Source organism: Pristiophorus japonicus, chromosome 23 (assembly GCF_044704955.1).
Source record: "Pristiophorus japonicus isolate sPriJap1 chromosome 23, sPriJap1.hap1, whole genome shotgun sequence".
NCBI lineage: Eukaryota > Metazoa > Chordata > Chondrichthyes > Pristiophoridae > Pristiophorus > Pristiophorus japonicus.
The window spans coordinates 56048496-56120584 of record NC_091999.1 but is presented as its reverse complement, the minus strand read 5'-3'; the positions used below and the strand labels follow the sequence as shown (position 1 = coordinate 56120584).

The following is a 72089-nucleotide window of genomic DNA, read 5'->3' as shown; positions in this document are numbered from 1 at the left end:
TTGATTGTTGCCTGGCAGGTGCACCAGGCGGTGAAGAAGGCAAATGGCATGTTCGCCGTCAGAGCAAGAGGATTTCTATATAGGTGCAGGGAGGTCTTACTGCAATTACACAGGGTCTTGGTGAGGCCACACCTGGAATATTGTGTTCAGTTTTGTTCTCCAAATCTGAGGAAGGACGTCCTTGCTATTGAGGGAGTACAGCGAAGGTTCACCAGACTGATTCCGGGGATGGGAGGACTGACATATGAGGAGAGACTGGATCAACTGTGCTGGTATCCACTGGAGTTCAGAAGAATGAGAGGTGCTCTCATAGAAATATATAAAATTCTGACGAGATTGGACAGCTGAGAGGCAGGTAGAATGTTCCCATTGCTGGGGAGTTAGAGAACCAAGGGTCACAGTCAAAGAATAAGGGGTGAGGCATTTAGGACCGAGATGAGGAGACACTTCTTCACTCAGAGAGTGGTTAACTGTGGCATTCTCTACCGCAGAAAATTGTTGAGACCAGTTTGTTAGATATATTCAAAAGGGAGTTAGATATGGCCCTTACGGCTAAAGGGATCAAGGGGTATGGAGAGAGAGCAGGAAAGGGTTACTGAGGTTGAATGATAATCCATGATCTTATTGAATGGTGGTGCAAGCTCGAAGGGCCGAATGGCCTGATCCTGCAATTAATTTCTATATTGCTATGTTGATGCGTGTATATTTTTGGTTATTGTGTGTGTGTGTGTCTGTGTATGTCTATCTGTATGTATGTCTCTGTGTATGTGCAACTGTCGATGGAAATCATCACCATGAATTTCGAATGTCCTGGAAATATTAAAAAACTTGGAGAAAATAATACGGTTGTGATCTTTGGTATCAGCTTTGTTTCAGTGGCTCCATTCTCGACTGATCAGGATGTTGTGTGTGTCAGCCTCACTTCTGAGACTTGAGCACATTATCTTGGCTGACACTCAAATGCAGTACTTGGGAAATTTTACATTGTTGAAACTGTTGACTTTCGGATGAAATGTTAAATTGATGCTCCGTCTGCACCCTCGGGTGGATGTGAAAGTTCCCAGAGCTTTACTCGAAAAAGAATAGGAGAGTTGCGCCCGTGTCAATATGATGAAAAATGTTCGAAAATGCTCCCTGAAACCCGGTATGTTTGTGTGTTTCTGTGGGGGTGAAGTTGAAGCCCAGATTCTCATAGAGGCAGAGTCCAAGTGTTGACAGGACCAGGATGGCCGAGTGGTTAAGGCGTTGGGCTTAAGATCCAATGGGTTTATACCCGCGTGGGTTCGAACCCCACTCCTGGTAATTCCTTAATTGAACAGAGATTTTTTCAATCCTGTTCAGTGAACCCCGATTTTCATCTGTTGCATTTGCATTTTTCTGTAACTCGGTAACACTCTGAACAGATAATGAAATAAAATTGTGAAATATATCTGTGTCGCTCAGTCTCTGCCTCACTCTCTCTTTGGAGAGCTGTGTATGTGTTTGAGTCTCACTCTGTCTGTCACTATTTCTCTGTTTGTCTTTGTCTCTCAATCTGTTTCTTTCACACGGTGTCCAGTTGTGTTCCAATGGGATTCTCTCAGACTCTCTGTCTGACTAGCTCTCGCTTTCCCATCATCTCTGTCTGTCCATGCCTTTGCCTGTCTCTGTTAGTCCCTGTCTCTCACCTGATGAGTATTTTCATCATTTTATGTTTTTGTCTCTATGTATCTCTCTCTCTATTTGTCTTTCTCTCTATCTGTCTCCCTCTTTGTCTGTCTTTTGTCCCTGTCTTTCTCTCACTCTTTCCCTCTCTCTCTCTTTATAGATCACACACACACAACTCTGTATATGTATGTGTTTGAGTCTTTGTCTCACTCAGTCTGACCCTCCCTCTCAGTCTAAAACTTTCTGTCTCTCTCTGTCTCTATCTCGCTGTCTTTCTCTCCCTGTTTCCCTGTTTTTCTCTATTGCTCCATGTGTCTGTCTCTTTCTCACCGTGTCTAGTTGTATTCCAATGGGATTCTCTCAATCTCTCTGTCTGACTGTCTCACTATTTCCCATCATCTCGGTCTATCTATGTCTCTGCTTGTCTATCTCTCTTTGCCTGATGCTGGTAGTTCCTGTCTCTAACCTGCTGAGAATGTCCAACATTTTCTGTTTATATCTTTGTCTTTCTCTCTATCTGTCGCTCTCTCTCTATCTGTCTCTCTCCTTGTCACTGTCTTTATCATTGTCTTTCTCTCACTCTTTCCGTCTCTCTCTTTATAAATCACACACACAAATCTCTGTATATGTATGTGTTTGAGAATATTTTTCTCACTCAGTCTGCCTCTCCTTTTCAGTCTCACACTTGCTGTCCCTCGTTGTCTCTATCTCGCTGTCTGTCTCTCCCTGTTTGTTGGTTTGTCTCTGTCTCTCAATGTGTCTGTCGACTTCTCATGGTGTCCAGTTCTGTTCACAGCTCGAATATTGCTTTGACAGAACTGCTCTTCATCAGTTCCTCGTTAATATAGTGGTGAGTATCCCCGCCTGTCACGTGGGCGACTGGGATTCAATTCCCTGATGGAGGGCAGTTTTTTCAAAATGTAGAATTTTACTAATGTTTCTTGGAAAAGATTCATATTAAAAAGTTCCAGAGCAATATAGAACAGGAGTAATACAGGTAGAGGTGATTGCCTCTTGCAGATATTTAGCAAATGGAGAATTTTTCAGGATTCTTTGACCGTCTGCTGCACAGATATGGATGACTGAGTTTTTTTTCTCCGTCACGTCTTCGGATGCACAGATGCAGCAGTCGTGGCCGAGTGGTTAAGGCGATGGACTAGAAATCCATTGGGTTTTCCTACGAAGGGGTTCGAATCCTGCCGATTATGATTTTTTAGCATTTTTCATTCCATTTCACATTTTAACCATGTCTCGACAAAAGTGATCCTGAGACAGATGGAAGAACGTCCCACACCTTTCAACACTGACATTTTTTTCCACATTTTTATTAATCTGCAATATTCACGATACATCCGGATATTAAACGCAAAAATCAGCCAAAGTGGCGACAGTGATTCAGCCTGCCTCTTCCTCTATATGTCTAAGACATCTGTGCATGTCCGATGGTGCGTGTAAATTTTTGGTTATGTATGTGTGTGTGTCTGTGTCTGTCTATCTGTATATACGTCTCTGTGTATGTGCAGCTGTCTGTGGAAATCATCACCATAAATATGGTATGTCCTGGAACTTATAAAAAATTAATGGGGAAAATAATACGGCTGTGAACTTTGGTATCGGCTTTGGTTCAGTGGCAGCACTCTCGACTGAATCAGAAGTTTGTGTGTTCAAGTCCCACTCCTCAGACTTGAGCATATGACATTGGCTAACACTCAAGTGCAGCACTTGGGGAATTTTGCTTTGTTGAAGCTGTTGACTTTCGATGAAATGTGAAATTGAAGCTCCGTCTGCACCCTCGGGTGGATGTGAAAGGTCCCAGTACATTACTCGAAAAAGAATAGGAGAGTTGCCCCCGTGTCAATATTACTAAAAATGTTCGTAAATGCTCACTGAAAGCCTCTGTGTATGTGTGTGTCTGAGGGGGTGGAGATGAAGTCCAGGTTCTCAGAGAGACAGAATCCAGATCCTGACACGACGAGGATGGCCGAGTTTTTAAGGCGTTGGCCTTAAAATTCAATGAATTTTTCCCGTGTGGATTCATACCGCAGTCCTGGTATCAATTCAATTTAACACGCATTTCCTCCCATTATGATCAGTAATAGCGGATTTTCAACTGTTGAATCTGCAATTTTCTGTAACAATTTGACACTCTGAGCCGAGAAGGCAATGAAATTGTGAAATGTATCTGTTTCGCTCGGTCTCTGGCTCTCTCTCTCTTTAGAGAGCTGTGTATGTGTTTGTATGTTTGAGCCTTTGTCTCTCTCTGACTCACTATGTCTGTCACTCTTTCTCTGTTTGTCTCTGTCTCTCAATCTGTCTCATTCTCATGGTGTGCAGTTCTTTTCCAAAGGGATTCTCTCAGACTCTCTGTCTGACTGTCTCTCTCTTTCCCATCATCTCTTTCTTTCCATGTCTTTGCCTGTCTCTGTTATTCCCTGTCTTTAACCTGATGAGTATTTCCATCATTTTCTGTTTTTGTCTCTTTGCCTCTCTCTCGATCTTTCTCCCTCTTTGTCTCTCTCTTTGTCCATGGCTTTTTCTTGTCATTCCATTACTATTTGCTTCCCTCTCTTTATGGAGCATGCAAACACATCTCTGTGTATGTATGTATTTGTGTCTTTGTCTCACTCAGTCTGACCCTCCCTATCAGTCTCAAACTTTCTGTCTCTCTTTGTCTCTATCTCGCTGTCTGTCACTTCCTGTTTCCCTGTTTGTCTCTGTCTCTCAATGTGTCTGTCTCTTTCTCACGGTGTCCAGTTCTGATCCAATGGGATTCTCTCAGTCTCTCTGTCTGACTGTCTCACTCTTTCCCATCATCTCTGTCTGTCTATGTCTCTCCCTGTCGGTCTCTCTTTGCTTATCGCTGGTAGATCCTGTCTTTAACCTGCTGAGTATTCCCATCATTTTCTGTTTATATCTTTGTCTCTCTCTCTCTACCTGTCACTCTCTCTCTATCTGTCTCTTTCCTTGTTACTGTCTTTATCACTGTCTTTCTCTCACTCTTTCCCTCTCTCTCTTTACAGATCACACACACACATCTCTGTATATGTCTGTGTTTGAGTCTTTTTCTCACTCAGTCTGCCTCTCCTTCTCAGTCTCACACTTTCTGTCCCCTGTTGTCTCTATCTCGCTGTCTGTCTCTCCCTGTTTGTCGGTTTGTCTCCGTCTCTCAATTTGTCTGTCTCCTTCGCAAGGTGTCCAGTTCTGTTCACAGATCGATTCCTGCTTTGACAGATCCTATGCACGTTGGTTCCTCGTTAGTATAGGTGTGCGTATCCCTACCTGCCACGCGGGAGACCGGGGTTCAATTCCTCGAAGGTAGGTCGTTTTTTCAAAATGTAGAATTTTACTTCTGTTTCTTGGTGGAGATTCAAATTAAAAATTTACAGAGAAATAGAGAACAGTAAAAATACAGGACGAGGAGATTGCCTCTTCCAAATTTTTAGCGAACGGAAACTTTTTCAGGATTCTGTGCCGTCTGCTGCACAGAGATGGATGACTGCATTTTTTCTGAGTAACGTTAAATGAGGCAGTGACGCAGTCGTCGTGGTCGCGTGGTTAAGGCAATGGACGAAAAATCTATTGAGTTATGCTTGCGTAGGTTTGAATCCTGTCGACTCCGATTCTCAGCTTTTTTTCATTCCATTTCACAATTTAACCAGGTCTCTGCAAAACTGATCCTGAGATAGATGGAATAACGTCCCACACCTTTCAACACTGACAATTCTTTCTCATTTTTATTAATCTGCAATATTCACGATACATACGGATAGAAAAACGCAAAAATCAGCCAGAGCAGCGACAGTGATTCAGCCTCTCTATCCCGCGAGATGTCTGAGGCATCTGTGCATGTCCGTTGGTGCATGTATATTTTTTGTTATGTGTGTGTGTGTGTGTGTGTCTGTGTGTCTGTCTATCTATATATATATCTCTGTGTATGTGCAACTGTCTATGGAAATCATCACCTTGAATTTGGTATGTCCTGGAACTTTTTAAAAAGACTTGCGGAAAATAATACGGTTGTGAACTTTGGTATCGGCTTTGGTTCAGTGGCAGCATTCTTGACTCTATCAGGAGTTTGTGTGTTCAAGTCCCATTCCTGAGACTTGAGCAATGTTGGCTAACACGCAAGTGCAGCACTTGGGAATTTTGCATTGTTGAAGCTGTTGACTTTCGGATGAAATGTTAAATTGATGCTCCGTCTGCACCCTCGGGTGAATGTGAAAGTTCCCAGAGCATTACTCGAAAAAGAATAGAAGAGTTGCCCCTGTGTAATATTACAAAAAATGTTCTTAAATGCTCACTGAAAACCTATGTGTTTGTGTGTGTATGTGGGGGTGGGGTTGTAGCCCAGATTCTCACAGAGCCAGGATCCAGATTCTGTCAGGATGAGGATGGACGAGTGGTTGAGGCGTGGGCCTTAAAATTCAATGAGTTTTTTCCGCGTGGGTTCGTACCCCACTCCTGGTATCTCTTTAATTTAACACGGATTTCCTCTCATTTTGATCAGTGATACCGGATTTTCACCTGTTGCATCTGCAATTTTCTGTAACTATGTGACATTCTGAAACGATAATGAAATGAAATTGTGAAATGTATCTGTGTCGCTCGGTCTCTGCCGCTCTCTCTCTTTAGATAGCTGTGTATGTGTTTGTGTGTTTGAGTATTTGTCTCTCTCAGTCTGACTCACTCTGTCTGTCCCTGTTTCTCTGTTTGTCTCTGTCTCTCAATCTGTCTCTTTCTCACGTTGTCCAGTTCAGTACCAATGGGATTCTCTCAGACTCTCTGCTTGACTGGCTCACACTTTCCCATCATCTGTCTGTCTGCCTCTCTTTGCCTGTCGCTGAGTCCAAGCGTTGACAGGACAAGGATAGCCGAGTGCTGAAGGCTTTTGGCTTAAGATCCAATGGGTTTATACCCGCATGGGTTAGAACCCCACTCCTGGTAATTTCTCAATTCAGCAGAGATTTTTCCCATCCTGCTCAGTGATACCCGATTTTCATTTGTTGCATTTGCATTTTTCTGTGACTCTGTGGCACTCTGAGCAGATAATGAAATGAAATTGTGAAATGTATCCGTGTCGCTCAGTCTCTGCCTCTCTCTCTCTTTAGAGAGCTGTGTATGTGTTTGTGTGTTTGAGTTTTGTCTCTCAGTCTGCCTCTCTCTGATTCACTCTGTCTGTCCCTGTTTCTCAGTTTGTCTCTGTCTCTTTCTCACGGTGTCCAGTTCTGTTCCAAAGGGATTCTCTGAGACTCTCTGTCTGACTGTCTTTCATTTTCACATCATCACTGTCCATGTCTTTGCCTGTCTCTGTTAGTCCCTTAAGGATGTCATAGCAGTGCATTTGGAAAGAGGTGACATGATAGGTCCAAGTCAGCATGGATTTGTGAAAGGGAAATCATGCTTGACAAATCTTCTAGAATGTTTTGAGGATGTTTCCAGTAGAGTGGATAAGGGAGAACCAGTTGATGTGGTATATTTGGACTTTCAGAAGGCGATCGACAAGGTCCCACACAAGAGATTGATGTGCAAAGTTAGAGCACATGGGATTGGGGGTAGTGTACTGACATGGATTGAGAACTGGTTATCAGACAGGAAGCAAAGAGTAGGAGTAAATGGGTACTTTTCAGAATGGCAGGCAGTGATTAGTGGGGTACCGCAAGGTTCTGTGCTGGGGCCCCAGCTGAATACACTGTACATTAATGATTTAGATGAAGGGATTAAATGTAGTATCTCCAAATTTGCGGATGACACTAAGTTGGGTGGCAGTGTGAGCTGCGAGGAGGATGCTGTGAGGCTGCAGAGCGACTTGGATAGGTTAGGTGAATGGGCAAATGCATGGCAGATGAAGTATAATGTGGATAAATGTGAGGTTATCCACTTTGGTGGTAAAAACAGAGAGACATACTATTATCTGAATGGTGACAGATTAGGAAAAGGGGAGGAGCAAAGAGACCTGGGTGTCATGGTACATCAGTCATTGAAGGTTGGCATGCAGGTACAGCAGGCGGTTAAGAAAGCAAATGGCATGTTGGCCTTCATAGCAAGGGGATTTGAGTACAGGGGCAGGGACGTGTTGCTACAGTTGTACAGGGCATTGGTGAGGCCACACCTGGAGTATTGTGTACAGTTTTGGTCTCCTAACCTGAGGAAGGACATTCTTGCTATTGAGGGAGTGCAGCGAAGGTTCACCAGACTGATTCCCGGGATGGCGGGACTGACCTATCAAGAAAGACTGGATCAACTGGGCTTGTATTCACTGGAGTTCAGAAGAATGAGAGGGGACCTCATAGAAACGTTTAAAATTCTGACGGGGTTAGACAGGTTAGATGCAGGAAGAATGTTCCCAATGTTGGGGAAGTCCAGAACCAGAGGTCACAGTCTAAGGATAAGGGGTAAGCCATTTAGGACCGAGATGCGGAGGAACTTCTTCACCCAGAGAGTGGTGAACCTGTGGAATTCTCTACCACAGAAAGTTGTTGAGGCAAATTCACTAAATATATTCAAAAAGGAGTTAGATGAGGTCCTTACTGCTAGGGGGATCAAGGGGTATGGCGAGAAAGCAGGAATGGGGTACTGAAGTTCAATTTTCAGCCATGAACCCATTGAATGGCGGTGCAGGCTAGAAGGGCCGAATGGCCTACTCCTGCACCTATTTTCTATGTTTCTATGACTGTACCCTGATGAGTATTTCCATCATTTTTTGTTATTGTTTCTATGTCTCGCTCTCTCTATCTGTCTTTGCCTCTATCTGTCTCTCTCTTTGTACCTGTATTTTTCTTGACATTCCATCACTATTTGCCTCCCTCTGTTTATGGACAATGCAAACACGTCTCTGTGTATCTATGAGTTTGAGTTTTTTTTCTCATTCAGTCTGATCCGTAGCCTGTACAGAACTCCCATTAACGTTTTCTGCCCTTTGGTGTTTCGCAGCTGTACCCCTATAGATTCTACATCATCCAAGCTAATATCCTTCCTTACTCTTGCGTGATTCTCCGCTTTAACCAGTAATGCTACCCCACCTCCTTTTCCTTTCTCTCTGTCCGTCCTGAATATTGAATACCCCTGGATGTTGAGTTACCAGCCTTGGTCTCCCTGGAGCCATGTCTCCGTAATCCAAATTACATCATATCCGTTAACAGCTATCTGCGCAGTTAATTCATCCACCTTATGACGAATGCTACTCGCATTGATACTCAGAGCCTTCAGCCTTTTTTTTTTAAACATTCTTTGTCCTTTTTTGAATTATGTTGTAATGTGGCCCTTTTTGAATTTGCACTTGATTTCTCTGACCTCCACACTTGCTTTTTTCCTTCCTACCTTTTGCTCCTGCCCCCTTTTTACTTCCCTCTGCCTCCCTGCACAGATTCCCACCCACTTCCTTTTTTGTTTAAATCCTCCTCAACAGCACTAGCAAACACTCTGCCGAGGACATCGGTTCCGTTTCTGCCCCGGTGCAGACCGTCCGTTAAGTACTTTCCCCTCTCCCCCTGCACCGGTTCCAATGTCCCAGGAATTTGAATCCCTCCCCCTTGCACCATTCCTCAAACCACGTATTCATCTGAGCTATCCTGCGATTCGTGCTCTGACGAGCATGTGGCACTGGTAGCAATCCTTAGATTACTGCCTCTGTCGATCTCTCTGCCTATCTGTTAGTCCCTGTCTCTAACCTGCTGAATATTTCCCTCATTTTTTGTCTCTCTCTTTGTATCTCTATTTCTCTTTGTCTTCATATGTCTTTTCATCACTCTTTGCCTCTCTCTTTATGGAGCACACACATATCTCTGTATATGTATGTGTTTGAGTCTTTGTCTCACTCAGACTGACCCTCCCTCGCAGTCTCACACTGTCTCTCTCTCTTTGTTACTATCTCGCTGTCTGTCTCTCTCTGTTTGTTTGATTGTCTCTGTCTCTCAATATGTCTGTCTTTTTCTCACAGTGTCCAGTTCTGCAGGCAGCTCGATTGCTGCTGTGATAGAGTATGTGCCCGTCAGTTCCTCATTAGTATAGTGGTGAATAATTACGCCTGTCCCGCGGGGGACCGGTGTACAATTCCCCGACGGTGAAGGCAGCATTTTCAACAATGTAGAATTTTACATCTGTTCCTTTGTATAGATTTATGTTAAAAAGTTCTGGAGCAATCTCAAATAGTAAAAATACAGCAAGAGGAGATTATCTCTTTCAGAGGTTTAGCAAACGGAGACTTTTTCAGGACTCTGTGTCCTTCTGCTGCAGAGAGACGGATGCTTGCGTTTTAATCTGAGTAACATTTAACGCGGCAGAAGCCCAGTAGTCGTGGCCGAGTGGTTACGATGATGGACCCCAAATACATTGGGGTTTCCCAGTGCAAGTTCCAATCCTGCCGACGACGGATCTCAGCATTTTCCATTCCACAATTTAACCAGGTTTCTGTAAAAGTGATCCTGAGATAGGTGGAATAACGTCCCACACCTGGATATGTGTGTGTTTGAGTCTTTTTCTCACTCAGTCTGCCTCTCCTTCTCAGACTCACACTTTCTGTCTCTCATTGTCTCTATCTCGCTGTCTGTCTCTCCCTGATTGTCGGTTTGTCTCTGTCTCTCAACGTGTCTGTCGGCTTCTCATGGTGCCCAGTTCTGTTCACAGCTGGATTCCAGCTCTGATAGAGCTCATATTTATCGGTTCCTCGTTAGTATAGTGGTGAGTATCCCCGTCCGTCACGCTGGAGACGGGTGTTCAATTCCCCGACGGGGAGGCAGTTTTTTCAAAATGCAGAATTTTACTTTTGTTTCTTGGCATAGATTCATGATAAAAAGTTCCAGAGTAATATGGAACAGTAAAAATACAGCAAGAGCAGATTGCCTCTTCCAGTTTTTGAGCAAACGGAGACTGTTTCAGGATTCTTTGGCTGTCTGCTGCATAGAGATGGATGACTGAGTTTTATCTGAGTAACATTTAAAGAGCTAGCAAACCTGTAGTCGTGGCCGAGTGGTTAAGGTGATGGACGAGAATTCTATTGGGGTTTCATCGCGCAGGTTCAAATCCTGTCAACTACAGATCTCAGTATTTTATATTCCATTTCACAATTTAATCAGATACCTGCAAAACTGTTCCTGAGTTAGGTGGAATTACGACCCACACATTTCAACACGGACATTTTTTTTCTCATTTTCATTTATCTGCAATATTCACGATACATACGGATAGAAAAATGCAAAAATCAGCCAAATTAGCGACATTGATTCTGCCTGTCTATCCCCCGAAATATCTAAGGCACTCTGTGCATGTCCGTCGGTGCGTGTATATTTTTGGTTGTGTGTGTGTGTGTCTCTGTGTCTGTCTCTCTGTATGTATGTCACTGTGTATGTGCAACTGTCTGTGGATATCATCACTGTGAATTTGGCATGTCCTGGAACTTTAAAAAAAAAAAATAATTGGGTAAAATAATACGGTTGTGAACTTTGGTTCAGTGGCAGCATTCTCGACTGAATGAGGAGTTTGTGTGTTCAAGTCCCACTCCTGAGGCTTGAACAAATAATCTTGGCTGACATTTAAATGTAATACTTGGGGAATTTTGCATTGTTGAAGCTGTTGACCTTCGGATGAAATGTTAAATTGAAGCTCCGTCTGCACACTCGGGTGGATGTGAAAGTTTCCAGAGCATTAGTCGAAACAGAATAGGAGAGTTGCCCCCGTGTCAATATTACTAAAAATGTTCGAAAATGCTCACTGAAAACCTATGTGTATGTGTGTGCCTGTGGGGGTGGAGTTAGAGCCCAGATCCTCATAGACACAGAATCCAGCTACTGACAGCACGAGGAAGGATGAGTGTTGAATGTGTCGGACTTGCGATCTGATGGTTTGATACCCGCGTGGGTTCAAACCCCGGTTCTGGTAACTTCTTAATTTAACACAGATTGCTTCCCATTCTGCTCAGTGATACCCAATTTTAAACTTTTGAATCTGCATTTTTCTGTAACTCTGTGACACTCTGAGCCGATAATGAAATGAAATTGTGAAATGTATCTGTGTCGCTCAGTGTCTGCCTCTCTCTCTCTTTTTAGAGAGCTTTGTATGTGTTTGTGTGTTTGAGTCTTTGTCTCTCTCAGTCTGCCTCTCTCTGACTCACTCTGTTTCTCTGTTTGTCTCTGTCTCTCAATCTGTCTCTTTCTCATGGTGTCCAGTTCTGTTCCAATGGGATTCTCTCAGACTCTCTGTCTGACTGTTTCTGTCTTTCCCATCATCTCTGTCTGTCCATGTCTTTGCCTGTCTCTGTTAGTCCCTGTCTCAAACCTGTAGAGTATTTCCATCATTTTCTGTTTTTGTGTCTATCTCTCTCTCTCTATCTGTCTTTCTCTCTGTCTCCCTCTTTGTCTCTCTCTTTGTCCCTGTATTTTTCTCTGTCATTCCAAAACTATTTACCTCCCTCTCGTTATGGAGCACGCAAACACATCTATGTGTATGTATGTGTTTGAGTTTTTGTCTCACTCAGTCTGACCCTCCCTCTCAGTCTGAACTTTCTGTCTCTCTTTCTCTCTATATCACTGTCTGTCTCTCCCTGTTTCGCTGTTTGTCTCTGTCTCTCAATGTGTCTGTCTCTTTCTCACGGTGTCCAATTCTGTTCCAATGGCATTCTCTCAATCTCTTTGTTTGTCTGTCTCTCTCTTCCCCATCATTTCTGTCTGTCTATGTCTCTGTCTGTCTGTCTCTTTTGACCTGTCTCTGTTAGTTCTTGTCTCTAACCTGCTGAGTATTTCCATCATTTTCTGTTTCTATCTCTGTCTCTCTGTCGATCTGTCTCTCTCCCTCTCTCTATCTGTCTCTCTCCTTGTAATTGTATTTATCACTGTCTTTCTCTCACTCTTTCCCTCTCTCTCTTTACAGAGCACACACACACATCTCTGGATATGTGTGTTTGAGTCTTTTTCTCACTCAGTCTGCCTCTCCTTCTCAGATTCACACTTTCTGTCTCTCGTTGTCTCTATCTCGCTGTCTGTCTCTCCCTGTTTGTCGGTTTGTCTCTGTCTCTCAATGTGTCGATCGGCTTCTAATGGTGTCCAGTTCTATTCACAGCTCGATTCCGGCTCTGACAGAGCTTGTTTCTTCAGTTCCTCGTTAGTATAGTGGTGAGTATTCCTGCCTGTCACGCGAGAGACCGATGTTCAACTCCCCAACAAAGCGGCAGTTTTTTTCAAAATGCATACTTTTATTTTTGTTTCTTGGTATAGATTCATGTTAAAAAGTTCCAGAGTAATATAGAACAGTAAAAATACAGCAAGAGCAGATTGCCTCTTCCAGATTTTTAGCAAACGGAGACTGTTTCAGGATTCTGTGGCCGTCTGCTGCACAGTGATGGATGACTGAGTTTTATCTGAGTAACATTGAAAGAGGCAGCGGACCAGTAGTCATGGCCGAGTAGTTAAGACGATGGACTAAAAATCCATTGTGGTTTCCCCGTGCAGATTTGAATCCTGCCGACTACGTTTCTCAGCATATTTCATTCTGTTTGACAATTTAACCAGGTTCCTGCAAAAGTGACTTTCAGATAGATGGAACAACGTCCCACGCCTTTTAACACAGCCGCTGATTTCTTGCTTTCATTAATCTGCAATATAACGATACAAACGGATAGAAAAAAGCAAAAGCCAGCCAAAGTAGCGATAATGACCCTGCCTGTCTATCCCTCTATTTGTCTAAGGTACTCTGTGTATATATTGATCTGGGTGTCATGGTACATCAGTCATTGAAAGTGGGCATGCAGGTGCAGCAGGCGGTGAAGAAGGCAAATGGCATGTTCGCCTTCATAGCGAGGGGATTTGAGTATAGGAGCAGGCATGTCTTACTGCAGTTGTACAGGGCCTTGGTGAGGCCACACCTGGAATATTGTGGTCAGTTTGTTCTCCAAATCTGAGGAAGGACGTTTTTGCAATTGAGGGAGTACAGCGAAGCTTCAACAGCTTGATTATGGGGATGACAGGACTGACATATTTAGAGAGACTGGATCAACTGGGCTGGCTGGAGTTTAGAAGAATGAGAGGGCAACTCATAGAAACATATAAAATTATGACGAGATTGGACAGCTTAGAGGCGGGAAGAATCTTCCTGTTGTTGGGGAGTTCGAGAATCAAGGATCACAGTCTAAGAATAAGGGGTAAATCATTTAGGACCGAGATGAGGAGAAACTTCTTCATTCAGAGAGTGCTTAACCTGTGGAATTCTTTACCGCAGAAAGTTGTTGAGGCTAGTTTGTTAGATATATTCAAAAGGGAGTTAGATATGGCCCTTACGGCTAAAGGGATTAAGGGGTATGGAAAGAAAGCAGGAAATGGGGAACTGAGGTTGAATGATCAGCCATGATCTTATTGAATGGTGGTGCAGGCTGGATGGGCCGAATGACCGATTATTTCACCTAATTTCTATATTTTTATGTTTCTATGTTGATGAGTGTATATTTTTGGTTATTGTGTGTGTGTGTGTCTGTGTATGTCTATCTGTATGTATGTCTCTGTGTATGTGTAACTGTCTATGGAAATCATCACCATGAATTTGGTATGTCCTTTTGAACTTTTTAAAAGAATTGTGGAAAATAATACGGTTGTGAACTTTGGTTTCGGCTTTGGTTCAGTGACTCCATTCTCGACTGAATCAGGAGGTTGTGTGTGTAAGTCCTACTCCTGAGACTTGAGCACATCATCTTGGCTGACACTCAAATGCAGTACTTGGGGAATTTTGCATTGTTAAAGCTGTTGACTTTCGGATGAAAGCCGAATTTCTGCCCCGCCTGGGATATCCATTTCAGTCTAGTTTGTTTCTCTTTCAGTTCGATTATCGGTTTTCCTTATGGCCCGATGGCCTTCGCATAACCTCCTCAGGTAATGTCCATCATTGTCCCATCGATCTTTCCTCCTTTAGCTCAGGGGTTATAATAAATACGTTTATATCTGTCTCGTCAAGTTGAAGTAAAGCCGAGGTCAATATCCATAATGGTGCATGAGATGTTCCTTTCTTCATTTCAGTTGCCGTGGTGCTCACACATCAATCTCCATAACCTCGTGGAACAGCGGTAATTTAGTAGTAATGTGTTAGCGGGGTGATACTCAAGGTGCATCCGTCCACTTGGTTATATCCACAGTCATCTTTGATCATTCGTAGTGGATCTCGACATAAAGCAACCTGGTTATTTTTATAACAATCTATATTTGCTGAGACTCGTCGTACTGTTGTTCTCCTCAGTTACATTTCTGATTTGTCATGGTACCGTGTGCGAGTTTGATTCCTTATTTCTCCTACATTGTTTGCTGTAGAGGATCTTGCCTTGTCATCTCATATGTCGTATAGATAATACAAAATCTATTTAAATGTCCGGATACACAGCTGGCCTTTGGGACCCAAGCATGACTGTTTCTCTACATCTCGCAGGCATGAGTCATGTTTTTGACTAAGGTCCAGTTGGTAAATATATCGAGTGTTATCCAATCCGGCACCTTTCCATTCTGAAGCTGCTCTATGTTATGTTGTATTCCATTGAGCAACCATGCTCCATATCCTGTACGTACTCGTTCTGTCTGTATGGTTTTACTTAACTTCCGTTTTTCTCTATTCATTTAAATTCTGGCGTGGTCTCGCAATGTGTGGGCCTCTGTAACAATTCCCTTTCTGCGCCATTACCCAGTTGTGCCTGTATCTTTTCATTATCCTGATCCCTTTCCAGCAATCCCTGTAAGGTTCATGATAGGGCGTTAACTCAATCATCTATCGTATGTAGATCTATAGTGTCGCTACACCCGCCGTGTATCCCGCCGGGTATCCTACAGTGTATCCCGCGGCGTACCATTTCTAGTATCCCTCTTTTTCCCCTGTCCCGTTTTTTACCTGTCCCTTTTTCCACATTAATCTTCATGGTTTTTGATTCAGTGCCTTTAAGCGCTCGCAGGGTTAGGTTTATACTTTTTACACTTTTTAACCCGCAGATGTTGGGGGGTAGTTATATTGTTTAAATTTAGGAATACAGTAATAATTAGCTGACGTACCCTGAAGTGTATCTTATCCTTGGTCTGCCTTATTAATTTCTCTTTTGCCCCAGCGTTCAGAGTTGGGCACGTTTGTGGCGCTGGGTGTGTGATGGTCAAGGTACTGGTAGTGCTCAATGTTGCTAAAGTAGTGGGTGGGGCCGTGTTGGTGGGTTTATCTATGGAGATATCCCTCCACCACCATTCATAGATGTTGAGTGAAATCTGCACCCACTTCCCCGGGTGCAGTATGTTTGTCCCTCCTGATTATAAAACACACCGCGGTCTTATTCCCACTAATTATGGTCCCGTATTATTGGCCCATACCCAATGTTATTTCGTTTCCTTGTTACCTTGTTTTATGTCCGTTATTTAAGTCTACTGTTGCTCCATCCGTCACCATTAGTGTTTTTGATTCATTATTAAACTAATGTCGCCCGAGTTCCAGTAATACAGGCCTTGCCACCCCTCAGTCTGTTGTCCTTGATATGAGGCTACCTTACCCCACGTTGTTTCCACGAGCACCAGAGTCCAGCAAAAAGCAATATTTCCCGGTCGTCACCGGTTAGTTAGTGAGCATGCTTTTTTAATTTGTTCCAGTGTTTCCACTTGCCGATACTCCTTATAACTATCATAACTTACCATTATTACCTGATAGAGTCCGGTCCATTTGGGTGCCAGCCTGGACCTCTCTGGAGTAATCACCTGGCTGCCTATTTGGGGTGATTGGACCTTCTGTTTCTTAGTATCGTTCTCTAAATCCTTGATTTGCTAATCTCTAGCCTGTGTCTTTACATCATGTAACTGCTTACAGAGTTCCATTACAAATTTCCATTTCCTGTATTTTATTTACTTCAAAATGTATCAGTCCTGTCGTCCGACTAGGGGTTGCCTTGAGCTTCATTTGTCCGCGGGGTATGCCATCTATCCATCCCTTTCCAGTCTCCTTGATATGGGATATTTTTGCCTAATCCCTAAGCGCAGGCCTGTTTCATTATCTTCCCTGTGAATTGTGTACCTTGATGTGAGTTCAGCTGTAGTGCCATTATTTCTTCTGCTAGGATCCTGGACATGGTTTTTGCTGAACAATTTCAAGTGGCAAAAGCTTTCACTCACTTCGTAAACTGGTCTATTATAACTAAGCAGCATGCCTTCCCCTTGTTGCTGGGTAACTGACTAGTAAAATGTAACTGCAAGTTTTCCCAAGGTCCTTTCGGTCGGGGCTGATGTCCCATTCTGATCTTTACTTTCCCCCTGGGTTGTATTTTATGTTTATCAAGCGCCTTCGACAGTGGCCCCCTATATCTCTACTCAATCCCTTCCACCACCAGCATCTGGAGATCGAGCTTATCATGTTGTTTCTACCTGTATGGAAATACCCGCAGTATGAATTTAATAGGCTCCCCTGAGTGCATACCGGGCCAGCACATTGCCATCCTTCCTCCATATCCTGTCGGTCCCTTGTTGGGCCCATCTCTGCTTCCACTCCTCCGGTTCCTGTAACTTAAGCATGTTTACTTCCTCAGGTCCGATTATACATGCTCCGCCTTGGGCTTCCCCGGCCAGTGTACCTGTCTCTGTCACTCGCTTTGCTGCTTCATCTGTCCATGCATTCCCCTGTTGATACTGATCATTAATTTTTATGTGCTCTTTGATCGTTAATATCGAACACTCCTGGGGTAAGAGGGAGGCTTTCACTAGGTGCTTAACAATCTCATTTTTAATCGGTGCTCCTCCAAAGGTCATGCAACTACACCTGCTCCAGGCTATCATATAATCATGCAATACTCCAAAAGCATATTCACTGCCTGTATAGATGTTTACACTTTTTCCTTTAGCTATCCTCAGAGTGAGAGCCACTAATTCAACCACTTGAGCTGATAGACTCTCTTCTAACCGTCCTTCCCCTTTGACCTGTCCGCTGCTAACTACCATGGCCCATCACGTCCTTGGTGTGCCATTGATATCACACCGAGCTCCATCTACATATAGATCCATGTCTGCCTCCTCAAGCGGTGTTTCACTTGCCTGACTACTTCCCTCGTCTTCTTCTGTTGGGGTACACTGATGTTCCTCTCTCTCTGTAATGATCCACCCTGCAGGGGCGTTACAGGCGTCTTTTATTATTGTTACCGTCCCATTGGGGAAGTAAGAGCATTGATTCCCAACTTGCTCTTTGTGCATCGTTTTTAGCCTTCCAGTGTTAAGTAATTCTACAAAGGTATGCTGGGTATGTAGAATAATGCATCCTGACATTATTATTGGTTCGCTAACTCTGATGGCCCAAGTCGCACAGACTGGGGCAGCAACGCACCTGGACAGTCCTACAGCTACAGGTTGCGATTTATCTGAGTAATATGCCACTGGTATTTGCCTGTCCCCATGTAATTGAATCGCTAACGCGTTATAATGATGGTTAATATGGTAGGTATAGACGTGAAAAGGCCTATTCTGGTCTGGACAGTCCTACAGCTACAGGTTGCGATTTATCTGAGTAATATGCCACTGGTATTTGCCTGTCCCCATGTAATTGAATCGCTAACGCGTTAATTGGCACACGCTACCCCATAAGTCATTAATATAGATTGTAAATAGCTGGGGTCCCACAGTGAGATGTGATCTTATCGAAATATATCAGACAATGAGGAGGCTCGACAAGAAGGATGCAGAGAGGATATTTCCACTCATTGCGGCACAAAACTAAGCGGCATCGTCTCAGAATAAGGGACCGATCATTAAAAACTGAGATGAGGTTGAAAATCTGTGGAATTATCTGACCCAGAGAGCTGTGAGGGCTAGGTTAATGAATGTATTTAAGGTGGAGATAGGCAAATTTTTGAGCGATAAGGGAATACAGGGTTTTGGCGAGCGGGAAATGAGCGGAGCTGAGTCCATGATCAGATCATCCATGATGTTATTAAATGACGGAGCAGGGTCGGGGGCCAAAGGACCTACTCTTGCTCCTATTTCTAATGTTCTTAATTTTTTATAATAATGCTGCTCCTTTGATTTCTCAATTCCATTGATTCAGTGGGAGCGGTGCCCCGAGCACTGATCCGTTCAACCTTTCCCGGTTTGAGTGGAAACGTGTATTGCAATATATATTTGAACTGGAAACACTCATTTTAAATTAAAATATCTCTTTAATATCTATTAAAACAGCTTTGCATCCTATCTGTGAGAAATGTAGCAAGTGTTTTACATTTACACACTTTTAGTAAAGAGCACGTGTAGGAAAATTAGCCGCAATTTTTCACGCAGCAGCTGGTAAATTGTTTTGCTGATGTTGGCTGGTGTGGCAATACTCGTGCGGACACCGAGAGCACCATGTTCTCCTTGAAATAGCCCTATATTTGACTGACCATGAATGTGAAGAGAAGGTCGAGGCAATCTCTGATCAAGCACTAACTTGGAAAGAGGACGACTCCGACAATATAGCGCTCCACCAGTGGTGAACTGGAGTGAAGGAGAGTGCCTCTGACAATGCAGCTCTCCACCAGTAGTGAACTGCAGTCAAGGAGGGTGCCTCAGACAGTACAGCGCTCCACCAGTAGTGACCTGAGTGAAGGAGGGTGCCTCTGACAGTGCAGCACTCCACCAGTAGTGAACTGCAGTGAAGAAGGGCGCCTGAGGCAGTACAGCGCTCCACCAGTAGTGAACTGCAGTGAAGGAGGGCGCCTCAGACAATGCAACGTTCCACCAGTAGTGGACTGGAGTGCAGGAGGGCGCCTCTGATAGTGCAGCACTCTACCAGTAGATAACTGAACTAAAACAAGAAACGCCTCCCATGGAAAACAGTCTGATGGTCCTTTAATCATTGTTATGTTGATGGTGCTCCATCAACATGAACTGCGCTCATATAATGCCACAGAAAAATATACTGGTCTCGGTTAAGGGAACCATCGCCAAGATGATTGGACTGTGTGTATTACATTAGTTCAATTGGTGGAGCGATGCTGCCCTCTAATATTGCAAACATTGCAGTGACTACATTTGAAGATCAAGGTTGGATTCTCTGGGGCAGAGAATGCCACAGATTTTCAAGCCTCTGATAGAAGAAATTCCTTCTCATCTGACTTCCAAATGGGCGATCATTATTCTAAAAGTATGCCCCCTAGTTGTAGATTTCCCCACGAGGTGAAACATCCTCTCTGCATTTACCTAATCGAGGACCCTCAAAATCCTATACGTTTCATTAAGATGACTTTTCATTCCTCTAGACTCCAATTAGTAAATTCCCAACCTTCTCAATCTTTCTTCAGAAGTCAACCCCTTCATCTCAGGAATAAAACGAGTGAACCTTCTCTGAACTGCCTCCAATGCAAAATATGCTTAATTAAATAAGGACAATAAAACTGGACACAGTCCTCCAGGTGTGGCCTCACTGTAACCTGTGCAGTTGTATACTTATCTTTTTTGTTTCATGCACATGGACCCCAGGTCCCGCTCTCCTGCAGAATTTTGTAACTTCTCACCATTTAAATAGTAATTTTTATTTTTTTATTTTTCCTGCCAAAGTGGATCGCCTCACACTTACCCATGTTATACTCCATTCAACAAATGCTTGCCCACGCAGTTAGTCTGTCTATGTCCTTTTGCAGATCTTTTGTATCCTCCTCACAACTTGCTTTTCCAAACACCTTTGTATCATCAGCAAACTTGGCTACATTACACTCGGTCCCTTCATCCACGTCAATAATGTAAATTGTAAATATTTGAGGCCCCGACACTGATCCTTGAGGCACCCCACTAGGTACCGTTTGCCAACCGGATTATACATTGCCCCAGCCCCTTATGCAGTAACCTTATCGAATGTCTTCTGGAAATTCAAATACATGACATCCACTGGTTCCCCATTATCCAGCCTTCTACCCTGCGTGTTGCACCCTCAAAGAGCTCCAGCACATTTGTCAAATGTGATTTCCCTTTCATGAAACCATGCTGACTCTGCATGACCATATTATGCTTTTCCAAATGTCCTGCTCGTGCTTCCTTAATAATGGACTCCAGCATTTTCCCAACGACAGATGTTAGACTGAATGGTCCATAGTTTCCTGCTTTCTGTGTATCTCCTTTTTAAAATAGGGGCGTTATATTTGCAGTTTTCAAATCCATTGGGACCTCTCCGCATTCGAGGGAATGTTCGTAGATTACCACCAATATATCCACTATCTCTGCAGACACTTATTTTAAGACCCTAGGATGCAAGCCATCAGTTCCAGGTGACTTGTCTACCTTTAGTCCCATTATTTTACCAAATACTTTTTCTTTAGTGATAGAGATTGTTTTAAGTTCCTCCCTCCCCGGAGCCCCTTGATTGTCCATCATTGCGATGTTTTTATTGTTTGCTACCGTGAAGACCGATACAAAATATATATTTAAAATCTCCACTATTTCCCTGTTCCCGATTATTAATTCCCCAGTCTCATCCTCTGAGGGACAACGTTTACTTTAGCTACTCTCTTACTTTTTATGTACCTGTAGGAGCTCTTACTATCTGATTTAACATGTCTTGCTAGTTTACTCTCATATTCTATCTTCCCTTTCTTTATTAATTTTTTAATCGTACTTTCTTGGATTTTTAAATACCCAATCCTCTCGCCTCCCACCAATCTTGGCCACTTTGTATACCATTGTTTTCAATTTTATACCGTCCTTTACTGCCTTAATTAGACACGATGCTTCTCCCTTCTCTTAATGTCTTTTCTTTTCACGGGAATAAATTTTTCTTGAGACTTATGAAATATCTCCTTAAATGTCTGCCACTGCTTATCAACCATCTTACATTTTAATCTATTTTTCCAGTCCACTTTTCCAATTCTGCCTTCATACCATTCTAATCGCCTTAATTTAACTTCAGGATATTGGTTTGATATCCAACTTGCTCACCCTCCAACTGAATTTAAAATTCAACCCTTCCATGATCACTCTTTCCTCGAGGACCCCTTACTACGAGATCATTTATTAATCCTAACTCATTACACAGTACCAGATCCAGGATAGCTTGCTACCTGATTGGTTCTGTAACATACTGTTGAATGAAAACACTCTATCAACATTTCTTCAAGGCTACCTTGGGCAATTTCATTTGCGGGAGTAGACTGAGTCCCGGGAGTGGGGAGAAAAGCAGATCTGCAAATTCAAGGAATTTAAGACGGCCAGTGTGATTTCCTGGGCTCATTTACATCACCTGTTCTGGACCGAGAGGAATTTTCCCAGATTTATTCCGCAATTGGCCTGGGTTTTTATCTGTTTTTTTGCCTCTCCCAGGAGATTGCACGGCTCCGGATGGGGAGAACTCTGCTATGTGACATCACAGGTAAGGCAGGTACATGATTGGTAGTGATAGCGGGATAAATTTTTCTTTTGAATTAACATATAGCATATAACTGCATTCTAAAAACTGACTATATTTGTTTAACTAATTGAATAAAGAATATATGGTAAATAATTTGATTAACATTAAACTAATTCATTAAATTAAGTAATGGTGAAACAGGAGCTGCTGCAATATGTGGGAGCTTCTGGAAGTTTAGGTCCAGGGCGATTACATCTGCGGTAAGTGTCTGCGAATCGACAAAATTCAACTCCAAGTTGAGGAGCTGGAGTCCGAGCTGCAGACATCGCGAGACATCAGGGCGGGAGCAAGTTACCAGGACCTTTTCCTCCAGGAGGCAGCTACACCGTGTAAATTAAATACTTTAGAATTGGCACGTAGTCAGGGACAGGAGGGTGTGACTGCGAGTGAGGCAGGTACGGGGATCCAGGAGTTAGTATTGCTGGAGCCTCAGTCCCTGCACTTCTCCAATAGATTTGAAGTTCTTGAAACGCTTGTGGACAAGGGTGCAGACTGCGGGGTGGAATAGCAGATTAACCAAGGCACCGTGGTGCATAACGCCGTTCAAGTCAGGTGAGTAAAGAGGAAAGAACACGCCATCTTTGTGCGGGGCAACATCAGAGAGCGCGGCAGAGGGAGGGAGCGGGGTAGGAGGGAAGATGCAGGACAGAGGGAGGGAGCAGGAGCGGGCAGAGGGAGGGAGCGGGAGCGGGGCAGAGTGAGGGAGCGGGAGCGGGGCAGAGGGAGGGAGGAAGAGGGAGGGAGGAAGAGGGAGGGAGGAAGAGGGAGGGAGGGAGGAAGGGGGAGGGAGGGAGGAAGGGGGAGGGAGGGAAGTTTCTGTGCTGGGGCCCCAGCTGTTTACATTGTACATTAATGATTTGGACGAGGGGATTAAATGTAATATCTCCAAATTTGCGGATGACACTAAGCTGGGTGGCAGTGTGAGCTGTGAGGAGGATGCTATGAGGCTGCAGAGCGACCTGGATAGGATAGGTGAGTGGGCAAATGCATGGCAGATGAAGTATAATGTGGATAAGTGTGAGGTTATCCACTTTGGTGGAAAAAACAGAGAGACAGACTATTATCTGAATGGTGACAGATTAGGAAAAGGGGAGGTGCAACGAGAAGTGGGTGTCATGATACATCAGTTATTGAAGGTTGGCATGCAGGTACAGCAGGCGGTTAAGAAATCAAATAGCATGTTGGCCTTCATAGCGAGGTGATTTGAGTACAGGGGCAGTGAGGTGTTGCTACAGCTGTACAAGGCCTTGGTGAGGGCACACCTGGAGTATTGTGTACAGTTTTGGTCTCCAAACTTGAGGAAGGACATTCTTGCTATTGAGGGAGTGCAGCGAAGGTTCACCAGACTGATTCCCGGGATGGCTGGACTGACCTATCAAGAAAGACTGGATCAACTGGGCTTTGTATTCACTGGAGTTCAGAAGAATGAGAGGGGACCTCATAGAAACGTTTAAAATTCTGATGTGTTTAGACAGGTTAGATGCAGGAAGAATGTTCCCAATGTTGGGGATGTCCAGAACCAGTGGTCACAGTCTCGGGATAAGCAGTAAGCCATTTAGGACCGAGATGATGAGAAACTTCTTCACCCAGAGAGTGGCGAACCTGTGGAATTCTCTACCACAAAAGGTTGTTGAGGCCAATTCACTAAATATATTCAAAAAGGAGTTAGATGTAGTCCTTACTACTCGGGGGATCAAGGGGTTTGGCGAGAAAACAGGAATGGGGTACAGAAGTTGCATGTTCAGCCATGAACTCATTGAATGGTGGTGCAGGCTAGAAGGGACGAATGGCCTACTCCTGCACCTATTTTATATGTTTCTATTATTCTATGAAAGTGGTTGTGGTAGGGAACATTAATTTTAGGGGGATAGAGAGGGTTCTCTGCAACCTAGAGCATGGGTCCCGAAGATTTTGTTTCATACCCGGTGCTAGGATAACGGACAACTCTTCCGGGCTGGAGAAGTAGTTTTAGTGGGAGGGGGAGGGTCCATTTGTCGTGTTGCACGTCGGTACTAATGACATTGGTAGGACTAAGAAAGAGTTTCTGCTGAGAGAGTTTGAACAGCTAGGTTCTAAATCGGAAAACAGAACCACAAAGCTAATAATCTCTGCATTATTACCTGAGCCACGAGCAAACTGGCATAGGTTCAGTCGAATCAGGGAGATGAATACGTGGCTCAGAGGTTGGTGTCGAAGAAGTGGGTTTCGATTCTTGGGGCACTGGCACCAATACTCGAGAAAGAGAGCTGTTCCGTGGGGACAGACTACACCTGAACTATGCTGGGAGCACAATTCTCGTGAATCGAATAACCAGGGAGGTAGATAGGGCTTTAAAGTACATAATGGGGGAGAGGTTCACAATAAAGTGAAATCCAGAATGCTAGAGAAAAGAAAAGGAAGCAATGCAGGAAACTGACTGTGGTAATGATACACAGTTTACGTCAGGAAGGGATAGAGCATACAAACAAAAAACTGATCTCGCAAATAGGGTCCAGGTAAGAAAAAATAGCGATGAGACAAATAGGGCTATAGTACAAAATAATGTTAAGATGTCTAATGATGCTAAAATTACTAATCTAAAAGCACTGTATCTGAGTGCACGAAGCATCCGTAATAAGGTACATGAATTAGCAGCGCAAATATATGTAAGTGGATACGATATAGTTGCAATTACGGCACATGGTTGCAGGGTGATCAGGGCTGTGAATTCGATCGCCCAGGATATTTGATATTTCGCAAAATGGAAAAGGGGGTGGTGTGGCGTTGTTATAAAGGATGAAATCTGATTAAGAATGAGAAAGGATATTGGCTCAGAAAATCAAGATGTAGAATCAGTCTAGGTGGAGCTAGGCACAACCAAGGGGCAGGAAACATTGGTGGAAGTTATCTATAGGCCTCTAAACAATGGTGGTAATGTCGGGTATGGCATCAAACGGGATATTAGAGATGCGTGTAACAAGGGTACTACAGTAAACGTAGGTGACTTTAACCTGCATTTAGACTGGCCAAACCAAATTAGCAATAATACCGTGGAAGATAAATTCCTGGAGTGTATACGAGGTGTTTTCTTTCGACCTGTATGTTGAGCAGCCTATGCGGAAACAGGCACCATACCCAATTTTATATATTTCCATGAGATCCACTCTCATCCGTCTAAACTCCAGTGAATACAGGCCCGGACGATCCAGTCTCTCCTTATATGTCTGTCCTGTCATCCCGGGAATCAGTCTGGTGAACCTTCGCTGCACTCTCTCAATAGCAAGAACGTCCTTCCTCAGATTAGGAGACCGAAACTGAACACAATATTCCAGGAGAAACCTCACCAAGGCCCTGTACAAGTGCAATAAGACCTCCCTGCTCCTATACTCAAATCCCCTAGCTATGAAGGCCAACATACCATTTACCATCACAACAGATTAGGTACTGTGCAATGAGAAGCGATTAATTAAGTCTTGTTGTGCGGAGTCCTTTAGGGAAGAGTGACGGGGAGAGAGAAAACAGGTAATTATAAACCGGTTAGCCTGACATCAGTAGTGGGGGAAATGTTGGAATCAATTATTAAAGATGAAATAGCAGCGCATTTGGAAAGCAATGATAGGATCGGTCCAAGTCAGCATGGATTTATGAAAGGGAAATCAGGCTTGACAAATCTTCTGGATTTTTTGAGGATGTAACTAGTAGAGTGGACAAGGGAGAACCAGTGGACGTGGTGTATTTGGACTTTCAAAAGATTTTGACAAAGTCCCACACAAGAGATTCGTGTGCGAAATTAAAGCACAAGGTATTGGAGGTAATGTACTGATGTGGATAGAGAACTCGTTTCCAGACAGGAAGCAAAGAGTCTGGATAAACGGGTCCTTTTCAGAATAGCAGGCAGTGACTGGTGGGATGTCGCAGGGCTCAGTGCTGGGACCCCAGCTATTTACAATGTACATCAATGATTAGATGAACGAATTGAGTGTAATATCTCCAAGTTTGCAGATGACACTAAGCTGGGTGGCGGTGTGAGATTTGTGGAGAATGCTAAGAGGCTGCAGGCTGACTTAGACTGGTTAGGTGAGTGGGCAAATGCACGGCAGATGCAGTATCATTTGGATAAATGTGAGGTAATGCACTTTGGTGGCAAGAACACGAAGGCAGAATGTTATCTGTATGGCGGCAGATTAGGAAAAGTGGAGGTGCAACGAGACATGGGTGTCTTGGTACATCAGTCATTGAAAGCTGGCATGCAGGAACAGCAGGCGGTGAAGAAGGTAAATGCCATGTTGGCCTTCATAGCTAGGGGATTTGAGTATAGGAGCAGGGAGGTCTTACTGCACTTGTACAGGGCCTTGGTGAGGTTTCACCTGGAATATTGTGTTCAGTTTCGGTTTCCTAATCTGAGGAAGGACGTTCTTGCTATTGAGAGAGTGTAGCAAAGAGTCACCAGACTGATTCCCGGGATGGCAGGACAGACATATGAGGATAGACTGGATCGTCCAGGCCTGTATTCACTGGAGTTTAGAAGGATGAGAGTGGATCTCATGGAAATATATAAAATGCTGACGGGACTGGACAGGTTAGATGCAGGAAGACTGTTACCGATGTTGGGAAAGTCCAGAACCAGGAGTACACAGTCTAAGGATAAGAGGTAAGCCATTTAGGACTGAGATGAGGAGAAACGTCTTCACTCAGAGAGTTGTTGATCTGCGGAATTCTCTGAAGCCGAGAGTTGTTCATGACAGTTCATTGGATATATTCAAGAGGGAGTTAGATATGGTCCTTACGGCTAAATGGAGCAAGGGGTATGGAGAGAAAGCGGGAAAGGGGTACTGAGGAGAATGATCAGCCATGATCTTATTCAATGATGGTGCAGGTTCGAACGGCCGAATGGCCTACTCCTGCACCGATTTGCTATGTTTCTGTGTTTCTATAACATGATTTAATTCTTTATTAAATGGAAAGTGAAGTAGTCCAATCCGAAATTAGGGTCCTAAATCTAAACAAAGCAAACTACGAAGGTATGAGAAATGAATTGGCTATGATAGAATGTGCAGATTCATTAAAAGGCATGGTGGTGGATATGCAATATCTATCATTTAAGGAACGAATGCATGATTTGTCACATTTATACATTCCTTTCTGGCGCATCAACACAAAAGTAAAAGTGACCCAACCATGGCTAACAAAAGAAATTAAGGATGGTATTAGATCTAAAAAGAAGTCATACGAAGTTGCCAGAAAAAGTAGCAAGCCTGAGGATTGGGAAAAGTTTAGCATTCAACAAAAAAGGACCAAAAGATTGATTTAAGAGCATAAAACTAAAGTATGGGAGTAAATTGCAAGAAACATAAAAACCGACTGCAAACGTTTCTACAAGTATGTAAAAAGAAAAAAAGATTAGTGAAGACAAATGTAGCTCCTTTACAGTCAGAAACCGGAGAATTTATAATGCGGAAAAAGGAAACGGCAGAACAACTAAATAAAGGCTTCGATTCTGTCTTCCCAGAAGAGGAGACAAATAACGTCCCAGACATGCTAGGGAACCAAGGGTCTAGGGAGCAAGAGGAATTAAAGGAAATGATTATTAGTAAGAAAATATTGCAGGAGAAACTAATGGGACGGAAGGTAGATAAATCCCCAGTGCCTGATGGTCTGCATCCCAGAATACTAAAAGAGGTAGCCATGGAAATAAGGGATGCATTGGTTGACATCTTCCAAAATTCTACAGATAATGGAACAGTTCCTGCAGATTGGAGTGTGGCAAATGTAACCCCACTATTTAAAAAAGTGGGAGAGTGAAAACAGGGAAGTACAGACCAGTTAGTCTAACATCAGTCGTGTGGAAAATGCTAGAGTCTATTATAAAGGATTAGATAACGGGACACTTTGATAATATCAACGGGATTAGATAACGTCAACATGGATTTATGAAAGGAAAATCGTGCTTGACAAACCTACTGGTGTTTTTCAGGAAGTAACTGAGAATAGATAAGCGAGAACCAGGTGATGCAGTGGAGTTGGATATTCAGAAGGACTTTGATAAATTGCCAATTTGAGATTAGTGTACAAAATTAAAACACATAGGATTGGGGGTAATATCCTGACATAGATTGAAGATTGGTTAACTGACAAGAATCAGTGAGTATGAATAAACAGTTCTTTTTTGGCGTAACGGGCAGTGACTAGAGGGGTACCACAGGGATCAGTGCTTGGGCCCCAGTTATTCACAATATATATATAAATGGTTTGGATGAGGGAATCAATGTAATATTTCCAATTTGCTGACGACACAAAACTAGATGGGGTTGTGAGTTGTGAGGAGGATGCAGAGACGCTACAAGGCAATTTAGATAGGTTTAGTGAGTGGGCAAACACTTGGCAGATGCATTATAAAGTGGATAAATGTGACGTTATCCTCATTGGTAGGAAAAACATAAAGACAACTTATTATTTAAATGGTGATAGCTTGGGAAATATCAATGTACAAAGGGACCTGGGTGTCCTTGTACACCAGTTATTGAAAGCAAACATGCAGGTGCAATAAGCAGCAACAGGATTTGAGTAAAGGTGCAAGGATCTCTTACTACAGTTATACAGGGTTTTGGTGAGACCACAGCTGGAGTATTGTGTGCAGTTTTGCCTCCTTATCCAAGAAAGGATATACTTGTCCTAGAGGGAGTGCAACGAATGTTCACCAGACTGATTCCTGGGATGGCAGGACTGTCGTATGAGGAGCGATTGGGTCGACTAGGCCTGTATTCACTCGAGTTTAGAAGAATGAGAGGGGATCTCATTGAAACATTTACAATTCTGACAGGGCTGGACACACCGAATGCGGGGAAGAGGTTTCCCCTGGCTGGGAAGTCTAGAACAAGGGGTCACACTCTCAGGATACGGGATAGGAAATTTAGGATTGAGATGAGGAGAAATTTCTTTACTCACAGGGTGGTGAACCTGTGGAATTCCCGACCACAGATGGCTGTGGAGGCCAAGGCACTGAATATATTTAAGAAGGAGATAGATAGATTTCTACACGCAAAAGGCATCAAAGGATAATGAGAGAAAGCGGGAATAAGGTGTTGAATAATAGGATCAGCCATGATCATATTGCATGGCGTTGCAGGCTCGATGGGCCGAACGGCATACTCCTGTTCCTATTTTCTATGTATCTATATTGGGGAAAACTCACTTTCCCTCTCTGATTGCGGCTCTTCACCAGTACCGAAGGTTTAGAGGGGATTTAAAGAAAGCTTCTTCACGCAGAGGGTTGTGGGGGTCTGGACATCACTGCCTGGAAATGAGGTAGAGGCAGAAACCCTCACCACATTTAAAAGGTGCATGGATGGGCACTTGAGGTAGCATAACCTGCAGGGTTAAGGAACTTGAGCTGGTAAGTGGGATTCGACTGGATAACCTCTTGTTGGCTGGTGCAGATACAATAGTAAGTACTTCAGGGAATCGAATATGGCCAGAGTGATCTCCTGGAATCGGTTTGATTGCCTGGAGCAGTCGGAGAGGAATTTTCCCAGATTTCTTTCTGATCTACAATTGGCCTGAGTTTTTACCTGTTTTTTTTGCCTCTCCCTGGAGAGCGTATGGCTCTGGGAGTTGTGGAGAGTAGAATGTTGCGATACATGGAGTATCGCAGTTGTGGGGGGCGTACTGGTTGGACCGGGTACTCTTTATCTGTCCACCATTGTTCATTGTACATAGGTTTATATTTAACTTCAGGGCTGATGACCGGGCTGTGTGGCTCTTTGTCGGCCAGCGTGGACACGATGGGCCGAAATGGCCTCCTTCTGCGCTGTAAATTACTTTGTTTCTATGTTACAAAGAAATGCCGGCGCGGCAGCCTGAAACTCAGGGGCTCAGCGAGCAGGCGGGGGATGGGGGGAGGGGGCGGAGGATGATTGATAGGGTCCCAGTGTGTGTGTGTGTGTGTGTGTGTTTGTGTGTGTGCTGAGCATGCGCGGTGCGGACCCGGTGCCTTTGGAGGAGTGGGCGGGGCAAGGGGCGCATGCGCGGCGTCAGTCACAACTCCGGGCGGTGGCCGGAGCGCGGGGGCTTGTGGGTAGTGTAGCCGCCATTACTGTTGGTCCTTTCAACCAACCTGTGCAGCAGCTGCGGCTGAAAATCAGCTTCACTGCCCCCGGACTGGGAGGTGGGGACATTTAGTAACATTTATCACTTTTCGAAACTGGTATTTGAAAGGTTTTAGAAGTGGAGCATTTACAGACAGAAAGCTGAAACCAAACATTACGTCAGGATCTGACAGGGTAACGTCATTCATTCGGACGTGAATATCATCGGCTTTGCTCATGGAACGGGAGGGCAGCGATCGCAGCACGTACAAATCAAACACGTGTCCCGAGTGTGGACCCGGATTCACCCGATCGCCTGACCTGGCGAGACATGTGCACCGTCACACTGGGGAGAAACCGGGTGAAGGTGGGCACGGCGGGAAGGGATTCAGTTCCTCGTCTCTGTTGAAAGTTAATCGGTGCAGTCACACCGGGGACAGTCCGTTCGCCTATTCTGTGTGTGGGAAGGGACTTGTTTATTCATCCTGCCTGCAGATACACCAGCGAGTTCACACTGACGAGAAACTATTTCAGTGTTCTGACTGTGGGAAGAGCTTTAAAAGCTCTGGGAAGCTGAAGGGCCACGAGTTTGTTCACACTGATGAGAGGCCGTTCACATGTTTAATTACTTAGCAGCTTTTTGCCACTTTGCAAGTTATAGAAATTCAACTATTCTCATGGTTTATATTCAGTTCAAACTAGGAGAATCTTGTTCAGATGAGAACAAATGTTTTTATTACATGGATATTGTGTAAAAACAAGAGAGATTTTTCAAATAAATTACATTGTTACAAAAAGCAATACTTAACAAATTATAGTCACAGCCTGTTCTCCATTGCGTCCTCTTGAGAGACCGTGGTGCCGACCCGTTATCCTCTTTTCCTTCTGAAGATGATTTTTTCCTGTTGTCTTGATTCGCACTGCCTTCCTGGTAGAAGAGCTGTTGCTTTATATCCCTTTCCTCCCATTCAAATGCTGTGAAAATCTGCAGCCGTTTTTAGCTTACAATAGATCATATTGACTACTGCCTTTGACCTACTATGTTATCTTTATCTTTCCTCGTTCTCTGTGGTAGGGCTCACTTCTCTGAGAACAGTTATACAGACCTTCACACACACAATTATACTGAGCTTGGCTTTGCAAAATTATGATAAGAATTGGTACATGCTGCATACTTTTATCTTACCTATTAATAATTTTGGCCATGATCCTTCCAGTTCTAAATGAAGCTCTATCAGCAGTTATAAAAATGAATAACATAATAATGGCTCAATTTACCATGATGCTTTGCTTCTCAGACTTTGGCCATTTTGAAACACGTTATATTACATGGCCATTTTCTATCATTTATAAACTAGTTTTATAGACAATCAATGCACATACAGGAAGTTACAAACGTAAAGGCTGTTCATTATTTAAAGACGTGTAAAATAAGCTTATTCATTCTAACTTCTAACATCTGTCAATAGCTGATATCTTACAATCCCTACCTTGAGGTGGAGGGACTTCCTAAGTTTTCATTTTGACTTTTGTCTAATCGGTTTTGGGCGGTTATAACGTTAAGTCATGTTTGTGTCTGGCGTATGAGATGCTTTAAATTGAAGATGTGCACTATTAATCATATTAACAATGTGAGTTGAACAATTAACAATAAATGTGAAATTATTCTAATCCAGGGAAGATTTTCTATATTAATCCCTATAACCTTTGGTTCCCTACCTTGTGGCATTCGTGCTTGACTGAATATACTTTAATCAAACTTTAAATTTTACATAGTTCCGCATCTCTGATCCTGATCTGAGTCATTACTTTCATTTTACGATTCAAACCTAATACTACAGAATTCCCCTCTATCATTTAAACCACTTTCGACAGCATCCTCAAATTTCACCATCTGTGCACCTATCCCACTTCTGTCACGTGTGAGGTAGGTATATTTTCCACAAGCCTTGAATGTAGTCATGACAGGTTTATTTTCCGGGTGGGTAGGTTTAATATGTGTCCCAATGCATGAGTACTGCCCTTCATGTTTTTTCCACCATCTAGGACAAAACAATTGGTTGTATGCTTTCTTTTCTGATGCTATTGTGCCTTGTTTTTTTTTCTCCCCACAATCCCCCACTCTTTTTCAGAAATCTCCATACCTGTCGGCCTTCCCTATCTCTAAACGGACATCTCATACATACTCCGTATACTTCTTTTATGTCCCACTGATCTACACCTTCCGTTATAGCACCACAACCTGCCGTGTATTCTGTTGTTACATTATTATCCTGCTTCATCCACAATGGGAAATGCCATCCATATGATTCATTATGTCTTTTTTTAAGTCCACCAAGAACCAGTGGAAATGTTCCAAAAAAGAGGAGCTGAGTACATTTATCGTCTGAGAGTGTTCTGCAGTCCTGCTCTTCTTTCGTTGTCTATCCCAAACTTCCTAGTAGCAATAGAAGCGTATAGATCCACATCATTCACGTGCAAGAAAACCAAGCATAATATTTTTTCGTTCTGAACAGGTTTCATCTGATTGATATGGAACCATTTCAGTTTTGGTTCTTCCTTTAGGCCATGCGGAACATTCAAAACAGATACACCGCTTTGGGTACTGTTGAGGGGGATGACTCATCAGAGGGGAGCAGCAGCAGCCAAGTTCATGGTACCGTGGGTGGCTCTGCTGCACAGGAGGGCAAGAAAAAGAGTGGGAGAGCTATAGTGATAGGGGATTCAATTGTAAGGGGAATATATAAGCGTTTCTGCGGGAGCAACCGAGACTCCAGGATGGTATGTTGCCTCCCTGGTGCAAGGGTCAAGTATGTCTTGGAGCGGGTGCAGGACATTCTGAAAAGGGAGGGTGAATAGCCAGTTGTCGTGGTGCATATAGGTATCAATAATATCGGTAAAAAACGGGATGAGGTCCTATGAGATGAATTTAGGGAGCTAGTTGCTAAATTAAAAAGTAGGACCTCAAAAGTAGTAATCTCAGGATTGCTACCCGTGCCACATGCAAGTCAGAGTAGGAATCGCAAGATAGCTCAGATGAATACGTGGCGTGGTGCAAAAGGGAGCGAATCAAATTCCTGGGACATAGGAAGCGGTTCTGGGGGAGGTGGGACCAGTACAAACCAGACAGTCTGCACCTGGGCAGGACCGGAACCAATGTCCGAGGGGAAGTGTTTGCTAGTGCTGTTGGGGAGAAGTAAAACTAACATGGCAGGGGGATGGGAACCTATGCAGTGAGACAGATGGAAATAAAATGGTGGCAGAAGAAAAAGATAGAAAGGAGAATAGGAAAAGTGGAGGACAGAGAAACCCAAGGCAAAAAATAAACAGGGACACATTGCAGCAAAATTCTAAAAAGACAAACCTGAAGGCTCTGTGCCTCAATGCGAAGAGTATTCGGAATAAGGTGGACGAATTAACTGCACAGACAGCAGTTAACGGGTATGAAGTAATTGGCTTCATGGAGACATGGCTCCAGGCTGGGAACTCAACCTTTAGGAAGGATAGGCAGAGAGGAAGAGGAGGCGGGGTGACGTTGCTGGTTAAAGAGAAAATTAAATCAATAGTTAGGAGGGACATTAGCCTGGACGATGTAGAATTGGTATGGGTGGAGCTGCGGAATAGCAAAAGGCAGAAAACTTTAGTGGGAGTTGTGTACAAACCGCCAAACAGTAGTAGTGAGGTTGGGGACAGCATCAAACAAGAAATAATGGATGTGTGCAATAAAGGTACAGCAGTTATCATTGGTGACTTTAATCTACATGTTGATTGGGTGAACCAAACTGGTAGCAATACAGTGGAGGAGGATTTTCTGGAGTGTATTGGGGATGGTTTTCTAGACCAATATGTCGAGGAACCAACCAGAGAGCTGGCCATCCTAGATTGGGTGATGTGTAATGAGAAGGGACAAATTAGCAATCTTGTTGTGTAAGGCCCCTTAGGGAAGAGTGACCATAATATGGTAGAATCCCTTATTAAGATGGAGAGTGACATAGTTAATTCAGAAACCAGGATCCTGAACGTAAGGAAAGGTAATTACGACGGTATGAGGCATGAATTGGCTAGAATAGACTGGCAAATCATACTTAAAGGGTTGATGGTGGATAAGCAATGGCAAACATTTAAAGATCACAAGGATGAACTTCAGCAATTGTATATCCCTGTGTGGAGTAAACATAAAACGGGGAAGGTGGCTCAACTGTAGCTAACAAGGGAAATTGAGGATAGTGTTAAAACCAAGCAAGAGGCATATAAATTGGTTAGAAAAGCAACGAGCCTGAGGACTGGAAGAAATTTAGAATTCAACAGAGGAGTTCGAAGGGTTTAATTAAGAGGGGAAGATAGAGTACAAGAGGAAGCTTGCAGGGAACAGACAAACTGGCTGTAAAAGCTTCTATATACATGTGAAGTGAAAAAAGATTAGTGAAAAGAAACGTAGGTCCCTTGCAGTCGGATTCAGGTGAATTTATAATGGGGAAGAAAGAAATGGCAGACCAATTGAACAAAGACTTTGGTTCTGTCTTCACGAAGGAAGACACAAATAACCTTCCGAATGTACTCGGGAAGAGTGGGTCTAGTCAGTAGGAGGAACTGAAGGATATCCTTATTAGGCGGGAAATTGTGTTAGGGAAATTTATGGGATTGAAGGCCAACAAACCCCTGGGGCCTGAAGGTCTGCATCCCAGAGTACTTAAGGAAGTGGTCCTAGAAATAGTGGGTGCAATGGTGATCATTTTCCAACAGTCTATCGACTCTGGATCAGTTCCTATCGACTGGAGGGCAGCTAATGCAACACCACGTTTTAAAAAGGGAGGGAGAGAGAAAACAGGTAATTATAGACCGGTTAGCCTGACATCAGCATTGGGGAAAATGTTGGAATCAATCATTAATTGGAATCAATCACCAGTTCAAACTGTCACAGGACGAGAGAGTGGAGAGCACCAGTTCCATCTGTCACAGGAGCATCCAATCGTGCCCAGGTAACTGCCCCCATAGGAAGTGGAGTGTGGGAAATTGCACTCCGCTTCCATTGAGGGGCGGTAAGGCCTATTCTGCGGCAGGAGCAGGACTTCCACGCTGGGGGCTAAAATTCCCTGCCCCAGAAGGTTATCGCCCCCAAGATGGGAGCCTGTGCGGGGAGGCAGACGGAAGTTGAGGGGAGACGGGGGCGGGGGATGGTGGGGAGAGTGGTGGAGGTGGGGGGCAGAGAAATCTAGGGCGGGGGACTGGAGGGGCCATATTGCAGCGGAGGTCTGGGGGGGCGAAGTGTGTTGGAGGAGCGGGCCTGGGGGGTCTGTGCCTCGGTGCGGGGAGTGTTTGGAGTGGGGTGGACGGGTTGACTGCGCAGATGGCGGTTTGTGGATGTGGTGTGGTTGGCGTTGCGGGGGCGTGGCTCCGCGGTGGCCGCGGCTGGGGGCTCGACATCCTGGGGTGTTTGGGAAGGATTCTGACGGGACGGGGCGGGTTGGGTGCGGGGGGAGTGTTCCCGGTGTTGGGTGGGTCCGGAGCCAGTGGGGCACGCTGTTTGGGGCTGGGATTGGGGGGGACTTCTTCACTCAGGGAGTTGTTGGCCTGTGGGGTTCCCTTCCGCGGAGAGTTGTTGATGCCAGTTCATTGGATGTGTTCGGGAGGGAGTTGGATGTGGTCCTTGCGGCTGGGGGGGTCGGGGGAGGGGGTGGAGGGGTCGTGGGGGTAGGTGCTGGGGTGGGTGATCAGCCATGATTTTGTTGAATGGCGGTGCAGGCTCGAAGGGCCGAATGGCCTACTCCTGCACCTATTTTCTATGTTTCTATGTTTCTATTAAGGATGAAATAGCAGCGCATTTGGAAAGCAGTGACAGGATCAGTTCACGGCAGCATGGATTTAAGAAAGGGAAATCATGCGTGACGAATCTTCTGGAATTTTTTGAGGATGTAACTAGTAGAGTGGACAAGGGAGAACCAGTGGATGTGGTGTACTTCGACTTTCAAAAGGCTTTTGACAAGATCCCGAACAAGAAATTGATGTACAAAATCAAAGCACATGGTATTGGGGGTAATGTACTGACGTGGATAGAGACCTGGTTGGCAGACAGGAAGCAGAGAGTCAGGTTAAATGGGTCCTTTTCAGAATGGCAGGCAGTAACTAGTGGAGTGCCGCAGGGCTCAGTGCTCGGACCCCAGCTCTTTACAATATACATTTACGATTTAGATGAAGGAATTGAGTGTAATATCTCCAAGTTTGCAGATGACACAAAACTGGATGGCGGTGTGAGCTTTGAGGAGAACGCTAAGAGGCGGCAGGGTGATTTGGACAGCTTAGGTGAGTAGGCAAATGCATGGCAGATGCACTATAATGTGGATAAATTTGAGGTTATCCATTTTGGGGGCAAAAATACAAAGGCAGAATTTTATCTGAATGGTGGAAGATTAGGAAAGGGGGAGGTGCAACGAGACCTGGGTGTCATGGTCCATCAGAAATTGAAAGTTGGCACGCAGGTGCAGCAGGCAGTGAAGAAGACAAATGGTATGTTGGCCTTCATAGCTCGGAGATTTGAGTATAGGAGCAGGGAAGTCTTACTGCAGTTGTACAGGACTTTAATGAGGCCTCACCCGGAATATTGTGTTCAGTTTTGGTGTCCTTATCGGAGGAAGGACATTTTTGCTATTGAGGTAGTGTAGCGAAGGTTCACAAGACTGATTCCATGGATGGCTGAACTGTCATATGAGGAGAGACTGGATCAACTGGGCCTTTATTCACTGAAGTGTAGAAGGATGAGAGGGGAACTCATAAAAATGTATAATATTCTGATGGGACTGGACAGGTTCGATGTGGGAACAATGTTCCCGATGTTGGGGAAGTCCAGAACCAGGGGACATAGTCTTAGGATAAGAGGTAGGCCATTTAGGACTGAGATGAGGACAAACTTCTTCACTCAGAGAGTTGTTAACGTATTGAATTCCCTGCCGCAGAGATTTGTTGATGCCAGTTCATGGGATATATTCAAGAGGAAGGTAGATATGGCGCTTACGGCTAAGGGGATCAACGTGTACGTAGAGAAAGCAGGAAAGGTGTACTAAGGGAAAGATCAACCATGATATTATTTAATGGCAGTGCAGGCTCGAAGGGCCAAATGGCCTACTCCTGCACTTATTTTCTATGTTTCTATGTATGTTTCAATAGGCACATAACTGGATTTAATTTATCAATTATTTGATGTGGACCCGTCCATTTGAGTGGTATGTTATTCCCCAGGTTTTTGTCTATTGGTATCCACATTTGGTTCCCAGTCATTGCCTCATATGGACTTACTCGTCGTCGCATGTAGTGTCGTGCTCGGACTGGAGTTTATGCAAGTCGATGGCTTGTGTTTTAGTGGCAGCCGCTACAGCAGATATCTGGGGAGTTTCAAAAACGCAACCTGGTACATTTAATCCGGTTATTGCAGATTCTTTAGCCAACTGACCAGCTGCATTATGGCCATTGTTATGGGGTGAGGAATCTTTCTGGTGGCCTATATGACAAGGGCGAGTCGTTTCTGGAGCACTTTCCAAAGTTTACGGAGGAGACCAGAATGTATTAAAATTTTACTATCTAACAAATAGTACGCAGTTTTTGGTATCGGTGCAAGGCCATAACTGCATGGCATACATAGCTTCTGTCAGACCAAATGTTTATTGCTTCAGATACTGTGTAGTGGGTGGCGCGAATAATGGCTACCAATTCTGCTTGCTGAGATGAGTGGGTGTTCACTCTGAATCCCATCCAGAGAGATAAGAGCAGTTGCCTGTATTATAGCTTGTTTTAAAGCATTTTACTAAATTTGTCTGGATATCTCCCCAGGCCGGTCGAAAGTCTGTCCCATACTCATTTTTCAACTGTTCATACAGAGGTTCTGTTTTATTTGCAAAATGCAGAATTAAATTCCTTTGATATCCTATCAGTCCCAAGAAGGATCACAGCACTGTCTTTGACACAGGCAGCGGAAGTGTCCAAATGGTGTCGACTTTCTGCTGACCAGGTTAATTTTAAAATTCTGAATGTAACTGGAGAAACAATCGTTTTTATATTTAACAAACATCAGAAACACATTCTACACAAAAGGCAAAAGAGAGGGGATTTTCCCTTAGCTTGTAGCTTCGAGAAATTTATGCAGGCTTTTTTTAAAGGCACTTATCTTTCAAACCAATGTAATCAATTTTTAAGTTTTATTTTGACAGGTAAGTGAGCATCTCGGAATTTTTCAGCTTGTAATAACAAAATTGAAAAGACAGTGCTTTGTTACAATCTGAATTAATTTAAAATGAGACCACGCATTTATTTTTTTTACTGTAATCCAATTAAAACTTCCAAATCATTTTTTTAGCAACTATAACTTCGAGGCTTAAATTTTATCTTTTGTTAAACAAACCCATCCTTATTACAAACCCATCGCTGCATAAATCATAATTAAACTAACTAGGCACCTGCGTTTCTAACTTAAAATGTAATTCAATTTTAAGTACACATTGAATATTTTAACGCTCAATTTATTCATACTTGCATTTTTTTTCAATTATTTTATTTCAGCAACATATTTTCTAGTTCCGTTTTTTCCTTCCTTTGCTGAGTTCTTAGATCTTCCTACTCTCTCTCCTGCAATTCATGCTTATCCTGTTTCACAAGTTTCTATGCTACGCGCAGAGGTATGTTTTGTTTTCTGGTTTCTAACTGGCTTTTTTAGTTTAGTTTTTGAAGGCTGAGAACGCTGATAAGCTCCTACCAAACAGGAGTGCCGGTGGTGAAACTCAATCAGTATCTGCCCCAGTGTCATCTGGTGTTGAGTTGAGGTGACATTAGTTCAAGTCACGATACTTACTGGTTTTCGATAGCCGGGGGTTTGAGCGGAGCCTTTTTCTCATCCTTTTTAATTGTTGTGTCATTATTACCACATGATGTGGTATTTAGCAGTAAGAGAGCGAGGAGGAATGGCTCCAAATTTCAACCAGAATGAGCCAGACTCTCATTAAGATCTGAGCAGGTATGTTCCATCGTTGCTGCGGCTACAACTGCATGTTTTTACTCCCAACTAGTTGAAAAACTGTCGGATCGTAGCCTGACAAGGTTGATGGTCTGCCTCTCTTTGGGGTCGATGCAAAGCCTCCCTCATTGCTCCCCATGAGTTCTATAATTGTTTGGTGAGATGGCTATTCTATCTGCTTAGATCTTCGTTTTGAATCTCAAGATTGCGTAATTTTTCATTGCAGTCCTGCGTGATTTGCATTGATATTCTGCTGTTGCATTAATGCAGTAGCTGAGGCAAATTGACTCTGCAAATTCTCAATTTGTTTACTGTCTGAATCTATTTTCTGCAATTCTTCATTCTTAGCCGAATTTTGTTTTCTCAATGCTGATATCTTATCCTCCAATTCCGGCGGTAGCGTTGAGAGGCGGAGTAGGAGTTCGGGAGGCCTATAAAGGCTTAGCGGGAATCCGGGGACCGGCGGCAGCCTCAGAGAGGCAGAGCAGGAGATCGCTGAGGCCTATAAATGCCCAGCGGGATTCCAGGGATCGGCGGCAGTGTCAGAGAGGCGGAGCAGGAGATCACTGAGGTCTATAAAGACCCAGCGGGAGTCTGGGGATTGGCGGCAGTGTCGGAGAGGCAGAGCAGGAGATCACTGAGGTCTATAAAGACCCAGCGGGAGTCTGGGGATTGGCGGCAGTGTCAGAGAGTCAGAGCAGGAGATCATTGAGGAATATAAAGGCCCAGCGGGAGTCCGTGGATCGGCGGCAGTGTCGGAGAGGCAGAGCAGGAGATCACTGAGGCCTATAAAGGTCCAGCAGGAGATCGGGGATAGGCGGCAGTGTCGGAGAGGCAGAGCAGGAGATCATTGAAGCCTATAAAGGCCCAGCAGGAGATCGGGGATAGGCGGCAGTGTCGGAGAGGTGGAACAGGAGATCATTGAGGCCTATAAAGGCCCAGCGGGAGATCGGGGATCAGCGGCAGTGTCGGAGAGGTGGAACAGGAGATCACTGAGGCCTATAAAGGCCCAGCGGGAGACCGGGGATCGGCGGCAGTGTCGTAGAGGTGGAACAGGAGATCACTGAGGCCTATAAAGGCCCAGCGGGAGACCGGGGATCGGCGGCAGTGTCAGAGAGGCGGAGCAGGAGATCTCTGAGGCCTATAAAGGCCCAGCGGGAGTCTGGGGATCGGCGGCAGTGTCGGAAAGGTGGAGCAGGAGATCACTGAGGCCTATAAAGGCCCAGCGGGAGTCTGGGGATCGGCGGCAGTGTCGGAGAGGCAGAGCAGGAGATCACTGAGGCCTATAAAGGCCCAGCGGGAGTCTGGGGATCGGCGGCAGTGTCAGAGAGGTGGAGCAGGAAATCACTGAGGCCTATAAAGGTCCAGCGGGAGATCGGGGATCGGCGGCAGTGTCGGAGAGGTGGAGCAGGAGATCACTGAGGCCTATAAAGGCCCAGCCGGTGCAGCTGCAGCAGGGCAGCAAAAAAGAAGTAGAAAGAAATCAAAAGGTGATGTCACAACCAAGGGGGTAAGTTTTTCTTTTTCTTTCTTTTATCAGTGAGTAAACATTTAACATTGTTGTTGCCTCATTAAGTTAATCCAAGGATTAAGTCATGGCAGGAGAGCACGGGCACGTGTTATGCTCCTCCTGTACTATGTGGGAACTCAGGGATGCTTCTGGTGTCCCTGACGACTACGTGTGTGGGAAGTGTATCTGCCTGCAGATCATGACAGACCGCATTGCGGCACTGGAGCTGTGAGTTGATTCACTCTGGAGCATCCATGATGTGAATAGCAGGTTTAGCGAGTTGGTCTTACCGCAGGTACAGGGTCCACAGCCAGATAGGGAATGGAAGATCAACAGGAAGAGCAGTGCAAGCAAGGAAGTGCAGGGGACCCCTACGATCATCGCCCTGCAAAACAGATACACCGCTTTGGCTGCTATTGACTCATCAGGGGAATGCAGCAGCAGCCAAGTTCATGGCATCATGGGTGCCCCTGCTGCACAGGAGGGCAGGAAAAAGATTGGGAGAGCTATAGTTATAGGGGATTCAATTGTAAAGGGAATAGATAGGCGTTTCTGCGGCCGCACCCGAGACTCCAGGATGTCTCAGTGCGGGTACAGGACATTCTGATAAGGGAGGGTGAACAGCCAGTTGTCGTGGTGCATATAGGTACCAAAGATATAGATACCAAAGATATAGGTAAAAAATGGGATGAAGTCCTACGAGACGAAGTTAGGGAGCTCGGAGCTAAATTAAAAAGTCGGACCTCAAAAGTAGTAATCTCAGGAGTGCTACCAGTGCCACGTGCTAGTCAGTGCAGGAATCGCAGGATAGCTCAGATGAATATGTGGCTTGAGGAGTGGTGCAGAAGGGAGGGATTCAAATTCCTGGGACATTGGAACCGGTTCTGGGGGGAGGTGGGACCAGTAAATACCGGATAGTCTGCACCTGGGCAGGAGCAGAACCAATGTCCTCGGGGGAGTGTTTGCTAGTGTTGTTGGGGAGGATTTAAACTAATATAGCAGGGGGATGGAAATAAAAGGGAGACAGAGTCAAAAGATAGAAAGGAGAATAGTAAAAGTGGAGAGCAGAGAAATCCAAGGCAAAAAACAAAGAGGACCACATTACAGCAAAATTCTAAAGGGGCAAAGTGTGTTAAAAAGACAAGCCTCAGGCTCTGTGCCTCAATGCGACGAGTATTCAGAATAAGGTGGATGAATTAACTGTGCAGATAGCAGTTAATGGATATGTGTAATTGGCATCACAGAGACATTGCTCCAGGGTGACCAAGGCTGGGAACTCAACATCCAGGGGTATTCAACATTTACGAAGGATAGACAGAAAGGAAAAGTATGTGGGGTGGCGTTGCTGGTTAAAGAGGAAATTGATACAAAAGTAAGGAAGGACATTTGCTTGGATGATGTGGAATCGGTATGGGTAGACCTACGGAATACCGACGGGCAGAAAACGCTGGTGGAGGTTGTGTAAAGATCACCAAACAGTAGTAGTGAGGTTAGGGACAGCATCAAACAAGAAATAAGGGATGTGCGCAATAAAGGTACAGCAGTTATCATGGGCGACTTTAATTTACATAAAGATTGGGCTAAACAAACTGGTAGCAATGCGGTGGAGGAGGATTTCCTGGAGTGTATTAGGGACGGTTTTCTCGACCAATATATCGAGGAACCAACAAGGGAGCTGGCCATCCTAGACTGGGTGATGTGTAATGAGAAGGGACTAATTAACAATCTTGTTGTGCGAGGCCCCTTGGGGAAGAGTGACCATAATCTGGTAGAATTCTTTATTGAGATGGAGAATGATGCAGTTAATTCTGTAACTCGGGTCCTGAACTGAAGGAAAGCTAACTTCGATGGCACGAGGTGTGAATTGGCTAGACTAGACTGGCAAATGATACTTTAAGGGTTGACGGTGAATAGGCTATGGCAAACATTTATAGATCACATGATGAACTTCAACAAGTGTACATCCCTGTCTGGAGTAAAAATTAAACGGGGAATGTGGCTCAACCATGTCTAACAAGGGAAATTAAGGATAGTGTTAGATCCAAGGAAGAGGCATATTAATTGGCCAGAAAAAACAGCAAACCTGAGGACTGGGAGAAATTAAGAATTCAACAGAGGAGGACAAAGTATTTGATTCGGAGGGGGAAAATAGAGTATGAGATGAAGCTTGCCGGGAACATAAAAACTGACTGCAAAAGCTTCTATAGATATGTGAAGAGAAAAAGATTAGTGAAGACAAACGTAGGTCCCTTGTGTCGGACTTAGTGAATTTATAATGGAGAACAAAGAAATGGCAGACCAATTGAACAAATAATTTGGTTCTGTCTTCACAAAGGAAGACACAAATAACCTTCCGGAGGTACTAGGGGACTGAAGGTCGAGTAAGAAGGAGGAACTGAAGGATATCCTTATTAGGCGGGAAATTGTGTTGGAGAAATTGATGGGATTGAAGGCTGATAAATGCTTGGGGCCTGATTGTCTGCATCCCAGAGTATTTACGCAAGTGGCCCGAGAAATAGTGGATGCATTGGTGATCATTTTCCAACAGTCTTTCGACTCTGGATCAGTTCCTATGGACTCGAAGGTAGCTAATGTAACACCACTTTTTAAAAAAGGAGGGAGAGAGAAAACGGGTAATTATAGACTGGTTAGCCTGACATCAGTAGTATGGAAAATGGTGGAATCAATTATTAAGGATGAAATAGCAGCGCATTTGGAAAGCAGTGACAGGATTGGTCCAAGTCAGCATGGATTTATGAAAGGGAAATCAGGCTTGGCAAATCCTCTGGAATTTTTTGAGGAAGTAACTAGTAGAGTGGACAAGGGAGAAACAGTGGATGTGGTGTATTTGGACTTTCAAAAGGCCTTTGACAAGGTCCCACATAAGAGTTTGGTGTGCAAAATCAAAGCACATGGTATTCGGGGTAATGTACTGGCGTGGATAGAGAATTGGTTGGCAGACAGGAAGCAGAGAGTCAGGATAAACAGGTCCTTTTCGGAATGCGAGGCAGTGACTAGTGGAGTGCCGCAGGGCTCAGGGCTGGGACCCCAGCTCTTTACAGTATAGATTAATGATTTGGATGAAGGAATTGAGTGTAACTTGGAGTTTGCAGATGACACTAAACTGGGTGGCGGTGTGAGCTGTGGGGAGGATGCTGAGAGGCTGCAGGTTGATTTGGACAGCTTAGGTGAGTACGCAAATGCATTGCAGATGCAGTATAATGTGGATAAATGTGAGGTTATCCAGTTTGGTGGCAAAAACACGAAGGCAGAATATTATCTCAATGGCGGCAGATTCGGAAAAGGGGAGGTGCAATGGGACCTGGGTGTCATGGTTCATCAGTCATTGAAAGTTGGAATGCAGGTATAGCAGGCAGTGAAAAAGGCAAATGGCATGTTGGCCTTCATAGCTAAGGGATTTGAATATAGGAGCAGGGAGGTCTTACTGCAATTGTACAGGGCCTTGGTGAGGCCTCACCTGGAATATTGTGTTCAGTTTTGGTCTCCTAATCTGAGGAAGGACGGTTCTTGCTATTGAGGGAGTGCAGCGAAGGTTCACTAGACTGATTCCCGGGATGGCTGGACTGACCTATGTTGAGAGACTGGATCAACTGGGCCTTTATACATTGGAGTTTAGAAGGATGAGAGGGAATCTCATGGAAATGTATAAGATTGTGATGGGACGGGACAGGTTAGATGCGGGAAGAATGTTCCCGATGTTGGGTAAGTCCAGAACTCGGGGACACAGTCTTAGGATAAGGGGTAGGCCATTTAGGACTGAGATGAGGAGAGACTTCTTCACTCAGAGTTGTTAACGTGTGGAATTCCCTGCCACAGAGAGTTGTTGATGCCAGTTCATTGGATATATTCAAGAGGGAGTTAGATATGGCCCTTACGGCTAAAGGGATCAAGGGGTATGGAGAAAAAGCAGGAAAAGGTACTGAGGCGAATGGTCAGCCATGATATTATTGAATGGTGGAGCAGGCTTGAAGGTCCGAATGGCCTACTCCTGCACCGATGTTCTATGTTTCTATGTTTTTTTTTCTATGTTTCTCGGCCTTTGATTCACGTTCTGCGCAGTATGAAGCTGCATAGGTTACTAGATTCATCGCCTTACCCAGCTTCCATTTCTTAGCTTTAATCTGTTCATCAACAAAAATGACCGCATCCTTAACAGACACTTTCGGGTTTCTCCCTAGGCAATCTACCAAAAGTGTATACACTTGCGACTCGCCACATCTTTTTTCTAACTTTTTCTGATACTCTTCCCAAAGACACTCCTCTGGCATTTTAAAATTAATTATTTTTAATTAAGCTTCCTTACCGAAGATAATAGTCACTATCATTTGACGTAAATCAACCCACCTAAGGTTCGATCGGTGATCAAACTAGCTGCCTTGCGTCTGCTGTTTATACACAACAATCTGTTTTTAAATGGAGAGAAAAAAATACAAGAGTCCCCAATTAACTTGTTTAATAAGTATATTTTATTTTATCAGCTATCTCTTTGTTTTGTCCCTTCGTGGTGGCCAGACGTAGTTTTTAACTACTTAGCAGCTTTTTGCCGCTTTGCTAACTATAGCAATTCAACTATTCTCAGGGTTTATATATAATTCAAACTAGGATACTCTTGTTCAGATCATACCAATTGCTTTTAATACAAATCTTCTGGAATTTTTTGAGGATGTTTCCAGTAGAGTGGACAAGGGAGAACCAGTTGATGTGGTATATTTGGACTTTCAGAAGGCGTTCAACAAGGTCCCACACACGAGATTGATGTGCAAAGTTAGAGCACATGGGATTGGGGGTAGTGTGCTGATATGGATTGAGAACTGGTTGTCAGACAGGAAGCAAAGAGTAGGAGTAAATGGGTACTTTTCAGAATGGCAGGCAGTGACTAGTGGGGTACCGCAAGGTTCTGTGCTGGGGCCCCAGCTGTTTACACTGTACTTTAATGATTTAGATGAGGGGATTAAATGTAGTATCTCCAAATTTGTGGATGACACTAAGTTGGGTGGCAGTGTGAGCTGCGAGGAGGATGCTGTGAGGCTGCAGAGCGACTTGGATAGGTTCGATGAGTGGGCAAATGCATGGCAGATGAAGTATAATGTGGATAAATGTGAGGTTATCCACTTTGGTGGTAAAAACAGAGAGACAGACTATTATCTGAATGGTGACAGATTAGGAAAAGGGGAGGTGCAAAGAGACCTGGGTGTCGTGGTACACCAGTCATTGAAGGTTGGCATGCAGGTGCAGCAGGCGGTTAAGAAAGCAAATGGCATGTTGGCCTTCATAGCAAGGGGATTTGAGTACAGGGGCAGGGAGGTGTTGCTACAGTTGTACAGGGCATTGGTAAGGCCACACCTGGAGTATTGTGTGCAGTTTTGGTCTCCTAACCTGAGGAAGGACATTCTTGCTATTGAGGGAGTGCAGCGAAGGTTCACCAGACTGATTCCCGGGATGGCGGGACTGACCTATCAAGAAAGACTGGATCAACTGGGCTTGTATTCACTGGAGTTCAGAAGAATGAGAGGGGACCTCATAGAAACATTTAAAATTCTGACGGGGTTAGACAGGTTAGATGCAGGAAGAATGTTCCCAATGTTGGGGAAGTCCAGAACTAGAGGGCACAGTCTAAGGATAAGGGGTAAGCCATTTAGGACCGAGATGCGGAGGAACTTCTTCACCCAGAGAGTGGTGAACCTGTGGAATTCTCTACCACAGAAAGTTGTTGAGGCCAATTCACTAAATATATTCAAAAAGGAGTTAGGTGAGGTCCTTACTCCTAGGGGGATCAAGGGGTATGGCGAGAAAGCAGGAATGGGGTACTGAATTTGAATGTTCAGCCATGAACTCATTGAATGGCGGTGCAGGCTAGAAGGGCCTAATGGCCTACTCCTGCACCTATTTTCTATGTTTCTATGTTTCTACAGGTATAGTGAGTAAAAACAACAGAGTTTTATCAAATAAATACCTTCTGTTATAAAAAGTAATAATTAACAAATTATAGTCACAGCCTAATTCTCGATAGCGTCCTCTCGAGCTGACCGTGGTGCCGACTCCTTTTCTCCTGTTCTCTTGATTCGCACTGCCTTCTGAGTAGAAGAGCTGTTACTTTATACCCCTTTTCTCCCATTCAAATGCTGTGAAAATCTGTAGCTGTTGTCGCCTTACAATAGATCATATTATCTAATGCCTTTGACCTTCTATGTTATCTCTATCTCCCCTCCATCTCTGTGGCAGGAATCAGTTCTCTGAGAACAATTATACAGAACATATCACACAGAATTCATTACTGAGCTTGGCTTTACAAAATTATGAAAATAAATGGTACATGCTGCATTCCTTTATCTTAACTATTAATAATTTTGGCCATGATCCTCCCAGTTCTAAGTGAAGCTGTATCAGCAGTTACAAAAATGGATAACATAATAATGGCTCAATTTACCATGACGCTTTGCTTCTCAGCCTTTGGCCATTTTAAACCCCATTTTATGTTTTACTGCCATTTTCTATCATTTAAAAACTAGTTTTACAGACAATCAATGCATATACAGGAGGTTACAAACATAAAGAACATTCATTAATTAAAGATGTGTAAAATAAGCTTCTTAATACTAACTTCTAACATCTGTCAATAGGTGATATATTACAATATTCACCAACTCCACACATTCCCAAATTCACTTGCAAGCCTCTTCAGCAGCACCGATGATTCTTCCCTCCCGGCAACCCGAAGCACTATTCTACTACAGGAGGCCTCAGGCCTGGACCCCATGAGCTTAGAGGAAGAGCAGTGTGGCATCAATGGAAAATTCCGGAAGATACTCGGGTGTGACCAGAAACCGCAGTAGGTGTTCCATGGTCGGGTGGCTCCGAAGGAAAGTTCAGATGGTGAAGGACAGTGTTCCCAAACTTCAGGGAAACAGGGAGCGAATGTCACTGGTGGATCCCTGCGTGATCTTCAGTGAGTTCAGGGAGATTGTATCAGAGGGAATGGCGCAGAGCAGGGAGACAGGATCCCCAGAGTGATAATCAGTGAGTTCAGGGAGATGGTATCAGAGGGAACGGAGCAGAGTAGAACATAAGAACATAAGAACAGGAGTAGGCCATACCGCCCTCGAGCCTGCCCCGCCATTCAATAAGATCATGGCTGATCTGATCATGGACTCAGCTCCACTTCCCTGCCCGCTCCCCATAACCCCTTATCCCCTTATCGTTTAAGAAACTGTCTATTTCTGCATTAAATTGATTCAATGTCCCAGCTCCCATTGCTCTCTGGGTCAGCGAATTCCACAGATTTATAACCCACTGAGAGAAGAAATTTCTCTTCATCTCTGTTTTAAATGGGTGGCCCCTTATTCTAAGATCGTGCCCTCTAGTTCTAGTCTCCCACATCAGTGGAAGCATCCACCCTGTCAAGCCCCATCATAATCTTATACGTTTCGATAAGATCACCTCTCATTCTTATGAATTCCAATGAGTAGAGAGGCCCAGCCTACTCAACCTTTCTTCATAAGTCAACCCCTCATCCCCGGAGTCAACCTGGTGAATCTTCTCTGAACTGCCTCCAAAGCAGGTATATCCTTTCTTAAATATGGAACAAAAACTGCACGCAGTATTCCAGGTGTGGCCTTATGTAGCCGTAGCAAAACTTCCCTGCTTTTATACTCCATCCCCTTTGCAATAAATGCCAAGGCCTTCCAGATCACTTGCTGTACCTCCATACTCTCTGTTTGTGTTTCCTGCAGAAGTACCCCCAGATCCCGCTGTCCTGCAGCACTGTGCAATGTTTCTCGATTTAAACAATAACTTGCTCTTCGAATTTTTTCTGCCGAAGTGCATGACTTCACACTTTCCAACATTATACTCCATCTGACAAATTTTTGCCCATTCATTTAGGCTGTCTATTTCCTTTGTCAGGTGTTTTGTGTCCTCACAGATTGCTTTTCCTCCCATAATTGTATCGTCAGCAAACTTGGGTTCGTTACACTCAGTACCTTTTTCCAAATCGTTAATATAGATAGTCAATATTTGAGAGCCCAGCACTGATCCCTGCAGCAGCCCACTAGTTACTGGTTGCCAACCCAAGAATGAACCATTTATCCCGACTCTGTATTCTTTTCGTTAGCCAATCCTCTATCCATGCTAATATATTACCCCCAACCCCGTGAACTTTATCTTGTGCAGTAACTTTTTATGTGGCACCTCTGGGGTGTTTGTGTCAGATTTCTAGCCCGTGCTGGACCTGCCCTGGGAGTGTTTGATGGGACAGTGTAGAGGGCGCTTTACTCTGTATTATCCCATTCTGTACCTGCCCTATGATTTGATGGGACAGTGTGGAGGCAGCTTTATTTTGTAGCTAACCCGTGCTGTACCTGCCCTGGCAGTGTTTGATGGGACAGTGTAGAAGGAGCTTTATTTCTGTATCTAACCCGTTTTGTACCTGCCCTGGTAGTGATGGATGGGACACTGTCGAAGGAGCTTTATTCTGTATCTAACCAATGCAGCATCTACTCTGGAATGCTTGGGACAGAGTAGAGGGAGATATAATCCGTATCTAACTTGTGTTGTTCCTGGCCTTGGAATGTCTGGTGGGACAGTGTTGAGGGAGCTTTACTCTGTATCTAAGCAAGGCAACTATATCCTTCCTTAGATAAGGAGAGCAAAACTGTGCACAGTACTCCAGGTGTAGTCTCACCAAAACCCTGTACAATTGTAGAGCGAAGTTCGAGAGAGGGTAACCCTTAATCTAAATTATGCTGTACCTGCCCTAGGAATGTTTATTTGGAAAGTGTAGAGGGAGCTTTACTTAGTATCTAACCAATGCAGCACTTGCCCTGGGAGTGGTTGATGGGACAGTGTAGAGGCAGCTTTACTCTGTATCCAACCCGTGCCATACCTGCCCTGGGTGTGTTTGATGGGACAGTCGAGAGAGAACTTTTTGCTGTAGTTAACCTGTACTATACCTGCCCTGGGAGTGTTTGATGGAGCAGTGTAGACGGAGATTTACTTTGTATCTGCGTCAAGATAAATGGGTCATTTTTCTTTTGGCAAACAGTGATTAGTGGAGAGCTGCAGGGATCGGTGCTGGGTCCCCAACTATTTACAATCTATATTAATGACTTGGATGAAGGGACTAACTGTAATGTAGTCAAGTTTGCTGATGATACAAAGATGGCTGAGAAAGCAAATTGTGAGGAGGTCACAAAAAATGTGCAAAGTGATAGACAGGCTAAGTGAGTGGGCAAAAATTTGGCAAATGTTGTACAATGTAGGAAAATGTAAGGTAATCCACCTTGGCAGAAAAAATAGAATAGCAAATTATAGTTTAAATGGTGAAAAATTGCAAAGTGCTGCATTATAGTGGGACCTGGGGGTCCTTGTGCATGAAACACAAAAAGTTAGTATGCAGGTACAGCAGGTAATCAGGAAGGCAAATGGAATATTAGCCCTTATTGCAAGGGGGATGGAGTATAAAAGCAGAGAAGTATTTCTACAACTTTACAGGGTGTTGGTGAGGCCACATCTAGAGTACTGCGTATAGTTTTGGTCTCCGTATTTAAGGAAGGATATACTTGCATTGGAGGCTGTTCAGAGAAGGGACACTAGGTTGATTCCAGAAATGAGGGGGTTGATTGATGAAGATAGTTTGAGTAGGTTGGCCTATACCCATTGGAGTTCAGAAGAATGAGAGCTGATCTTATCGAAACAGATAAGAAAATAAGGGGCCTCGACAAGGTGGATGCAGAGAGGATATTTCCATTCATCAGGGAAACTAAAACTAGGAGACATCGTATCAGAATAAGAGGCTGCCCATTTAAAACTGAGATGAGGAAGAATTTATTCTCTCAGATGGTTGTAAATCTATGGAATTCTCTGCCCAGAGCGCTGTGGAGTCTGGTTCATTGAATATATTTAAGGCGGAGATCGACTGATTTTTGAGCGATAAGGGAATAAAGGTTTATATGCAGCGGGCAGGGAACTGGAGCTGAGTCCATGATGAAATCAGCCATGATCCTATTAAATGATGGAGCAGGCTCGAGGGGCCAGGTGGCCTTCTCCTGCCCTTGGAATGTCTGGTGGGACAGTGATGAGGAAGCTGTACTCTGTATCTAAGCAACTCAAATATACCCTTCCTGAGATAAAGAGGCCAAAACTGTGCACAGTACTCCAGGTGTGGTCTCACCAAGGTCCTGTGCAATTGTAGAGCAAGGTTAGAGAGAGAATTACCCTCTATCTACATTATGCTGTACCTGCCTTGGGAGAGTTTGATGGGACTGTGCAGAGGGAGATTTACTCTATATGTAACAAGTGCTGTACCTGCCCTGGGAATGTTTAGGATGTTGTAGACTGAGATTTACTCGACATCAACCCTGGTAGTGTTTGGGACAGGCTGGAGTGAGATTTACTTTGTATCTAACTCGTACAGTACCGGTAATCCTGACATCAGTAGCGGGAAAATGTTCAATCTATTATTAAGCACGTGGTAACAGGACACTTCGGAAGTGATAACAGGATTGGGCAGAATTAACACGGATTTATTAAAGGGAAATTGTTCTTGACAAATCTGTTAGTGTTTTTTGAGGTTGTAACTAGTAGGATAGATAAGGGAGGACCACTGTATTTAGATTTACTGAAGGCATTCAATGAGGTGCCACACAAGAGATTATTAAACAAAATTAGGACTCATGAGATTGAAAGTAATATACGAGCAAGGATTAAGGATTGGTTAACGGACAGAAAACAGAGAATAGGAATAAACGGGTGATTTTCGGGTTGGCAGGCTGTAACTGGTGGGGTGCTGCAAGGATCGGTGCTTGGGCCCCAGCTATTCACAATCTATATCAATAATTTGGATGAGGGGACCAAATGTAATATAGCGAAGTTTGCTGAGGATACAAAGCTAGTTGGTAATGTAAGTGTGAGAAGGATGAAAAGAGGTTTCAAAGGGATAGAAACAGGCTCAGTGAGTGGGCAAGAACATGGTAAATGGAATATAATGTGAAGAAATGTTAAGTTAGACACTGATAGTAAAAATAGGAATGCAGAGTATTTTTTAAAATGGTGAGAAATTGGGAAATGTTGGTGTTCAGAGGGACCTGGGTGTTCTTGTACAGAAATCGCTAAAAGTTAATATGAAGTCCAGCAAGCAATTAAGAAAGCAAATGCTATAATGGCCTTTGTACAAAAAGATTTGAGTACTTACATCTTACTACAATTATACAGGGCCCTGCTGAGTGGTCTCCTTACCTAAGGAAAGATAAACTTGCTGCAGAGGGAGTGCAATGAAAGTTCATCAGACTGATTCCTGAGATGGGGGGATTGTCCTGAGAGAATGAGTAGACATGGCCTATATTCCCCAGCATTTAGAAGGAGAGGTGAGAGGTGACACGCACATCCCATAAACAAATTTTTAAAGACAGATTGGAGGTGGTTCAATTTGATCAAGGACACCAGCCAAATTATTAGAAACCCTTTCTGTCATTCAGGACCTGTGTCCAATGACAAGGTGATGGGTTATCTGATCATCTTTGGGTTAAATGTTGTGCTTATCGAGCTGAGCACCTCGTGCCAGCATCAAACACTCTCCAGTCGGGCACAGCACAGTTTACATACAGAGTGAACCCATTGGTCGCTCCCCGACACAGATACTGAGGGACAGGGAGTGTCAGGGACACTGACATTTCTCATTCAATAAGGTATAAATTGATCCTGTACCTCTCCCCATTAATGCTGGGCTCCACACGGGTCGAATCCTGCTCCTGGTTCCCTTCCTGGAACAGCACTGAGCTCAACCCAGCCCATAATGAGCAGGGCTCAGGGAGTTTGTTTGCTAGGCACTGCAGTGATGTCATAAATCAGGGCCATTCAGCCCAGCTGGTCATCTCCTTGTCCCTTTAAAGGTAGAGAGCTGGGGCATCCTGTCTCAACAGACATCCCCCTGTTCATACTGAGAATCCCCGGGGAAGGCCCAAGGTCCAGAATGTGGAACACAACCAAAGGCAAAAGAGGAGGAGAGCTGAGACATCCTGTCTCAACACACATCCCCCTGTTCATTCTGAGAATCCCCAGGGATGGCCCAAGTCCCACAGTGTGGAACAGAACCAAGGGGGAAAGAGGAGGAGAGAAGTGGAGGTAAATCAAGGAGTGGGGACTGAGGGCCATCAAGCTTCAGTTTTAGTGCTTGTCGGCTTCAGGAGGGGAAGAGTGAGTAAGAAACAAAGAAAATAGGTGCAGGAGTAGGCCATTCGGCCCTTCGAGCATGCAGCACCATTCAATAAGATCATGGCTGATCATTCACCTCAGTACCCTTTTCCTGCTTTCTCTCCATACGCCTTCATCCCTTTAGCCACAAGGGCCATATCTAACCCACTCTTGAATATATCTAACGAACTGGCATGAACAACTCTCTGCAGTAGAGAATTCCATAGGTTAACAAGTCTCTGAGTGAAGAAGTTTCTCCTCAACTCGGTCCTAAATGGCTTACCCCTTATCGTTAGACTGTGACCCCTGGTTCTGGACTTCCCCAACATTGGGAACATTCTTCCCACATCTAACGTGTCCAGTCCCGTCAAAATGTTATATGTTTCTATGAGATCCTCTCTCATTCTTCTAAACTGCAGTGAATACAGGCCCAGTCGAACCAGTCTCTCAACATAGGTCAGTCCTGCCATCCCGAGAATCAATCTGTTGAACCTTCACTGCACTCCCTCAATAGCAAGAACGTCCTTCCTCAGATTAGGGGACCAAAACTGAACACAACATTCCAGGTGAGGCCTCAGCAAAAGTCTAGACAACTGCAGTAAGACCTCCCTGCTCCTACACTCAAATCCCCTAGCTATGAAGGCCAACATGCCATTTGCCTTCTTCACCAACTGCTCGACCTGCATGCTAACTTTCAATGACTGATGTACCATGACACCCTTGTCCCATTGCACCTCCCCTTTTCTTAATCTGTCGCCATTCAGATAATATTCTGTCTTCATGTTTTAGCCACCAAAGTGGATAACCTCACATTTATCAACATTATACTGCATCTGCCATGCATTTGCCCACTCACCTAACCTGTCCATTCACCCTGCAGCCTTTTAGCATCCTCCTCACAGCTCACACCGCCATCCAGCTTAGTGTCATCTGCAAACTTGGAGATATTACACTCAATTCCTTCATCTAAATCATTGATGTATATTGTAAATAGCTGGAGTACCAGCACTGAGCCCTGCGGCTCCCCACTAGTCATTGCTTGCCATTCTGAAAAGGACTTGTTTATCCAAATTCTCTGCTTCCTGTCTGCCAACCAGATCTCTATCCACGTCTCTATCTACCCCCAATACCCTGTGCTTTAATTTTGCACACCAATCTCTTGTGTGGGACCTTGTCAAAAACCTTTTGAAAGTCCAAATACACCACATCCACTGGTTCTCCCTTGTCCACTCTACAAGTTACATCCTCAAAAATTTTTCGAAGACTTGTCATAAATCCATGCTGACTTGGACCGACCCGGTCACTGCTTTCCAAATGTGCTGCTGTTTTATCTTTAACAATTGATTCCAACATTTTCCCCACTACGGATGTCAGGCTAACCAGTCTATAATTCCCCATTTTCACTCTCTTGACTTTTTCAAAAAGTAGTGTTACATTAGCTACCCTCCAGTCCATAGGAACTGATCCAGAGTCGAAAGACTGTTGGAAAATGATCACCAATGCATTCAGTATTTCGAGGGCCACTTCCTTAAGTACAGTGGGATTCAGACTGTAGTTTCAGGATCCAGGGAGAGAAAAAGGAACAGATGGGGAGACTGGTGTGGATTCCAGCACAGTGATGATGTCGGGGGAGGGAGATTGTGGCGGGCCGTGTATTAGGGGTGTAGGAGGGACAAGAGAGGAAAGGTCAGAGGAGCAATTACTGCAGCAGTGTCCATCAATGGTGAGAGAGAGAAGGTGGGGGTCAGAGTGGGCCCTGGACAGGTCGGGAAACTGTTTGCTGTGACCAGCTTTCCTTCTGTCACAAATAGCCTCCTGTAGCCCAGTGACACAAACAGCCCATTAAACGCCACCAATGTCCTTTGGTCTGGTGAGGTCTCCCTTTGTGAAACATCGGCTGTTGTTAAAGCTTCTCATTCTGACTCGTTCAAAGTGAGACAGTATCCATTGTCCCTTTTATTCCATGGGCTTCATCTTTGCCGGTATTGGTAACACGCCCGGGATCACTAAACACAAAACCCAGTCTGTAAATCACTTTCAGCTACTGGACTTAGTGTGTGCCCCACAGCATCTCTCTCACCTTCAATGTGTGAATAGAACATCACGCCTGCAAAGCTGGTTTAAGTTTATATCCAGGTAGCAAATCTATTTAAGAAAAGCCTGAAGGCCGATGAGACACTGCTCAGGTGCTAGTGTGCTGCTGGTTTGTCCGGAATTTGCCTGTAATGCAAAGTAACTGAACATTTCTCCCAGTGTAACCTTTGCTGTAATGAAATGTGTCTTTTAATAAGCCTCATGTCCTTGCTCATGTCTGCTGCAATTGTGGAGAAAGAGGATGTGTGAAGTGATGGTGTTTGTATGGAGATGAGAAACAAGGAAACGGTATCGGTGTGTGGCAGTGACACAGCCTTGTGGTCAGAGGCAGAACCATGCGCCGATATCCTTGAGCTGATGGTTTGAGCAGGGTCAGTTCATGAATGCTCAAGCTAAGAGGTGCCAGGGATCGGGAGTAGTGGCAGTAAATAAAATCTAAATGTAAATTCCGATGCAGTTTTTCTTCATTTATTCCGATTTTAATAGCTTTTGCTGAATGTGGCCTATGCCAAGTGCCAGGATATTGGATCAGGCCCACCATAGAAAATGAGTTTGACATCCTGAGGTAGACAATGTCAACTGGATTCCCCCATTCACCAACCGAACAACTTCTTTACAAACTCAAGCTAGTTTGTAAGGCGTGACCATTTTTCCCGGAATCCATGTTCAGTATCTGTAATGGGCCCTTCCCTTTCCCCATGATCGAAAACAGCATTTTGCAGGATCCCTTCAAGCACCTTCCCAGTGATCGAGGTCACGTTGATGGGCCTTCAGTTCCCAACTTGTGGCCAATTTACAAAATTTGAACTATGTGTGCTACCTTCCAATCTCAGGGAACAACCCATGACTCTACTGAGCTGATGGAGATCTGGGCAAGGGGCTGACAGAGCAGCCGTCCCATCTCTTTAAACACCCTTGGGTGGATATCATCCATACCTTACAATGTCAAGGTGAACCAGCATGGCGACTTCGCTGTCAATGAAGAGTGATTAGAAAGACCAAAGTGCCATTTGCCCCTCTCAGTGTGACCCTGAAGGACTGTGTCCAGGCTGAATTTCTCCCCCATACGATCCTCCGCCCAGATTGTCCTCACTGAGCTCCAGCCAGGTGATGCTAAACTCTCGGGTGGGAAAGAACGAAATCCACACCAATGTGTTGAAAGCAACAAGAATTTATTTGTCTTTCTCCCAAATATTAAACTCCAGTCCAGTTACAGGAGTTATTGACATCAGCGGAAACAAACCCCAACTGTCAAAATGAACATGGTTCAGATCACATGTGATTAACAGCAGCAATAACAGCAGAATCCCACCCCTGCAGTCAATTGTGAACTCTCGGTGTTTCAGCAGGGTGGATGACTGAGTGAATCCCCTCCCACACTCAGAGCAGGTGAACGGCCTCTCCCCGGTGTGAACTCGCTGGTGTCTCAGCAGGTGGGATGACTGAGTGAATCCCTTCCCACACTCAGAGCAGGTGAACGGCCTCTCCCCAGTGTGAACTGGCTGGTGTGCCAGCAGGTGGGAGGACCGAGCGAATCCCTTCCCACAATCGGAGCAGGTGAACGGCCTCTCCCCGGTGTGTACTCGCTGGTGTCTCAGCAGGTGGGAGGACCGAGGGAATCCCTTCCCACAATCGGAGCAGGTGAACGGCCTCTCCCCAGTGTGAACTCGCTGGTGTGCCAGCAGGTGGGAGGACCGAGGGAATCCCTTCCCACAATCGGAGCAGGTGAACGGCCTCTCCCCAGTGTGAACTCGCTGGTGTATCAGCAGGTTGGATGACTGAGTGAATCCTTCCCCACACTCGGAGCAGGTGAATGGCCTCTCCCCAGTGTGAACTCGCTGGTGCCTCAGCAGGTCGGCTGACCGAGTGAATCCCTTCCCACAATCGGAGCAGCTTAACGGTCTCGCCCCAGTGTGAACTCGCTGGTGTATCAGCAGGTTGGAAAATTGAGTGAATCCCTTCCCACAATCGGAGCAGCTGAATGGCCTCTCCCCAGTGTGAACTCGCCGATGTGTTTCCAGCTGGGATGGGTAGTTGAAACATTTCCCACAGTCCCCACATTTACACAGTTTCTCCCCAGTGTGACTGCACTTGTGTTTCTCCAGGTTGGATGATCGGCTGAAGCCTTGTCCACACACAGAGCACGTGTACTGTTTCTCCCCGCTGTGAACAGTGCTTTTTGCTTCCATGGTCAAAGGCCGATGATATTCCGTTCCCGGTGAATCGAGTGACTCTGTCAGATCTTAATGTGATGGTTGGTTTGAGCCTCTGGTTGACAAATCCTCCCCTTTTAATACCCTGTAAAGTGAGTTTCAAACAGGAAAAAGGGTGGGTGAGAGAGAACCCACAAAAACACAAAGGCAGGTTGTGAAATTGAGCTGAATGAACCTGGCTATTTGTGCGGCCATCAGCAGAAATAAAGTGACCATGAAAGCTGACGGATTGTCGTAATAACCCAACTGGTCACTAATGTCCTGCAGGGAAGGGAACCCACCAACCGGTCTGGGCCGACACAAGACTCTGGCCTCTATGGGAGGAGGGAGAGGTGGGCGGGGTGAAGGGGAGGGAATTTAAACATCTGCAACTCGACCAGAACTTTGACAGAACCTCCCAAACCCGCAACCTCTCCCACCTAGATGGACCAGGGCAGCAGGTGCATGGGAAATCCATCACCTCCAAGTTCCCCTCCAAGTCTCACACCATCCTGACTTGGGCATATATCGCCGTTCCTACATCGTCACTGGGTGAAAATCCTGGAACTCCTCACCGAACAGCATTGTGGGAGGGCCTTCACCACACGGACTGCAGCGGTTCGAGAAGGCCCACCATCACCTTGTCAAGGGGCAAATGGAAATTGGAAATATATTCTGGCCCTACGAGCGACACCCACATCCTAAGAATGGATTAAAACAAATCTGTATATTGAAAGCCTCTGCAGAAATACTTGTTCCTAAAACAATACGCTTCTACATTGTGCGGGCAGTGTCTGTTTCACAACCTAATCTCCCCTAGAATCCACCGCCGTTGACAGTCTCTCATCGGAAATTGTTGGTCCCAACTGGGCCCAGAGGTTCTGGGGGTTAAACCAAGCAGCTTCTCCCCCTCTCCACTCCAGGTCAAACTGATGCAACAAACAGACCCACACAGGAGGCCAGGGAGTGACTTCCGTATCCAGCACCCACCCTGATACAGAGCGGCTCTGGATTGGTCTCTCTGTGTTTCCAGTATCGATGCACTGAAGATCAGCATATGAGGGAGAAGGGAATAGAGGCTTATGCTGAGAGAGTTAGAACCATAGAATCAGAGAATGGTTACAGCACGGAACAAGACCATTCGGCCCGTCGAGCCCGTGCCAGCTCTCTGCAAGAGCACCTCAGCTAGTCCCACTCCCCCGCCCTTACCCCACAGCCCTGCAAATGTTTTTCTTTCAGATACTTATCCAACTCCCTTTTGAAAGCCGTGATTGAGTCTGCCTCCACCACCCTTTCAGGCCGTGCAATCCAGATATTAAACACTCGCTACGCAAAAAGGTTTCTTCTTGTGTCGCCTCTGGTTCTTTTGCCAATCACCTTAAATCTGTGTCCTCTGGTTCTCGACCCTTCTGCCAATGGGAACAGTATCTCTCGATCTACTCTGGCAAGACCACTCATGATTTTGAACACCTCGATCAAATCTCCTCTCAATCTTCCCTGCTCTAAGGAGAACACAAGAAATAAGAGCGGGAGTAGGCCATTTGGCCCCTTGAGTCTGCTCCATCATTCAATAAAATCATGGCTGATCTGATCATGGACTCAACTCCACTTCACTTCCCCCTCGCTCCCATAAACCTTTACTCTCATATCGCTCAAAAAATCTGTCTATCTCCGCCTTAAAAAAATTCAATGATCCAGCCTCCACAGCTTTCTGGGGCAGAGAATTCCACAGAATTAGAACCCTCTGAGAGAAGAAATTCCCCCTCATCTCAGTTTTAAATGGGCAACCCCTTATTCTGAAACTATGCCCTCTAGTTCTGGATTCTCCTATGAGTGGAAATATCCTCTCTGCATCCACCTTGTCAAGCCCTCCAGTATGTTTTAAGTTTCAATAAGATCACCCCTCATTCTTCTGAACTTCAATGAGTATAGGTCCAAACTACTTGACCTTTCTTCATAAGTCAATGCCCTCATCTCAGGAATCAACCTAGTGAATCTTCTCTGAACTGCCTCCAATGAAAGTATATCCTTCCTTAAATACAGAGACCAAAACTGTACGCAGTACTCCAGGTGTGGCCTCACCAATACCCTGTACAGTTGTAGCAGGACTTCTCTGCTTTTATACTCTATCCCCCTTGCAACCCCAGCTGCTCCTGTTTTGTACAGGTTCATCATAATATCCATGCGTTTGTACTCTATACTTCTATTTATAAACAGGGATACTGTCAAGTGTAGTATAAACAGGGACAGGGTCTAGTGTAATATAAACAGAGGCAGGGTCGAATGTAATATAAACCGAGACTGGGTCATGTGTAATTATAAACAAACAGTGACATGGTCTAGGGTAATATTTAGAATGTCTCATGGTGCCATGAACTAGTGAGTACAGAAATAGGAGGATAGAGCAGATGAATGCCTGGCTGGAGAGATGGTGCAGGAGGGAGGGCTTTAGATTCCTGATGCATTGGGACCGCTTCTGGAGGGAAGTGGGACCTGTACAAGCCGGACGGGTTGCACCTCAACAGAGCCGGGACCAATATCCTCGTCCGGGGCGGGGGGGGAGGTTTGTCAGTGCTGTTGGGGAGGGTTTAAACTAACTTGGCAGGGGATGGGAACCTGAGAATAGATTCAGTGGGAGGGAAGTAAAGCTGGAATTAGAAAGCAAAAATATAGAAAGTGAGTTGGAAGGACAGAGGAAAAAAGCAGGAAAAACAGGAAAAAAAACAAATTTAAAAGCTCTTTGTCTAAATGCACATAACATTTGTAACAAAATAGATGAATTGACGGCACAAATATGTACAAATGGGTACGATCTGATACCCATTACAGAGATGTGGTTGCAAGGTGACCAGGACTAGGAACGAAATATTCAGGGATATTTGACAATTCGGAAGGACAGACAGAAAGGAAAAGGAGGTGGGGTAGCTCTGTTAATAAAGAATGAGATCAGTGCGTTGGTGAGAAACGATATTTGCTCAGAGGATCAAGATATTGAATCAGTTTGGGTGGAGATGAGGAATAATAAAGGGAAAATCACTGGTGGACAAGAGTCTATAGGCCCCTAACAGTAGCTACACTGTTGGACGGAGTATAAATCAAGAAATAATGGAGGATTGTAATAAAGGAACGGCAATAATTATGGGTGATTTTAAACTTCATATTGAATGGACAAAGCAAATTGGCCAGGGTAGCCTTGAGGAGGAGTCCATAGCGTGTATCTGGGATAGTTTCCTTGAACAGTATGTTGTGGAACCAACCAGGGAGCAGGCTATCTTAGATCTAGAACTGCGTAATGAGGCAGGATTAATAAATGATCTGGTACTAAAAGATCCTCTCGGAACGAGTGGCCATAATATGGTTGAATTTCAAATTCAACCATATTCTGGTTGGTGAGAAAGTTGGTTCTCAAACCAGGGTCCCAAGCTGAAATAAAGGAGACTACAATGGTATGAGGGCAGAGTTGGCTAAATTGGACTGGGGAAATAGATTAAAGAATGGGATGGTTGATGAGCAGTGGCAGACATTTAAGGAGATATTTCATAACCTGCAACAAAAATATATCCCAATGAGAAGCAAAGACTGTAAGAGATGGGATAACCATCCGTGGCTAACTAAGGAAATAAGGGAGGTATCAAATTGAAAACAAAGGCATACAGTGTGGCCAAGTCTAGTGGGAGGCCAGAGATGTATGACATTTTTAAAAGCCAGCAGAGAATGGCTAAAAAAAATGATTGAGAGGGAAGATAGATTATGAAAGAAAACTAGCACAAAATATAAAAACAGATAGTAAGAGTCCTTCATGGTAGAAGACAGTAAAAACATCCCAGCAGTGGATAAGCGAGGGGCTATAGATAGGGAGGAACGCAATACAATCACTATCACTAATGACGTAGTACTAGGTAAAATAACAGGACTAAAGGCAGACAAGTCCCCTGACCTGATGGCTTGCATCCTCGGATCTTAAGAGAAGTGGCTGCAGAGTTCATGGATGCATTGGTTGTAATCTACCAAAATTCCCTGGATTCTATGGCGGTCCCAACAGATTGGAAAGCCGCAAATGTAACGTGCCTATTTGAAAAAGGAAGCTGACAAAGAGCAGGACAATTTAGACCAGTTAGTCTAACATCTGTCATTGGGAAAATGCTGGAGTCCATTATTAAGGAAGCAGTAGCAGGATATTTGGAAAAGCATGATTCAATCAAGCAGATTCAACATGGTTTTCTGAAAGGGAAATCATGTTTGACAAATTCACTGGAGTACTTTGAGGATGTAATGAGCAGGGCGGATAAGGGGGAAGCAGTGGGTGTGGTGTATTTGGATTTTCAGAAGGCATTCGATAAGGTGCCACATAAGAGGTTACTGCACAAGATAAAAGCTCACAGGGTTGGAGGTAATGTATTAACGTGGATAGAGGATTGGCAAACCAACAGAAAACAGAGGGTCGGGATAAATGGTCATTTTCCAGTTGGCAAACATGACTAGTGGGGTGCCGCAGGGATCGGTGCTGGGTCTTCAACTAATTACAATCCATATTAATGACTTGGATGAAGGGACCGAGTTTGCTGTTGTTACAAAAATTGTGCAGAGGACACAAAAAATCTGCAAAGGGATATAGACAGGTTAAGTGAGAGGGCAAACATTTGGCAGATGAAGTATAATGTGGGAAAATATGAAGTTATCCACTTTGGCAGAAATAATAGAAAAGCAAATTATAATTTAAATGGAGAAAAATTGCAAAGAGCTGCATTACAGAGAGACTTGGGGGTCTTGTGCATGAAACACAAAAAGTTAGTATGCAGGTACGGCAAGTAATCAGGAAGGCAAATGGAATGTTGGCCTGTATTACAAGGGGGATAGAGTATAAAAGCAGAGAAGTCCTGCTACAACTGTAAAGAGTATTGGTGAGGCCACACCTGGAGTACTGCGTACAGTTTTGGTCTCCATATTGAAGGAAGGATACACTTGCATTGAAGGCTGTTCAGAGAAGGTTCACTAAGTTGATTCCGGAGATAGGGGGTTGACTTCTGAGGATAGGTTGAGTAGGTTGGGCCTATACACATTGGAGTTTCGAAGAATGAGAGGTGATCTTATTGAAACTTAATGATAATGAGGGGGCTCGCCAAGGTGGATGCAGAGAGGATATTTCCACTCATAGGGGAAACTAAAACTCGGGGGACATAGTCTCAGAATAAGGAGCCGCCCATTTAAAAGTGAGGTGAGGAGGAATTTCCTCTCTGAGGGTGGCAAATCCCTGGAATTCTGCGCCCCAAAGAGCTGTGCAAGCTGAGTCATTGAATAATTTAAGATGGAGATAGACACATTTTTAAACGATAAGCGAATAAAGGGTTATGGGGAGCGGGCAGGGAAGTGGAGCCGAGTCCATGATCAGATCAGCCATGATCTTATTGAATGGGGAGCAGGCTCGAGGGGCCAAATGGCCTACTCCTGCTTCTATTTCTTATGTTATAGACGGTTTTCCCTCCACTCCCAATTTTCACCACCAATTCTGGCTGTGTTCAGTTCGACACTCACTGGCTCCCCTCCATCTCCTTCCCTGAAGGTGCTGACTCTGGCTGGGTTTAGTTCTGCACTCACTGCTTCCCCTCTCGTGAAGGTGCTGACTCTGGTTGGGTTCAGTTCTACACTCACTGGTTCCCCTCCCCTGAAGGTACTGACTCTGGCTGGGTTCAGTTCTACACTCACTGGTTCCCCTCCCCTGAAGGTACTGACTCTGGCTGGGTTCAGTTCTACACTCACTGGTTCCCCTCCCCTGAAGGTACTGACTCTGGCTGGGTTCAGTTCTACACTCACTGGTTCCCCTCCCCTGAAGGTTCTAACTCTGGTTGGGTGCAGTTCCAGACACTGACATCTTTCACTTTGTTCCGGCACCAAGATAGCAGCGCATGCGCTATGCTATTCACTGAACCAAGATGGCGGAGCGATGACCCTACCTTCCTGTACCAAGCTGGCCGCCGTTAGTCTGGGCCTGTGACCGGGAGAACGACCCGAAGCTGCAACCGCCGATATTCCGGTTATTATTCCGGGCTTGCGGCGGGCACCGGATGTTTATGAAGCCTCCCCGGCACCCCGCTGGTCCATTATTCCGCTCCGTCCCGCTGAAAAGGCCTCTTCTAAGGAGCATGTCCAAACGGTGTCCCCTCCGCCATTACACGCACCGCGCATGCTCCAAACACATCCAAGAACGGCGCCTGCGCACTGAGCTCCTGTAGTCTGGGTGCGGCACATTCTTCCGCGCGGGGCATGCTGGGTATAAAGACCATGATAAATTGGAGCAGGAGTGGGCCACCCGGACCCCTGAGCCTGCTCCCCATTCAATAAGATCATGGCTGGTCTGATCATAGACTCAGCTCCACCTCTCTGCCCGCTCCCCAGAACCCTATACTCCATTATCGCTCAAAAATCTGGCTATCTCCGCCTAAAATATATTCAATGACCCAGCCTCCACTGCTCTCTGCGGCAAAGAATTCCAAAGATTTACAACCCTCTGAGAGAAGACATTTCTCCTTATCTCAGTTTTGAATGGGCTGAGGAGAAAGGCTGCATTTGTGAATAGAACAGGATTTACTGTGATTGCATTGGGCACTGAAACATGTTCACTCCGGCAGCTCTACTTTGTTTCTGATGATCTTAATAACCCCTATACCTGAGCTGGAGATTAATATTGTTTATAAATGTTGAATAAATTATCTTTGTTTCAAACACAGTCTGTCGAATATTTGATTCCTCCATGATCAGAGGAGACTAATTGATGTTCTGATACTGACTGTTCCATTTTAGTGCTTTTTCTGAATCTAACTTAAGTCATTTCTCACCTAGTTCACCTTCGATAAAACTCCAAACTTGTTCCATTTGAGTACGAGTTGTAGTTGTAGTAGACTTAACTGCAGTGTGTCAGTTTAAACTCAACTGAACTCCTTTGAACAACCGCTTTATTGAACCATCTTGCATAGGGTTCGAAATCCGTTACTTTCTGTAACCCGTTTTTGTAACCGATTGAATTTTACAAACTCATCCACACATTTTGCACATGATAGCCTGTCAAATATTCTGATATTTGTAATTGTCATTGCCACAACCTCCGTTCCCTAGCCACAGACTCCGTTCCTCTCCCCAACTTCTGCCTGAACCAGACTTTTTGCAACCTTGGTGTCATACTTAACCCTAAAATAGTTTTTTTTAACCAGATATCCACGGCATAATTAAGACTGCCTATTTCCATCTCTGTAACATCATCCGTCTCCGCTCTTGCCTCAGCTCATCCACTGCTGAAGCCCTCATCCATGCTGTTGTTACTTCTGGACTTGACTATTCCAATGCACTCCTCCCACATTTGACTCTACATAAACTAGAGTTAATCAAAAATTCGGCTGCCCATGCCCTAACTCTCACCAAGTCCAGCTCACCCACCACCCCTGTCCTCACTGACCTACATTGGCTTCTAGTTAAGCAACACCTTGATTTGAAAATTCTAATATTTTCAAACCCCTAAATTGCCTCGCCCCTCCCTAGCTCTGTAAATTCCTCCAGCCCCACAACCTCCATCCTGCCCCCCACCCATGAGATATCTGTCTTCCTGAGCATCCCTGATTATAATTGGTGACTGTGCCTTCTGTTGCCCAGGTCCCAAGTCCTGGAAAACCGAGTCTAAACCTCTCTGTCGAACCCATGCTGTACCTGCTCTGGCAGTTTTTGATGGGATAGTGTAGAGCAAGCTTTTCTCTCTTATCTAATCCGTGTTGTATCTTCCCTCGGAGTGTTTGATGGGACAGTGTAGAGTGAGCTTTACTCTGTATCTAACTCGTGCTGTACCTGCGATGGGAGTGTTTGATGGATCAGTCCATGGAGAGCTTTACTCTCTGACTAACCCGTGCTGTGTCTGTTGTGCGAGTGTTTGATCGGACGGCGTAGAGGGAGATTAACTCTGTATCTAACCTATGCTGTACCTACCCTGGGAGTGTTTGGGACAGGCTCGAGTGAGATTTAACCTTTAATAACCCACGCTGTACCGACCTGGGAATGTCTGGTGAGACATTGTGGAGGGAGCTTTACTCTGCATCTAACCTGCGTTGTCATCATCATCATCATCATCATCATCATCACAGGCAGTCCCTCGGAATCGAGGAAAAATCGAAAGAAGACTTGCTTCCACTCCTGAAGTGAGTTATTTGGTGGCTGACCAGTCCAATATGAGAGCCACAGACTCTGTCACAGGTGGGACAGATAGTCATTGAGAGAAGGGGTGGGTGGGACTGCTTTGCCGTATGCTCCTTCCACTGCCTGCGCTTGATTTCTGCATGCTCTCGGCATTGAGACTCGAAGTGCTCAGCGACCTCCCGGATTCACTGTCTCCACTTAGGGCAGTCTTTGGTCAGGGGCTCCCAGGTGTCAGTGGGGATGTCGCACTTTTTCAGGGAGGCTTTGAGGGTGTCCTTGTAATGTTTACGCTGCCCGCCTTTGGCTCATTTGCTGTGAAGGCGCTCCACCTAGAGCACTTGCTTTGGGAGTCTCGTGTCTGGCATACGAACTATGTGGCCTGCCCAGCGGAGCAGATCAAGTGTGGTCAGTGCTTCAATGCTGGGGCATTAGCCTGGACAAGGACGCTGATGTTGCTGTGCCAGTCCTCCCAGGGGATTTGTAGGATCAAGCGGAGACATCATTGATGATATATCTCCAGCGACTTGAGGTGGCTACTGTACATGGTGCATTCCTCTGAGCCATACAGGAGGGCGGGTATTACTACAGCCCTGTAGACCATGAGCTTGGTGGTATCTGCCCTGGGAATGGTTGATGGGACAATGTAAGGGGAGCTTTAGTCTGTATCTAACCCGTGCTGTACCTGCTCTGGGAATGTCCAGCAGAACAGTAGAGAGGGAGATTTTCTCTATATCGATCTGATGCTGTATTTGCCGTGGAATGGCTGGACAAGTCAGAGGGAGATGTAGTCTTTGTCTAACCTCTGCTGTACTTGCCCTGGGAACGTCTGATGGAACAGTATAGAGGAAGCTTTAATATCTATTTAACCCATGTTGTACTTGCCCTGGGAATGTTTGATGGGACAGTGTCGAGGGAGCTTTACTCTGTATCTAACCCATGCTGTACCTTACCTGCAAGTGTCTGGTGGGAGAGTGTATTGAGATCCTTACTGTGTAACTACTCTGGTCCGTTATACTCCGCAGAGGATGAAAACCACACTGTGACTCCGGGAGGAGCTCCTCAGCGACATGGGAGAAGATGGTTGAGGACGATTCAAGTGATGGCTTTCTGAGGGCGATTCATCTGTATTCGCCGCAGTCGGACTTGTCCCCTTTGTTAAAGATGGTCACGATTACTGCATCTCTGAGATCTCCAGGCATGCCCTCCTTCTTCCAGATGAGAGAGATGAGGTCATGCATTTGTGCCAATAGTGCCTCTCCGCCATACTTTAGTGCCTCAGTGGGGATTTCGTCCACTCCCATTGCCTTGTTGGTTTTGAGCTGGCGGATGGCCTTTTCCATCTCGTACAGGGCTGGGGTTTTGCTGAGATGGTGGTGGGTAGCATGCTGTGGGTTGGAGTCGAGGACACTCGAGTCAAAGGCAGAGTGTCAGTTAAGGAGATCTTCGAAGTGTTCCTTCCAGCGGGTCTTGGCTGCCTCGATGTCCTTGATGAGTGTTTCCCCATTCTTGGCCAACAGTGGGGTGGTGCCTTGGGTGGTTGTGCTGTAGGTGGCGTTGACTGATGTGAAGAATCCTCACACATCATGGCTGTCAGCCAGCTGCTGAACCTCCTGTGATTTCTCCACGAACCATCTATGCTTTAGGTCACAGGTTTTTTCTTGGACCTCGGCCTGAAACCACCTGTAATGCTGCTTTGTTGGTCCCGAGTTGGGTTGTTGTTTTAGTTTCAGAAATGCCCTGTGCTTGCGATTTATTAGATCTTGGATCTCCTGGTCATTCTCATCAAACCATTACTGGTGTTTCCTCGATCAGGCCAACATCCTCAGCATCGAAGCACTGACCACACTCGATCAGCTGAGTTGGGTGGGCCACATTGTTCACAACTATTTTAAGTAGAACAATAATCAAGTGCCCCCTGATTAAAGGGGGGGGGGAGAGTTACACTCCAGAAACTTTCATTAAAGTGCCCCCTTGTTTTTTTTTTGAGGGCACCAAAAACACAACTTAATAATTCAACATAAAGGGAACCTTTGTCAAATCAAATCAAATTAATTAAAATAAAATTCTGTTCTCTCTTGAAATGATGCACTCCAGTCTCTGCAGTGTCCATCTCTTGTGGACACGGCGTGCTCCATCTCCAGAGATACCCTGGCTCACCACATTGTTCACATGGCTAACAAAAGACTCCCAAAGCAAGCATTCTGCTCAGAACTCCTACATGGCAAGCGAGCCCAAGGTGATCAGAGGAAACTTTTCAAGGACACCTTCAAAGCCTCCTTGATAAAAATGCAGCATCCCCACTGATACCTAGGAGCCCTTGGCTAAATTCCGCCCTAAATGGAGGAAGTGCATCCGGGAGGGTGCTGAGCACCTCGAGTCTCATCACTGAGAGCATGCAGAAACCAAGCGTAGGAGCATGCGGCAAACCAGTCCCACCCACCCTTTCCTTCAATGACCGGCTGTCTCACCTGTGACAGAGACTGTAATTCCCGTATTGGAATGTTTAGTCACCTAAGAACTCACCTTTAAGAGTGTAAGCAAGTCTTCCTTGATTTCGAGGGACTGCCTATGATGATGATAATGTGTACCTAACCTGTGTTGTGCTTGTCCTGTGAATTTTTGGATTGGCTGTTTTGAAAGACGTTTACCCTGCATTTAAATTATGCTGTACTTGCCCTGGGAGTGTTTAATGGGACAGTGTAGAGGGAGCTTCACTCTGTCTCTAACCCCTGCTGTACCTGCTACCTGTACGCTTGCGGCCTTCTGTAAGAGGTCAGCACTGGAGGGACTGGAGTGCATCGTCATCTCGAGCAACCAAATTTTAATTTGATTTAAGTTTACCACCTAAAGTTTACTTAGTTTATTTTGTTGGTTATAGTGCCCTCCTCCCTTTAATCAGGGGCATTTGATTTACAGATTAGCAACAAAATAGTTGCACTGTACCTGCCCTGGGATTGTTTCTTGGGACTGTGCAGAGGGAGCTTTATTCTTTATCTAACCCGTGCTGTACATGCCCTGGGAATACCTGGTGGGACAGTGTGCAGGGACCCTTACTGTGTATTTAACATGTGCTGTACCTGCCCTGGGAGTGTTTGATGAAAGTCAGCGTACAGCAAGCTTTAAATTGTAACTAACCCGTGCTGTACCTGCCCTGGGATTGTTTAGGACAGTACAGAGGGAGCTTCACTCTGTATATAACCCTTGCAGCATCTGGCCCACTCCTGCTCCTGTTTGTCATGGTCTTATCTACCCAGCATACCCTACGGGGGAAAATGTGCTGCATCCAGTCTGCAGGAGCTCAGTGCGCAGGCGCGGGCCGTGGCTGTGTTTGGAGCATGCGCCGTGCGTGTAATGGCGGAGAAGACATGTTTTGGACAGGCTCCTAAGGAGTCTCTTTTTCAGCGGGACGGAGCCGGGTGAGGGACCAGCGTGGAGCTGGGGAGGCTTCATAAACAACCGGTGCCCGCCGCAAGCCCGGAATAATAAACGGATTATCGGCGGATGCAGCTTCGGGGCTTTCTCCCGGTCACAGGCCCAGGCTAACGGCGGCCATCTTCGTACAGGTTCAGCGCTCCGCCATCTTGATTCAGTGAGTAGCACAGCGCATGCGCGGCCATCTAGTGTCTGGAACTGAACCCAGCCAGAGTCAGTACCTTCAGGGGAGGGGAACCAGTGAGTGTAGAACTGAACCCAGCCAGAGTCAGTACCTTCAGGGGAGGGGAACCAGTGAGTGTAGAACTGAACCCAGCCAGAGTCAGCACCTTCAGGGGAGGGGAACCAGTGAGTGTAGAACTGAACCCAGCCAGAGTCAGTACCTTCAGGGGAGGGGAACCAGTGAGTGTAGAACTGAACCCAGCCAGAGTCAGTACCTTCAGGGGAGGGGAACCAGTGAGTGTAGAACTGAACCCAGCCAGAGTCAGCACCTTCAGGGGAGGGGAACCAGTGAGTGTAGAACTGAACCCAGCCAGAGTCAGTACCTTCAGGGGAGGGGAACCAGTGAGTGTAGAACTGAACCCAGCCAGAGTCAGTACCTTCAGGGGAGGGGAACCAGTGAGTGTAGAACTGAACCCAGCCAGAGTCAGTACCTTCAGGGGAGGGGAACCAGTGAGTGTAGAACTGAACCCAGCCAGAGTCAGTACCTTCAGGGGAGGGGAACCAATGAGTGTAGAACTGAACCCAGCCAGAGTCAGTACCTTCAGGGGAGGGGAACCAGTGAGTGTAGAACTGAACCCAGCCAGAGTCAGTACCATGAGGGGAGGGGAACCAGTGAGTGTAGAACTGAACCCAGCCAGAGTCAGTACCTTCAGGGGAGGGGAACCAGTGAGTGTAGAACTGAACCCAGCCAGAGTCAGTACCTTCAGGGGAGGGGAACCAGTGAGTGTAGAACTGAACCCAGCCAGAGTCAGTACCTTCAGGGGAGGGGAACCAGTGAGTGTAGAACTGAACCCAGCCAGAGTCAGTACCTTCAGGGGAGGGGAACCAGTGAGTGTAGAACTGAACCCAGCCAGAGTCAGTACCTTCAGGGGAGGGGAACCAGTGAGTGTAGAATTGAACTCAGCCAGAGTCAGTACCTTCAGGGGAGGGGAACCAGTGAGTGTAGAACTGAACCCAGCCAGAGTCAGCACCTTCAGGGGAGGGGAACCAGTGAGTGTAGAATTGAACTCAGCCAGAGTCAGTACCTTCAGGGGAGGGGAACCAGTGAGTGTAGAACTGAACCCAGCCAGAGTCAGTACCTTCAGGGGAGGGGAACCAGTGAGTGTAGAATTGAACTCAGCCAGAGTCAGTACCTTCAGGGGAGGGGAACCAGTGAGTGTAGAACTGAACCCAGCCAGAGTCAGCACCTTCAGGGGAGGGGAACCAGTGAGTGTAGAACTGAACCCAGCCAGAGTCAGCACCTTCAGGGACCAGTGATTGATTGGTGCCCCGGCCCCGCCCCCCCGCCACTGATTGGCGCGGAGCAAGGCGCTGGGTGGGCTGGTGCCCCGCGCCGCCTCGCCATTGGCTGCGGGCTGAGTGTTGCGGGCGGCCGGTATGTTGGGGGGCTCCGCTCGCAGCCTTTGAGCTCGGGGCCCAGGTGAGGCGGGGCTGAGTTGTGGGCAGGCGCGGGGACAGCCTATTGTGGGAGATTAGCTGCCGACGGGCGACGTTTTGCCCCCCCCCCCCCCCAGCCGTGGAGGATGGATGAGCAGCCCGGGCAGTGTGCCCAGCCTCACGCGCGGGCGGTGAGATTTGGGTGGCGGCTGTGGGGTACCTTCGGGCAGGGACGGGCCTTGGTTACTGTCGGGGTTTGCCGGGAGTTCGGCCGCCAGCTTTGGGCAGCATGGGTCCACCCGCCACGGGGAGCAGGGAGCAACAGGGGCGGGGCTTCCTCGACGTCACAATACTTTCCATTGTCCCGCTGCAGGTCAGGGAGCATGTGCGGCGGCCATCTTACTGCAGGGAGCAGGTGCAGGATGGGGACCAGTGACATGAACACATGAGAACATCAGAAATAGGAGATGAGTCGGCCCTTTGGCCTCTCGAGCCTGCCGCCACTCAATAAGATGATGGCTGCAGCATCTGGGGTGGTTCTCCTTGGAGCAGTGAAGGTGCAGGGCAGGTTTAACAGGTGCTCACAATCAGGAAGGCTTTAGATTGAGTCAGGGAACAGAGTGGTTCTGCTCACACAATCAGAGAATGGTTACAGCATGGAAGGCCATTCGGCCCATCGAACCCTTGCCTACTCCCCTCCCTTTTCCCCCGGCCCTGCAAAATGTTTTTTTTCAGATACTTATCCAACTTCCTTTTTATTTGAACGCTGTGATTGAGTCTTCCTCCACCACCCTTTCAGGCCGTGCTTTCCGGATCCTAACCACTCGCTGCATAAAATAGATTTTTTTGATGTCACCTTTGGTTATTTTGCCATTCACCTTAAGTCCGTCTCCTCTGGTTCTCGACCCCTCCACCAATGGGAACAGTATCTCTCTATCTACTCTGTCCGGACCCCTCATGATTTTGAACACTTCTAGCAATTCTCCTCTCAACCTTCTCTGCTCCAAGAGGAACAACCCCAGCTTCTCCAGTCAATCCACGGAACTGATGTCCCTCATCTCGTGAATCATTCTTGTCAATCTTTTCTGCTTCCTCTCTAAGGCCATCACATCCTAATGTGCGGTGCCCAGAATTGGACACAATGCTCCAGTTGAGACCGAACCAGTGTTTTATAAAGGTTCATCATAACCACCTTGCTTTTGTACTCTGTGATGCCCAGGATCCTGTAAGTTTTTTTAACTGCTTTCTCAACCTGTCCTGCCACCTTCAGCGATTTGTCCACATATACCCGCAGGTCTCACTGTTCATGCACCCCCTTTAGGATTGTACCCTTTAATTTACATTGCCTCTCCTTGTTTATTTAATCATGCTTTTCTAATTTTATTTCTTAACTCATTCACGGCCTCATTTTATTTCTTCCTCCGAGCCTCTCAACTTAATTTGGCAGCGTAATGTTGGCGAGTGGTGTTTGATTGCCCTGGGAACCAACAGGAAGAGAGGTCAGAGGCCGGAGGGCCCAGGGAGCAGCGTGTTCTGCACCCAATCACGGTGCTTGAGGGGTGGATCCTGAGTCAGCCTGTCAGGTGAGTCTCTGTTAAACAATTCATCTTTTAAAGTTAAATCGAGATTTCTTTTGTCAACAAAACAGTTTAACATTTGTCAGTATTTTCTTTCTATTTATGAGTTCCTATTATGAGTTTCAGACATTTCAGTGTCAAGTGGACCTGGTGTTTAAAGGTCATTCATTTCCCTCTTTCCATATCGCTGTTAGTTAAAGGGACAGAGATTGATTTCCCCGCATTATGCAACTTTAGCAGTTAAAGTAACAT

The 72089-nt window shown here is 45.3% G+C and overlaps 1 protein-coding gene and 1 non-coding gene across 2 annotated transcripts; one reads left to right on the top strand and one right to left on the bottom strand.

Annotated features, from left to right (window-relative positions):
* The first annotated feature begins 1219 nt into the window (after positions 1-1219).
* trnal-uaa (transfer RNA leucine (anticodon UAA)) lies at positions 1220-1302 on the top strand. Its single transcript has one exon. It is a non-coding gene; the product is annotated as a tRNA-Leu (tRNA).
* A 36037-nt stretch (positions 1303-37339) lies between these two features.
* LOC139235550 (zinc finger protein 436-like) lies at positions 37340-57058 on the bottom strand. The gene is made up of 2 exons (XM_070866608.1): positions 56134-57058; positions 37340-37429 (listed from the first exon to the last, which is right to left on the bottom strand). The coding sequence occupies exons 1-2, from the start codon at positions 57049-57051 to the stop codon at positions 37340-37342; spliced, it is 1008 nt and encodes a 335-aa protein (XP_070722709.1). The 5' UTR covers positions 57052-57058.
* Positions 57059-72089: the final 15031 nt, after the last annotated feature.

Bases quoted from the DNA above. Each gene is read 5' to 3' on its own strand.
- LOC139235550 (XM_070866608.1), bottom strand. From the start codon at position 57,051: ATGGAAGCAAAAAGCACTGTTCACAGCGGGGAGAAACAGTACACGTGC. The intron at 37,430-56,133 runs CTGAACCATGTT...GAAACTCCCCAG, and splicing joins TGCTGTTAATCACATGTGAT to ATATCTGCTGTAGCGGCTGC.